This window comes from Amblyomma mixtum, chromosome 5, assembly GCF_055824585.1.
Source record: "Amblyomma mixtum isolate Tamu chromosome 5, ASM5582458v1, whole genome shotgun sequence".
Taxonomy (NCBI): Eukaryota; Metazoa; Arthropoda; class Arachnida; order Ixodida; family Ixodidae; genus Amblyomma; species Amblyomma mixtum.
Genome location: NC_143016.1, coordinates 79,381,582 through 79,453,670, shown reverse-complemented (window position 1 = coordinate 79,453,670; position 72,089 = coordinate 79,381,582). Strand labels below are relative to the sequence as shown.

Here is a 72,089-nt window from a genome sequence, read left to right as displayed (position 1 = left end):
CTTTCTTCGGCTCCACGAAATGGCTCGGCGACTAGAGTAGTGTTGCTTTCGCAACAATATTTCCGCGACTGGGATACGAACAAGCGGCGACGCAAACACATGAGCTTCGCTGGCCACTGCACGAGAGCTCTATACTATAGCCGCAGCCGAGCATGCTTCGTGTTGGACTGCGACGCACTCTCGGGCTGTGCATTGCACATCGTCTTCTTCATCGACTAATGCTACTATGGAGCTAATATACACACTCTCACGCTCTGTGCTGCAGATCGCCGTCTTCACAACTAACACCACAACTTCACAACTAATACCCAACTGATGTCGCCACCAGACGTGCAGACCACCAAGCAGAGCAAAACCATGAACCAAACAGGCTAAACACATGCCTAAGCACGTCTTCACAGTTTAACTGCGTTAAAACCCTGCTACTTTCTTTCTTCAACACAGCCGTGCTACAGCAACAATTATCAGGTAAACGTATACAGACCTCAACTCTGTCACGCGCAACGTAAAATAATTAACCAGGATATGCATGAATTTTGTTATCATTTATTGACATCTTAGCTTAACGCTATTTCTCACATTGGCCTGTATGAGAACCCGCCGTGCTCTAGCGTTAACCCTGAAGCACTTTAGAGTTTCACATTTACCTAAGTACTATGTTAGTTTTTTTTTCCAGTGCGCGGAGAAGTGGGAAACACAGTCCCCAGAGTCGCGTTTATTACGCCTACATTATATCTCGCATATACAGAGCACACCATGGGCATATCAACCTTCGCGTATTCCTCCGCCGCTATAAAAGCGAGCTGAACTGATCCCTTGAGAAAACACCACTTGGGACAGCGAGCATAAATATTTGGCCAGCCGGCGGAAAAAAGAGTGGCTCCGAAGGCGTGAATATACGGGGATTATGCAAATCACCGCACATTAGAGCGCTTTCTCTTTATTTTTGTTTTACGGCCTTTCTTGGAAATAGTTTAGAGTGCCGCGAATAACATTGAGACCAAAGAAAAAAGGGGCTATGTATTCATCGTCACGCTGGGCGGAGTGGGCAGGGCGTTTTTGGAAAGACGAGATCTAGAGATGCATAATATTTCCCCCCGTTTTCCTTCCACTGCCTCCTTGTTTCAAATATCTCCTTTAGGCACACCATTTCGTCTTTCCTTACCGCGCACGCGGGCGCCATGAAACCTCAAGCAGTTTTAGTTTTCACGCGCGCATGATAGAGAAAGAGAGAGAGAGAAAAGTGGAAGGGAAAGGGCCGCGGCCAACTCAGCTACAATTGGATGCGAGCGCTCTGGAACCAGCATTTCAGGTCCTCCGGAGCACAACACGGACATCTGCTTCCGCTTTTCAAAGTTCGCCGTTATGGTTATGCTCGCTGATAGAGTTTCGCTTTAATTTCGCTCTGCAAAATGTTTGTGCTCCCACGGTAGGAATCCTGTTTCATTGCTGGCCTTCTCGACAGTTGACCCAACATGCGCGTTTCCTAGGAATCGATCCTTTTTTCTCCAAATTTCCGACGCCTTACATAAGGCAACGTTTGATCTTGAACATACGCCCCGGAATTTGTAGTCTTAAGAAAGTCACAAGAAGATATAAGGGTGATCATACGAAGTGGTGCTACGAATCTTCGTAAGCAGTATTGCTTTTCAATTTCGCTTTTACGCGGTGATCGCAGTCCCATTACCTGTTTGAATTTGATTTTGCCATCATTTCTTCGTCCCGCTGCTGGTTGGGCTTCTAGTGGATGGATGTTTTGGTGGGGACTTCGGACGTACTGAGGCTAGCATTTTTTCCGAGTGATTGCTATACCGCTAAGCCAGTAAAATAGAAAAGTGACCTTTACTGCGCTCTAGAAACTCAATGCGTGGCGCATAAAGGAAGCCGTAGCAAGTAGACCAGAGTAACATATTTCCAACAACCCAGCTAATTTAAGCACTGAATATATGTCGTCCCACTGGTGATGAATAGCTCGCCAAGTTGGATGAGGAGCTCTTTACAATAAAAACAGCCATGAGGTAGCGTAAACAAAACAAAGGCTTCTTTTTTAAGTCTTACATAAGCGGAATTCCCGGCCGTCCGGGATTACATTTGTATCAAATCCTTTGCCCTAAGAAAACTAAAAAAGGTTTCAATATCGCTTACACAACAAAGCTTCCCGTCCGATTCCGAGGTAGCCATACATGTCTCGCGAATAAAACGAAAAAAAAAAAGAGAAACGTACGCAGCGGTGGCAAACGTCCGAGCTCAAGACACGTATCACTTGAATTTCAATTTGTGGGAATGTTGCGAGACGGCGAACGAGGTTTGGGTGGAGTCGTGAGAGTCGTTATTTATAGAGTCGATTGCGCAGACTTCGAAATGTCGAAACGAGCCTCGTCCGCGAGGACTGGGTCTGTGCCCTACTTGCGGTGTATGGCGCGAAAGCGAAATGACAAATGGTTTAGACAGGCTCCTTACGGCGCGAGTAGGGCGATAATGAACCCAGAGAACTTGCAAGGAAACGAATGATGTGCACTTACTGTAAGCAGTCGTTATTGTTTTGCAACGATTGCGGGTAAAGCGGGTGGACCTCAAGTCGACCCAGAGTGGGGTGAAATTAATCCCTTTATTAAGGATTAAGCAAACCCCCCAAAAAAACCCCGATAAGCCGATATGAGTTAGCGGTGCCGTACTCGCGAATGTGGTCATGTGTTGTTGCCGCTCGCCAGAAATTTAGAAAGGCAAAGAGAAAATGGTCATATATTTGAGGCTACGCCCATGGCCCAGTTAGAACAACTTGAAGTTCGGACTTGAATTATCTGACACCGCAGCGATCGAGGCTACTGCTACATTGCCTATATTCGTACATTTTCAGTCCCTCTGAGCTCCATCGAGTGTGCGGAGTGCGGTAGGTTTCAATCGAGCTAAGAAAGCCGCACTTGGACTCTGTCGAGAACACGCGAATGACGAACTTAAAGAACGCACATAAAATCCACAGAAACGTCAAGAGTAACAGTGTACGTAAGGGGCGGTTCCTGGGGAGTTTTCTTCGTGGAAAGGGGACCCTGCTTGAGAGCCCTCGAAACGTGATTGCAGCCAGGCCTCGAGAGCAATCATTATTCCACGCGAATATACCGCAAACAAGGCGGTGGGTCTCATTTTACGGCGACACGCGCACGTGCTTCTGCATCTTCTACTTTACGAATTACCCCTCCTGAGTACGGACTAAGATGAAGATGTCTTCCTCCTCGTCCCTCTACCACCCGCCCCCGCTTTTTATATACGCTTTCATTCGGGAATGAGATTAGTCGCAGTACAAACTCGTCTGAATGTGCGCTGCCGCTCCCAGCTAAGCAACTTCGGGGAACCAACGCGATGACAGGAGCGCGGAAGAGAGCAACAGCAACTCCAGTTCGTGCACCACTCGTGAATTCTGACGTGAAGCACGGGAAACACGAGAAGGGAAGCGGGAGTACGATGTCGCGGTCACGTCGTAGGGAAAGGGGAAGTCGTCGGTTGGCTTCTTTTTCCCGTGGTTGCCTGATGAATGCCGTTGCAATGGCGCTGGAATGAATGAGTAGTGGTGCAGACCCCCCCCCCCCCCCCCACCCGTCTCCCCTCTCGATCTTGGCTGCCTTTAAACCCAGCCTAATACGTGCCCCCGTAGACCGCTAGCACGATGAAACCGGAGCTCATTACGCAGCTGAGTGATTTTGACAGTTATTTCTTGGCCCGACCCCGCTATTTTCGAGCAAGCAGGAAGAGACAGCGAGGAGAAGGTCGTGATGGGTAACTGCATAGTCAAAAGGCGCTAGTTAAAAATAAAGAAGCAAAATTTACAAGTTAACTTGCCAGCCAGAACAGCTGACGTACGTGCATACGAATACAGAATCGTTGCCCCTTGTCGTTAGTGCATTTCCTGCTTTCCTGCGGCATCGAGCCACGGTATTTCGCCGCGGGTTTTAAATGGCGGAGAGTACTCAGATGCACCAAATAGAAAAAACGAGGAATGGAAGGAGCTTGAGAGACTAAAGATGATGCAGTTGGTACTCGCTGTGGGTTTTCCGTAAAGGAAAAACAAAAAGTATCATGCGCGTTGTAAACATGATAACTGAGTTAAGACGAGTGTGTTGAATCCTGAGTTTTAAGCTGTGGTACTATTTCTTTTGTTTTGGACCAGGAATTGCGTTCGTGTTATATCTGTGATAGTTATGAGTGGCGTATAAAGGAAAAAAAAGTCTGGTTTACAAGACATTGCGAGCAATTAGAGCTGCATCTGCAATAAACCTTTTGTTACTGCAGCGCATCGCAAGGCTGATCTTTTTTAGGTTAGGATGAAAAATTCACAGGGAGACCTATAATTCCTTTATGTGCTGGAAATGCGATAGCAATAAGCTGTTGATGACTTTACCAGAAGTGACGTCACTTCCCTCCAGCCAATACGAATGCTCCTGTTTGGTCACATCACTTTCCTGCAGCCAATGGGCGAATATTATGACTGGCGACGCATTTAGATCTCATGTGGGTTCTAATGCTATCGCATTAATGATGAATTAACGACCAAAGCGGCTAGAGTTACCAACATCTCAGATAATGCTCTAAGTTCCATGCGGGAGGAAGATGGAAATGCATCGCAGTTTATTCGTGCGTTCTTCGTTTTTTTTTCTTTTAACAAGCACGAAATGTTCGGCTAGAAACGCAGCTCCATGAAAGATAAGAAAGGTTCCTGAGACACTGACTCAGAATCGTCATTGATCAGATAAACTCACATTGTCCGGAATAACGACGTTGAACAAAACAGTTCAATTTGGTTAGCTGCTGCCTCCACTTCGAGCGCTTGCGTTACGCAAGGAGAACGAAAATACACGATTCAGCGTCACAGCAATCGCCCCAAGGAGGGAAGTTTTCTCCGTTCAACGACCGTAACTAAACAACGGCATCGCAGAAGCCCGTGAGCCGCCCGGCAGTCGCTATCACTCCTCGCAGAGGAGTAGACGCCAAAATAAAACGAAGAGGCCTCCTCGTCGAGGATGCTTCAAACTCTAATGGCGTTCCCGTGTCTCCAACTTCATGGACAGGTTTTGAGCAGCTGCTATCTACACGGGGAGGCGCCTTCGTGGCAACATCTGGACTCCTTCGGAATGCTCTTCACTTTTTGACTGCTGGCTGGAAGACATTTTTTTTATCCCTTTCACTCCCGTCTTCGATACGAGTGCGCCTGTTTCTCCTTTTCTTTTTATCAAGTACATCGTTGCTCCATATTACCCAACGTGCTGAAGAATAAGAGAGACAGAATGTAAATAAACACAAGATTTAAAGAACGTTGAAGTCGTTGACTCGTCTTTTCAACCTAAAATGATTCTCCCGTATAGCTATACACCAGATGGTCTTTGATAAACGCAGAGCACATCGGAAGTCGAATCACATCTTTGGACAGAAAAAAAAAAGATCGGGTACTTCCTTTCTTTTTTTCAGGAACAAGCTCGAACAGAAGCACCGGTGGTATATACGCCAGTGGTGTTCTGTACGCTCACTCACCGATTTTGGAGGTAGGTTCCTGAATAACTGACTTAAAACGAACTTCTATACGGCGTAAAAAATAAAAAAAAAAACCTTCGAACGCAGAATTCAGGATCACGGTCTCCTGTGCCTCTCTTGGAGGATGCGTTAGGCAAACAGAATGGCGGAAACTTGAGAAGTGATCTCAAAAGCAAAACCGGCATGTTTTGGAACGGTTATGAATGCAGGAGGCATAATATCATTGCCACAGTAATTTTTTTCATCTCTCTTTCTACCTACTTTAGCTTCACATTTGCTTTCACCTTCAGGCTTTTGCAGGAGGCTGAGCGTATCGGTTAAAAAAAAAATAGATTAGATAATTCGCATTTGCGAGAGAAAAGTGACTGCACCGGTGTCTCAGTTCACACAGCGCACTAAATCACTGCGAATCACATCTCTTTACGAGCACGGACACCACGAAACCACCCAGCCACTTGTAAAATGGTGAGCGTCACAAATTAAAGCGCTTCCTGGTCGGGCAAGCAAAGAGACATTTCCAATAAAACATCGCTTTCAGGGAAGCCTCACTGCCTTTGCTTTCGTTCTCGAAACAGGCAGGAACAGCGACGAATGACCGCAACTTTTCTCGAGGAGGTCCAGATACGGGGGCGAAAAACAACTCCCAAGAAAACGCGGGGCCGATGAGGAAATAAAACAGAAAAAAAAACTAATAAAACACCACGAATAAGAAGAAGGAAGTCCGAGGAGTCAAGATGGCCACGACGCGGCCGTAAAACAAGCGATGCATTTGGCCGAGAGCAATTAAAGATACACGAGGATCCGTGATCAGAGCGACCGGTTCCGGGACCAGAAACGAGCTTAACATGGCTAACGAGCCAGCGTTGGCCGATTGGCTTCGAACCGTCCGGAGCCAAAGGGGACCCGTCGGGATCATTAATCCGTGCCTCGTTAGGGCTCGACGCCACTTGTCTCTTGTTCATTGTCTCGTACAACCGCGAGGCTTTGGAAGGAGTAAGTAACGCGCACAAGGACGTAGTACGTACACCACGCCACGCCAGCTCCCCCCTCTACCCTCCTAGCACGGGCTCGAGCGGCCTTTGCAGCCTGCGATCGGCAGGGGCTCGTTAGGACCGTCGCGCAGAGCTGTAGGCTGCTGCCCGCTTTGCTGATGTAAGACATAGATTCACCGAGGCGTCCCGTGTACAACGCTGGGGGCCTCGAGAATTACTGTATATACGTCCCTGATCCCGGAAAAACCGAGCGGCAAAGCAGCAGGATCAGTCGTAGCTTGGGCACGCGGTTCACCCCGTGTTAGGGGAAGAAGGACGATTGGGACGGATGCCGACCGATCGAGACAAATGGACTCGGCTGAAGAAGCCGATTGAATGCAGCACACGAAGTGGGTGACGGTGTTAACCAGCGGGAACTCGAGCGGAGAACGGCGTTGTCCAAATTTAATTGTGATACGTGCACTGAGTGTGGCCGGAGTGTATTCTAAGTTGTGATATCGCCGTTTAAAGCAGGCATTGATGCCCCATCATTATTAGGGCTACGAAGGTGCCTGCAGGGGAAGCTTTAAGTTTTTTGCACACGTGTACACGAGGCTATAAAAAAAGTGCCCTTAGGTTTGTGTCCGAGTTCTGCTCAAAAGTATGTTTTAATCTCTCACACCATCTTTGAAGCAATTTTTCAGCGGCGTGGCTGTACGTCAACTTTCTTTAAGCGTTTTAATATACATTTTTTACAGGTGTTTTTACGTTGACTAAATTTAAAAATTCCAGGAATAGGACTGACCGGTGGAAAACGGTCCGCTCTATAGCCTAATGCCGCACTTGAAAGACACGGAAGTTAAGGTCAGTTCATTGAAAACAAGGATCGGCATATTTGTTGTTACTGAAGGTAAGGGTACGCTCAGGACTAGAAACTTAATTGGAAACATTTGCGTGTGACACCGCAGCATTTTTTTTTTTTGACGAGAATAGTCGCAGAAAAATTTGGGCTGTTGTTTGTAAAGAGCTACAACTAAAGGCAAGCTATATTAATGGGCAAAAACAGAATTAAACAATATTACGCTAACAGCATAACACGGCTCCATTCAATGAAAAGCCCACGCTGTTCCGTGGGCTCATGTTTCGTCGCATATGGGGCGTTTGCGCTACTCGTTTTATTGATACAAAGACCTGGCATCAATGAGCAATAACTGTCTAGCATCAGTGTGCAGACTCAACGCTGGTCGTCAAGCTTATTCTTAGTTTGGAGATGTCACGTAGTAGGTACAAGTTCCTGTGTTCTCTTTCACGTGTGCTAGCTTTGTTAGCAACTTCCTAATGCTACGGGCGACTGACTACTGAAGGTTACTGTTGATGAGCTCCCTATTGCAGCTTTTCGATCTAACCATGTAATAGAGCCGGACAACAGGAATTCCTTGGCACACTCTTTTAGACGCAAATAAAAGAGACGTGTGAGGTTCATACCGGGAACGTCAATAAAAAGCAACAAAGTCTAATGTCCCGACGTGCTTTGCGTTGCACAGAGTCTCAGGCAATGCATACAACAGGTCGAGAAAACAAGCGTGGCGTCAGTCAGTGTCCCGTTTTCTTTTTCTTGCCAACACTATGTGCAGTGACAAATGGATTGCGATGGCTCAGTGGCTACGGTATTGGTTTAGTTTACGGGGTTTAACGTCCCAAAGCGATTTAGGCTACGCCGGACGCCGTAGTGAAGGCCTCCGGGAAATTTCGACTACCTGGGGTTCTTTAATGTTCACTGACATCGCACAGTACACGGGCCTCTAGCATTTCGCCTCCATTGAATTGCGACCGCCATGGCCAGGATCTAACTCGCATATTTCGGGTCAGCAGCCGAGCACCATAACCACTGATCCATCACGGCGACTACAGTGGCTACGGTATTCGGTGTCTGCGGTCTACGGTGTCTACGATATTGTCTACAGTGTCTAGTCGACAAAAGAAATACCGACCATGTCATCCGGATTTAATGCATCATTCTAAAGATCTCAACTACGGTGCACATCGTAGCATCCAGTAATTTCATCAGTGTAGAAAGGATGTTGTGACGGTTATTACCGACATCACAACACGTTTATACTAACAGAGAAAAACGTTCACTAGGCGCCATGCAGTACGCCGTGACACAGAACACGGCTGGCCATTGGCCTGGCATTTCTCTTTTGTGTTTCTATTTTTTGATGAACGATCGATTCTATCCCGACTCGTGCTATACCTGGCTGGAGAGAACGAAGTGTCCGCCACTCCTAAATGCGATAAGAGAGCGTAAACAGAACGCATGACCATTCTTCAGCTACACAGCCGACACAGCGCTATCTGTTCTCTATCAAACGCGGCTAACGTTGTTGTAGCCTCAAATGGGAAGGCAAAGAGTTTTGCTTCTTTTCAACGACGGTCAATGATGCTTCATAAACGAGCATTGGCTGTTGAGACAGTCGTGGTGCACGACGCACTGGGACTTGTCTGTACGCTGCCTTCTGGAATGGATTGTCGATTTCTGTTTCCCATGCCTAACGACGCAGCTTGGAGATAACGTCCTGTAGTTTTAAAAGTCATTTTACAACAGCTGCTCTACAGAGATATACGGTGTGTTTTGGTACTTTTTAGTAACAACCTTTCTTTTTTGATGCTTTGACAGAGTCTTGAGTTCGTTACTACATTTCGGGCTTAGAGAGTGCACAGGGAAGCAGCATGTGTGCGAGGGTGTTTTGTAACGAGGCTAAACAATTTAATATCGGCACATGTATCATACTTAGCTAATAATACACAGTGTAGTTGTGTGAAAGTTACTGTAATTTTGGTAGATTTTAAATGCCTTTGAAATGATGCTGTATCGTGCCATGATCAGTTGGTTTACTCGCTGTAATCTCTCTGTGCGCAAATATTGCGTGCTGGCACGAAATATCCTCATTGCTTAAGGGAAAAGTCGACTTTACAACGATTGGTATAAAGCTCGTATGGCACAAATATGAAATAACTTCAAATAACTTATTTCACAAATATATTCGTGTCATCTGTCAACTCTTCCTTCCTTGTCGAGTGTTCCTTGTCGAGGAACACTCTTGACAAGGTGTTCAAGTCTACAAAGTCTGGGAAGGTGTGCTTACGACTGATTGCTTTTTCTGCGGTGTTTTCATTTTATTCTACTCTTTCATTCTCTCAAAGCGCTCATTTTAAGAAAAAATTGGGAGCGAAATAAAAGGCGCAGCGACTAAACAGGAATTTCTTTAGCGTGCATATGAATTCAATTAAATTCACGCTTAGATTGGTGACGTCCCATTGAGAAACGGAACGTTCATTCGTTCGGTAAAGAATAAGAGAAGAGTAGGCTGGTGAGGCAGGGCGAGAATCTTACATCTTCATACTTCGCAATATTCTCGGCTCGGGAGAATAAAGGCTGTGGAAGTATCTAGTCGAAGACGTGGACGTCACACCCCGCGTTTCACTGTGTTATGAACCCATATATATAAGAAAAAAAAAGAGGAAATTGCCATCAGTATTTACTTTATGAAACCGTTCTCGTGCTCCTATAGCCCTGGAGTTACTTTTTCTTAACTCTCGAGCAGATATGCCATGAAACGGAGACGGAATCAGATATGCAAAGCGCCCAACAGCGATCTGCGTTCGGCGGCTATCAACTCTTTCTTTCTCAGTGAATGTTTAGTGTCTTTGTTTTTTTTTTTTTTTACTGAGAGCGACAGGCGTCCCTGTCGATTTTCTGTTCACCACTCCCTATACGCCTCGCCTTACGGGAAGTCTCGATCGAGCTCTTTCTCATTCATTTGCTTTTACTGCCCCCACCCCGCCCCTGTTTCGCTTAGAATGGAAGCGCGCGCTTATGCAGCACATTTTGACAGCCGTGTTTGCTTTCCCGAGTGAGCCTCGGTTTAGTGCGAACTTCTCCAACTCTCCCGCGCTCTTTCTCTCTAAACACGGGCTCTCAAACAGATTCAGAACTGGTTACATCTTAGGACCCATCTCCTGCTTCGAAATAACGCATAAAACGCATAAAAGGGTGGGGTGAGTACGCTTTTGTGTGTCATATCGCTTTCAAACCTATTTATAGAGTTATATAGGAGAGAAATCAAGAACAAGATGAGCTTAGTCTTCTTTCTGCAGGTTCCATTTTTTATCTTGAAAGTATATAAGGTTGGTTCATACTCGCAGGACAAGGAGTGCTTTCATTTGGATTCATTGTAATATATCTTAACGCTATGACTCGGCTAGACAAATGATCCCTGGAAGTTTTCGTTACATATGTATCAGCCAAGCGCTTCGCGTGCGGAAATAGTATCGCTTCTGCGCTATTTTGTTGATTACAGGCTCGTTTCCACGCCACCCGCTTAACAGCTACGTACGCGTGCAGCGTCACCTGGCATGCAGTAAGGCAACTCTTCGAACAAGCTTTAGTCTAGCTGCGTTGCAAGTCGAAACTTCGATCGGGATCGGACTCAGTCGAAATCGGAGGTGACTGCGTGACTGTCGTATTAACGAATGGGCTCGATACAACTATTGCTACCGTCCTGTGTGACAGTTTCAGACAACAGACGCGCTGATAGCAAGGTAATTCTGGAAAGAAGCTTCAACTTCAAGGTAGGACAACACTGATGCTTCTGACTTCAAAATTGATAACATTCGTCGACCATTAAGGCTGTCTCCGCAGAATCGGTGCACAATGTCTTCGGGATATCTGCACAATCGAATTAATCTGCCTTTAGCAGCCTAGCAGCGTGCGCTGCCTACTGACCTCACCGAATCGAAAAAACAACTCTCCACCTCCGACGTACCAGAGTGGTCATCTCGCATTAAAATCCGCGCCCAAGATTTCACGGCTCGCTAGACGATGTCGCCTGGAGATTAACTGCTCGACGATGCTCCGGACCCGCTTAGCATCGCGCTTCAGATCCTTTCCCATTTCTCCTCCTCCTCCTCCTCATCCTCATCGTCACGTCTTTCAGAATGCACGCTCTGCTACTGTCAGTGATAGGCCGTCCGCTCATCGGGGGGGGGGGGGGGGGGGGGGGGGGGGGGGGGGGCTCCAGGCGCTGGTGATCGGCGATCGCGGAGCCGCCAGTGCCCAATTTGCATGCGACGACGCTTAACTCCAGAGCCCCATCGGGCGAGCGCGCGTCTGTAATGATAAAATCAATGAAGGAATAATAATGTCGGCGCCTTGTAACTAAAACCCTCGGCCTGCACGCCGTTAATCTTCTGTAACGAAATGCAGCGGAGCAAACCTCAAAGGGCGCCGGGGCGCTGCGGTGGTGGAGGAAGGGAGAGGAGGAAAGGGGGGGGGAGGGGTATTCCGCGAATTACTCCTCCGTTGAGCCTCCTTTCCATTCGTGTTCGTTTTATCGGCTCCTTGTTTTATCTCGTGTGCGTGCCAGTGCGTTTGGAATCGCCGCGACTTTGCTTTCTCGAGCGAGGAGAGAGCAACAAGATACGGCCTGACCCAAATGACCTGCATTTTTGTTTCTCCTCGCTTGGCCTATTATCATAATGACGAATGTCGACGATGGGTCAGAGGGCGGGCAGTGAAGTGCTTGCGGAGATAACGCGGCTAAAGCTGGCACGAGGCAGCAGTGCGGAAATCGAACTTGACGAAAGTGAAGGCACCAGGTATATAGAGGCGTGGATGTTTTAACGGCTGCTTTGTTTTGTCAGCAAGCGTATTTAGATAGCGATTATTGACTGCTTCGATTCGAGTTGTCAGTTCTCGTTGACACGAGCCAAACTGGGTTAATCAGTTAGCAATGGCGATAGACTACACCCGACGAAATACACAATGCGTGACCGTAACTAAAATACTTTAAGCAGTTGAAGTAGCGATACTTGCTGTGTGGTGCTTCCTTTCAGTATCTCGCCTGCAGAAATGTGTCTGGCGAGAATGGGTGTGCTTTCCGCCGACGATGTTAATTTCCTGATATCACTCAAAGATAAAAACGCACTGATTAATGAAATGTAAGCTGAACTACAAAACTTATATTATTGGGGAAGAGAAATATTTATTTTATTTTTTTATATTTATACAGAATACCCCTAAAGGCCCTCGAGAGGGTATTACATAGGGGGGGGGGGGGGGCACAGGTAATTGAACAGAATAAAAAAAACCCACAAATATAAAACAAACAACAAAAGCACAAATAAGACACACTGGATGAAATAAGTAAGCAAAAGAATCAATCAAAAGCACAAATAAGACACTTTGCATGACATATAAGTAAGCAAAAGAATCAAAAGAATGGCAGCGCGGCAAAGAACGAAGATTACTTCATTATTAAAATTATACAAACAGAACACTAATACAATGAATCTTTTTAGTAACAAACCCTGCAAAAAAGGAAGCCATGAACAAATAAAATAACAATGTATGCGAAGAGTTAAGCAGTAGTTATTGAAGATATAAGTTTAAAATATTTATCAGGATCAGTGGTGGTTGCGATATGTGAAGGCAGAGTGTTCCAGTCAGATATTGTGCGTGGTAAGAATGAATGCGCATAGATAAATGTCCTGCACGTGAAACGTCGAACTTTAAAGGGATGATCGCGGCGGTCAAAAACCGAAGTAGGCAAAGAAAAAAAGTCGTTATGAAGTGATGGATGATGATAAAGTTTATGAAAAAGTGACAGTCGTGCAATTTTACGGCGGAGACATAAATCCTGGAGACCTGCGCGTTTCTTTAAGGCTGTGACGCTGGTGTTACGTGAATAATCGGAGTAAATAAAACGAACGGCGCGGTTCTGCAATGATTCAATGTTATTTATTAGGTAAGATTGGTAAGGGTCCCAAATAGCCGAGGCATATTCAATTTTAGGTCGAATTAGAGTGGTATAGGCATGAGCACGGAGGTGAGGAGGAGCATGCTTTAGGTTATGTTTTAAGAGACCTAATGACCGATTAGCAGATGCAAGCATAAAGTTAATATGGTGGGGAATCATACCATGAATAGTACCATGAATCCCCATAAGGGCACTCTTTATACTATTTCTCCCTCAAAAATGGAACTTCTCTTCATGCTGTCATATTTTTTGACAATTATTCTACACAGCACTCTACTTATACATGACATAATTATTGATGGACATTTGAAATTTATTTTATCGATGATTTTTTTTTTTGCGGTGCAATGGCAACTTTAGCCAAAAGCACCATGACATGAGGTATTCTTCCTTTTCGCAAGATGGGGTCAAAAGCCAATTATCTAAGCATTTCTTCATGAGAAGCCTAGCACCATGACAGGGAAAAGCTTGTACTCATTGTATCACCGGCGAGTAGCCAGCGGCGCTGGGAATCGAACCCCGCACCTCCCGCAGGCGAGGTGGATTCTCGAACGACTAGGCCATCGCTGCTTTTTTTTTTCTTTATTGCATTTTCACAACGGGTACAAACAATACGAGGCCACCGCTGTGATACTTTCGAAATTTAATGTCCACGTGTGTTCTGCGGTTCAAAGGTCTTCTTGTGAACTGCATGGGCTTTCAAAAACTTTCCTTTCCAATGACATACTTAACTGTTATTAAGTTCTTAATCACATCTAAACTACAGCGTGACTCACTACACGCGAACCCTTCAGAAAAGAACCTGTCCCATAATAAAGCCAAGCAACAGGTGCACCAAACTCGAAGCTTTATTTTAATCGCTTAACGCATCGATCATCCATTATTTGCCTGAATACAGTGCTGCTTCTCTAGTGCATGAAATGCTGTGCCGGAAGCTAAATTATATTAACCATGTGTCCGAGCTGCAGAGTCATATTAGCGCCGTCGCTTTCCGTTCCCCACGATAAAATGTGATTACGGTCGCCACACTGGATTTGCAGTCCTTATAATTTGGAATAATCTTACTAGAACCACAATCGTTATAAATATGCCTCATTCTTTCCTGAGAAAGAATAGCCGTTCTTTAACCAAGCAGAATTCCTCAGTTATGAGACAAACATGCATTCTGCTATGCATAACTGGAAAATCTCGTATTGTGATGTTGTGTATGCCGATTCCTTCCGAGGGTGCATAACTTATAAGGAACACAGAATATTTTTAATGGAATCTTTTTTCTTTGAATAAAAAGTTTGTCTTCGATTAACAACTGACAAGGTTTTCATTGTGAATAATGCAAATATTTTTTTTTCTAATAGTCTAGTTACCCTTTAGTAATTTTTGCTCTTTTTGCCCTGTGTAAACACTAGCTTGTGATAATAAAGATAAACAATTAGTCTTGAAGACAACACTATTTAGTTCTTTCTCTAAGCGGTAAAGATAAAGAGAGAGTTGAGGGTTTGACAGATCGAAGAGCGAGAAAAAGAAGTAGTTGAGAGCTGCACACAAACGCAGCCAAGTGGGCCGCAATGTTTAAGGCAACCGATTTCAACACTGTAGTTCCGCAGAAAAGCTGCAGTACGTTGGCTATCTCACGCGCCGATTTCAGGTGGGGCTAGTGCCTGAATATGCTATGGCTCAACCATGCCTGTTCACCGTGACGACTTCGGGCGATCGCCTTTTTACAATAAACACAATACCGCAATGTACGAAGATTGCATTGATGATAAGAAAATGGAGACGGGTAGGTAGTCTAGAAGAGAACAAGAGAGGTAGTCCAGAATGGAACGAGTGGGTGTTGAGTGGGATATGTCTTATGAATTACCCTGTCTATTCCGGAAGCGTATATTGACGCCAAAAAAACAGGTACCATACGGCAGTAAGGCATACTTGGGTTCAGTAAATCAACGTTTGCTGTTTTTTTTTTGTCACAGCCTGTGGTTTATACAGTCGATGATCCCTTTTGGAGAGAGAAAACTGAAACAAATGTAGCGAAGCGTCTGGCGCACTAAAACAACTACATTGGTTTTCTTTACTCATTCAAGTAGGCGAATTTTGTTTGTGAAAGAATTCTTTCCTCGGGCTTTGACAAATGACGAGACTCCTGAAAGGTTAGAAAAGCCGGAAGACGATCCAATTTCACTGTTTTTCTCAACCTATCCGAAAGAGCTTGGTGATCTCACTAAGCTTCAGCACTTATAAAATATTTTTTTTTGCGCGAATTTCGCTGTTTAATGTTTGTTTCAGACCTGAAGTGCACAAAGCAATTTAACGCCGGCATGACAGCTTCGTTTCACCTGCCCTTCAGTCTTCTCCTATATCGGTGAAAGATCACCTTTAAGGTCAGGAAGTGGTGCTAATGCGAAAAAAAAAATGAAAATGGAGCATTGCCACGAGCGAGGTGACGATGACAGGGGATTTAAAACAAACAGATGAACTGACACAGATAATGGAACTTGTGGGCAGGTGATGAATTGCACGGGACATGAAAAAGACATACGCTAGCTGACTGCCAGAAAAGGTTTAGGTAACAATCACTCTCGTATGTCACTGAAATAAGTTTTATTTCTTTAGTTCAATATTTAACTTCTGCGCTGGCCAAGCGCCTGGCTTAGCAAAACTTGCTTAAAAAATGTGCTTTAGGCTGCCTCTGTGGAGCTGGCACAAAAATTACCCACGTGAAGCGCTTAACTCAATAACCTGTACAATTTTAGCTGTGCTATTTCATGCCCTCATCCAAAAAAGCTCGATGATGATAACAATTATGAAGTCGGGCTATGTGATCTCGCATGGGCTGTAGCCAAAAGTACTAGCCTGCCGTGGCCGCGGAAAAAAAAAATTGGAGGGCACACTTGAGCTTTTCTTTAAGGGTATGACGCGGAAACGTAATGGGTTAATTCCCATATACGCACAAGGTCATTCTTTCTGGTGCTGGTGGAGACTGAATCCTGTTGGAGTTTAAATTCTCTGGGCAAGCGGCCAGATCAAAGAATATCATGAAGTGCTTTGATCTCGAACTCCTTTTGGGGAAAGGTAATCGGCTTGCTCTTCCTTTCTCTAACGCTGTCCCTCTCCTTGGTCTGTGGCATCAGCGGGATGCGGATATCGTCAAGTCCACTAAACGCCCTGCCAAAAAGGCAAACCACGCGTCGCGAGAACACGTCGAAAGCAGAAATTAAACTGCAAACCACCCCTTAGAAGCATGGCTGATTCACAGCGAGCTGTATGCAGCGAGAAAGTTGGAGAAAATGGGAATTCCACTGACAATAGCCGCGTTTACATGAATGCGACTGAAGTCGACTCCAGTCCACTTTTTGAAGGTATAAGAGCAGGTTTTGAAAAGGAAAGGCGGCACTCGTCCTGTACTCTCTTCCTCGACGTTTTGCCCTTTCCTTCTAAAAGTGGACTGGAATCGACTTCAGTCCCACTCATGTAAATGCGGCTAATGAGAATTCAGCGAAGGTTTCGCGGGCCGTGTGCGCCGTGCTTCGTGACGCAGGTCAGCGAGCCACCTACTCGCAGTTACGGCAAAGTATGAAAAGTCGGCGAAAAAATGTTCGAGGAAACGTTAGAGGAAAAAATCGAGGGAAAAATTGTTCGAGGAAACGTTCCATAAAGGCACGCAAGAGGCAGAAAAAGTTTTGCGCATGTTTTGCGTGGTGCTTGACAGAGCGGATTATGACCAGTGGTTTCAATTTACCCTATCGATTCACTGCAGAACTGAAACGAATATTCGAAATCTATTTACTCAGCGTGAAAAGACCAGTGGAGTTCACTTGGGGTTTGTTATATCCCTTCGCTGGAAAAAATGACTTCGCAAGCACGAGATATCAAATAAATGGCCTTCAATGGGAACCTACACGGGAACAGCTATTGCTTAGTTTCCGCTATTATTTCGACGTAGTCTATTTCATTATAGCGAGGTTTATCGCGGAGGTAAAGGAGGAGATACAGCTTTATCTCCTCAGCAAGAAACTGAAACAATGAATGCAGTGTTTTTGTTGTCATAAAAAGAAGCTTTTATTTAAATGTAACAGTCACGATGTAGACCATAATTACCTGTTAGGAACGGCAATACAGGGTCCAAGGTAACTTTCGTTCTCGTATGGTACCCTGGGTTTCTAAATAAACATTTTGTTATTTCACTTTCCCCGCTCAAGCGTTGGTCCCGGGTTCGAACCCCAAACCAGGATGAGTTTTTCTTTAACTACGAAGTTTCTGTGTAAGCTGTATAGCTTTCCTTTGTAGCCGTATGGCTGCGCTTCTGTGGATGCCAGTGTGTAATTACTCCCTTATTAAACGCTACCTAATGCTGACCAGTGTGAGTTGGGAAGGACGAATTTTACACACCATACCTTAACTCTGCTTTTTGAGAGGGCGCAGCACACTGCACGTAAGCAGCATCAGCTGTTCAGGAAGCATCCCAGTAGTGCATGGTCCGTGGCTCAGTCCATGAATCCACGGAACTAGTCACGTGGCTGCTTCGTATGAACAGTGGCAGGTTCTTGTCTTCACCTCTTTATTAGACGTTCAGATTGCCGGCTGGGGTAGTGAAGCATCGTTTTTCTCGCTTTATTATGCGATGGCCAGTGACGCACCATAATAGAAGACACTGTCCAAGGAGCGCGCAGCTCCACCCACATGAGAATTCGCGGAGGAGGCTTCGGTGATGGCCGGGGATGAGCGATGATTTTTCAAGAAACAGATAGACCTCGGAAAAGTAGTAGAGGACAACAGACTTTTAGAGGCAAGGCTGACTGCTTTTGAAAGAGTTTTATGCTGAACCCTTTAATGTGCTCTGTACACAGCTTGGTAACAAACGAACTCGCGCGGTTTTCCGAGTGCTTGGTGCACCTGGCAGATATTTCTTTGTTCCAGGTGAATTTGGTAACCTCCATTTCGGAAATGGGGTGTTTTTTTTTTATTGCGACTAGCAAAATCAGTAGTTGAATAACGCTTGGCAAAACAACCAGGGTAGCAAGCCCTGCATCATTGTAATGCAGGCAGATTTTTCCACTCGTAATAATACATTTTTTTTTCTCAATTTCTAGAAGCACGTGCATCCCCGAGGAAGAAAGTGATTAACCAATCCATGGAGTGTGCACCTGACTTGTGCACTTGAATTTTTAAGGCACACTTTACAACTGTTGTAACAATTTATGCGAAAGATTGTCCCATGCTTTTGAATATTTTAGCTGTTGGTCTTTTGTGTTTTAAAACTAAGAAATTCGCTTCTGGAGGCCTGAATATGCTACATTTAGGGGAAAAAATGTTTGTATTCAGCCGAAACAGTGAGCGGTGCCTGAAGAGGCTAATAGTGACCCATGGTTGTCTCGAAAGCCACAGATGTCGTCATGGACGACAGACGACCTGGCTGACGATCATCTAATGCTGTTCATTGGGCGAATTTTCACCTGCAAACAAAATATTACACTTCGGCACCAACACCAGATATACTCGGTGGCTTTCGGTATAAGATTGCAGGTTCTCTCTTGGCCGTCTTAAATTTAAAGAAGACGGCAAAATTTCTCAAAGAGCATAGAAAATGCTCGCCATGATCACGATTGCTGTAGTCGCGTCTCGTATAAGGAAGGGAAATTGAATATAGAGCCGAATAAAATGTCGATTTCGAATAGGAGCTTTGTTCACAATACTGCAGCGATGTAAACTGAAGGATAAAGCAGCTTTTAAGGCGAAAACATTTAAGCGCTCATACTCGTGGCCATCACTCTGTCCGTCCGTCCGTCCCTTACATCTGAAGTGAAAGTCGTAACTAGTCATTACTAGTCACAAGTAACGACTAACTAGTCATTAACCAGTCATGACTGGTTAGTCACGACTAGTTAGTCATTAACCAGTCTTGACTAGTTAGAGTCATGACTGGCTAGTAATGACTGATTAGTCATGACTAGTTAGTCATTTACCAGTCATGGCTAGTTAGCCATGACTAGTGAGTCATAAGTAGTTAGTCATGGGTCATGACTAAGTTATGACTAATTAGTCATGACTAACCATTCCAAGTCGCCTCATAGCCGCCTCGTGTGTGCCTACGGCCGTCGTCTCGTTGGTGGCAAGGCTTTCGTCTCGCGCGCGTTAAATCGTCCAAGTGCCCCCTGAAATTTTCTAAGGTGATATACAGATTGTACCTGAAATTAGCGGCAAAAAAATCTCTCTCTCTCTCGCGGCAATAGGCGAAACGTAAAACAAAAAGGCTTAGCGCTTTATATGCGCGCCAGCCCCGACGAGCTCTCATGGTCGTAAGTATTCGAGGTTCGCGCTTTTCTCGGATTGAGAACAGAAAATGAAAATCTAACCCAAAGAAAAAAAAATCACCAACCAATTCCCCGCAGAGCGTCGAGGGGGCGCCGCAGAATTTCACGCATCGCCTTACCTTTTCTCGCTTCACGCGCTTCTCTCTCGAGCGAAGGAGGCGTTCTTGAAAAACACGCATCAACGCTGTGCTGACGGACTCGGCGCGACACCCGATGCGTCAAGGTCTCCGCGGCTTATCCGCATCGACCCCCCCCCCCCCCCCCCTGTCAAGTTCCGTGCAGCAGGGCCGAACCTGTGTTTCTGGTCGCTCCACTCAAATTAGGGAGCTCCAGGTCGCATCTCTAAACTCTACAGGGCCACTGCTTATTTTAGAGTAAGATATAGACGAGATTGACAGAGATACGTAAGTTAAGCTTTAGCTCGTAATTTGACGGCATCCTTGCACTTAGCAGTCGGGGCGGGTAGAAAGCTGATGGCATGAGCAACGGTCATTCATGAGCCAAGCGTACGTAGTAGGCACAGTTTTTTTTTTTTCATTCACGGGACGTTTCCTGGCACAGTTTGGTTCGGCGGTCTGCCTTGCAGGTTCGCCGGTCTGAAGTTGCGTCCACAGCTGTCAGTGAGAGAAGGATAGAAGGCTACCTTGAGAAAACATTAGTTGCAATCTACGACCTCTACGCGTACTTTGTTATTTTCTTGTCGGCAACGGCTTGAACGTGGCTTAAAGAACGCCATAATGGTGTACAACATAGTTTCCATCAAGTTTCCAGGGAGCAAGTGAACATCAGCGGATGGAACGAACGAGCAGGCTTCCGTCGTGTTCCTTGTCCACCTACATGGCGACCATTGTGACGTAAGTGCCAGCCACCTTATCAGTGTTACTTTAGCACAAACCAAAGATGGAGAATGTTTAAACGCTGTCGAAACAGGTTGCTGTTCTTTATTGCTTCTCACGGGACAAGCCGAAGCACTTTGTCCGCTATGACAACGGAGCTGCATGGTATCTCAGTTAACTTGGGGGGGGGGGGGGGGGGGAGAAGACTTTGGGAGGAAACGGGGTTCGGAGCGGCGGGGAGGCTTGCCTTGGGTGGCTGATTTCGGCTTTAGCCCTGTAAGCGGCGGCTCCATCATAGCGCGGCTCGGCCGCGTTTCCGAAAGCGTGAAATCGTCGAGGATTTGTGTGTGGCCTGGCGTGTCACGAATTCGCGCGTGAGCGCTTCGCGATATACATATACGCATGCCACTGTTGGTGCGGCGCGATAAAGGGATGAGGCCAGGAAACCAAGTTTGTCGTCGCCTCGGTCGTTGCGGATCTGCTATTGCCGAGTTAGCAAGAATGGAAAGTGACGTCCACTTTATTTTCGATATTGAGAACTGTACAAAAAAAAACAAAGACGATGGAGTAAACAGCAATCACCGGCATCTTGTTGATCGATATGCTTCGCGACGTTGTTGTCATTGACTTTAAATATATGTGCGTAGTTATTTTTGTAACAAGATTTCTAACACTAACTTTCTATAGCCATTGTATCTTTAATTTAATGGTTGCAGCTTTGATAAACTTTACTTAATAGTTACAGGAGTTCCAGTTTTGTGTGCAATGATAAGTATTTACTCCTGGAAAAAAATCCCTGCATTGCAATATTTTTTTCACATTGTTTACCTTTTTTGAAGGAAAAAATTTTATTTAGTGCCGCATAATACTCTGATGCTTTGCCTGCCACTTACGCTAGCTTTCAGTGTACACACGACGAAGCGGTTCGACAGCCATCATCAAATTAGTCACGTGGGAATTTTCTGTCACTCTTGGATCTGATTCACTACTTGCCGGAAGGGTGAAAAATTGAAATTTAAATTAAAGTTGATTTTATGTTGAGAACAATAAGCTCCGTAAGAGTAATACTTGTAATAAAGTAAACGCTCTAGGCTTACTTTACTAGTAATTACTCAATACAGCAGTGACGACAGCTGTTATTTGCTGGTATCCTTGTTTCATGCTGGCTACAAGCCCGCTAATAAAGCGTGTTTCTGAGTAACCAAACAGAGATGAACATACCAGCAGCGCAAATGACGGAAGCAAAGCTTGCTATCGGTGCCACTTATTTGAGGCAGGAGCTCTGCGTGGTGCGATTTACATTCTAGTATAGACTCATCCTTCGGGATAAAAGCTATTCGCTAAAAGAGGAGCCAATAACTTTAACAGTAATTCATCTCGCGGTTCGGCGCGAGGTTCGTTTTTGCGATATGCTCCATTGCCTCGCAACGGTTCCCTTCTCACTGTGAACCCCTCAAGTTTGAGTTATGCAGAAGCCCAGAAAGAAACTCAATTAGCGTAATACCTCGGCGTTATATTTCACCTTCAGGGCTTCGCGTTGCAATAAGCCGATTAGAAAGATACGCCATATGGTTCCCGGCTTTCTTCGATGCGTCGGAAACTTAAACGCACAAAGGTTCTGTTTTTTTTTTTTTTTTAGTGGAAACCTCAAGAAAATTCCACGATATGAACGGACGCCGAAGTTCATCGCGAATTTTAGGTGCGTTTTCTTCTAGTTCTGATCTCACGCTTCTTTATCACTATCAAATTTATGGATTTAAGGAGGACGTGCGTTCAGAGAGAAACAAGAAAGGCATTTCTTTTGAAAGTGCAAAACAGCGCGCTAGCAGGTCTTTCCAATTAGGTTCGGCGCAGAGGATTTGAATTGAAAGATAAGAAAACGGCCGTGTTGTATTTTCAGCCCGCAGCCGCTTTCTTTAGAGCCAAGAAGTTTTAATGCTGACGATTGTTAAGCTTATCGAGCCTGGCAACCCAAGGCTCCAATACCGCTTCCGTGAGCTTCACCCCTCGCCTTCAGCATAATACTTGTTCGGCATTTTTGCTGAAGGAACAGTTGAAAGCCCTACACCTTTTCAAAGTGAATTAGCCTGAAGATAAGTTTCTGCATTCCACCCACAACAAAAAAAGGTCCTCGCATAATTTTTGCATATTACGGTTTGTTGGGAACAACTAGTAATGACAGGATTGGTGTTCAGGTAAAACGAAGAGGCGCTCGCGGTGAGGAAGCTCTCTTTAGTTCTGTTGTCTGTATTATTGAATAAATAGCCAGGTTCAACGCATAGCTAGTAAGACATAACTTGACGGGCAATAAAAATTTGTAGCTGATTTGCCTGTTTTTACGACGCGCTCTTTACGTAAATTAAGGCAGCTGCTTTCAATATGGAACGAAGTTATTGCTTAATAAATGCCACTATCCTTATTCTACTTTTTACTCTTGTACAAGCTCTATCTTCTCCTGCCATTGTTGATTCATTTATCCATGGTTTCAAAAAGTAACGCCTCCGATTCCCCTTTCAGTAGCTTGATCTCTGTGCCCCAAAAAGGAACGTAGCAAGATTCCGAAGACGACACTCCTCAGAGAACCATCACTCTCCCCACTTTCCGAACACTCCTTTGTCCGATTTCGATGTCAAGCGCGCGCGAGGTGCGAAATCTCGGAAAACGAAGCCTTGATACGCCAGGGAATGAGCTTGCACAAGATTCTATACACCGGGTTAGACGACTGCGCGCTTCGCACCTGATTACGCAAACACCGACCGACGAAATCAGGTGCACGCCACCTGCTAGCACACCGGGACGACCCAAAGCGCGAGAGGCGGAAAGGACGACGAAGCTCGATACAAATGGCCTCCTACTCAGTTAAAGCAATATTGATGGAAATATCGGGGAGTGGATTCGCTATAACCCGCCGCCTTGCGCATCGCCCTTCACCGTCCGCCGGTGCATTTGGCGCGAGCTGTGCCGCAGCCGTAAGGCGTAGGTGAAAAAAAAAAGAAAAAAAATGGTAGGCATCAAGTAAAGAGGAGTAGTTGCCATCGGGTTCCCGGCGTGGTGGGAGACGTTGATGCATATTGATGACACTGTCGGGAATCCGAGAGGAAGGGAGAGAGAGCGCTGCCATCAGCGTGAACGGCGGGAGTGGCACCTTTTAGGGCGTCGTCGACCGGACGGCTGAGTTCTCCGCTGAGCTTTCGACAGTGAACCTGCGCTCCAACGGTCGGTGCGTGAAGCAAGTCGTCTACGGCACCGAGCGTGACGTGTTTCCCCGAGATCTTCTCAGCCAGAAAGAGAGAAACAGAAGAAAGGGTGGAGAGAAACAGCATTGCGTGCGTTTTGCTCTCGTTGCCAATGCACGTATGACGTTTGAAACCGGACACAGAGCACTAAACAAATCGCTTGCCACCAACTCGTAAGTCAAGAGAGACGCTTACCGTGACAAAGAGAATAGTAGTTGGTATAAAGCCACATGTTGAAGGTCGAGGCCGGGGATAAGAGGCTCTAGAGAGCGACAGGTTGAAAATAATTTATCTCTATTCCGAATTGATTAATTTCATAATTATTGTATCGCCTTCGCTACAATGTTGCGTGCCCGCCTGTTGCTGACAATGCGAAATTGAATAGAAGAACATATAGCCGTAGTTCGACTGTTTTATAATTAGGAACGTGTCCAAGGTACCCATTCACAAGACCGCAGGCGCCTGTGAAACACTAGTATGGGTTTTCAGCACCTCTTGCACGCTTGAAAACCAGCTTTAAAAATTGATTGTACTGTGATCTGTACGAGCTTGCTTCAGACGAGGCATGCGTGACATAAGTTGGTTTATATGCACAAAGACAGTAAGCTTTACCTAGTCGGATGTGTGCTTGTGGAAGCAGCTTTAACAGAATATGTTCCTCAGAGTGGTTTGAATTCTAAACTAGGGCCCAGCAGTATTAGTCAACCTTATGAAACTACGATCGAGAGTTGTCTACTAGCACTTTCAAGCGATAATATTAGATACGATCCTTTTATTATCACTCAGTCATGTGACATTCTGGTGGGTGATTCAAAGTGATATTCGATGTCATAACTACTGCTGACGCCATGTTTTAATGTTTTTAGTCGGACTTTTAAAGGCTAAACTTAAGCAGTAACGTGCTTTTTTTTTATCTTCATGCCAATATGAATTTAATGGCGTATAGGAAATTTGGCTAAAGAGCCTTATGGATGACATCTTTGCCCCGCTCTGAGTGAGAAATATGCCGCTTCCAGCGTACACAACGATGGCCATATCGCGTGAGCTCAGCGCTTCTGGCCTTGATGACTGCACACTAAGCGGACTTTTCCATATATAAATGTAGGCTTTTATTCACCCATCCCGGACGTGGAGCCGGAAGAGTAACGAACTGGCTGCGACATGCACAGCTCGTTCCAATTTCGCACCGACTCCGACATTCGGATTCGAAAGATAACCACACGCCTGGGCTTCGTTAATGAGCTGGATCAGCTCGCAAGCAGACATGATGCCGAACTCCAGAGTAGTGCTGCGTTAGCAGGCTTGCGAGCTTTGCAGAGAAGCAAGCTTTTGCGACTGGCGCCAACAGAATAAATAAGCAAATGGAAAAGACGTATAATCACGAAATCACGGAGTAATTTTGTTTGCCAGCGAGGCGGCCAGCTGAATCACCCCAGAGAGTGCGTCCAGACGGACTTCCCCAGCGTGTATCTGGCAAGAGCCGGGGACCGTGGATTTGCGTCGTAATGAGCGCGTTGGCACGCATTTTAGCAGGCTAATTCTGTTCCGTCTCATTGGCTCGCGAGCTTGGGCTCTGATGCCGTTCTCCCTTCCCTAATGAGGGAAACGCTTCCAGAGCGATGAACCAGACGAAGAGACAAGTGCACCGGTAGCAGATTTTTCTTGAAGCTTGATCGTCCACGCACCCGCCATTTGACGTAGTCTTTTTATCCGTCCGGCCTCTCCCGCTGCGATGCCACGCTGTCGTGTCGCCTGCGGCTGGGAGGGGCATTTATAAATGCCTACTCCCACTTAATCGCAGTAGTAGACCCGTCTGCGTGTGAGAATTGTGGCTGCGACAAAATAATAGAGCATATACTTTGTCACTGCCCTAGTTTTGAGCGTGAACTTGTCCTCCTGGCTACAACACTCCACCACTTTCATACTCGGCCCTTTAATGAAGCCAAGATTCTGGGTCCGTGGACTAAACCTTCATCGCATAAGAAAGCTGAGAAGGCACATTTCAAGATCCTGAAGGACTCAGGACTGAGTGCAAGGTTGTGAACTTTCGGTGTGTGCCCTGTGCATTTTGTAAGTAATGGCCAAAGGAGACATGGAAAAGTGATCTCCCTTTCCTCTCTCCCCCTTTCTTTCTCTCCCCCCGTATCTCTCCGTCTGGGTAGCATACTAGGCGTCGCGTAGTTAACCTCCCTGCCTTTCCATTCATTCTTTTCTCTCTCTCTCTTATCTCGTTTGTGGAAATTATTACGGACGCATGCTCAAAAGTTCAGTCGTTACAAAAAATGTGAGCAACGAAAGCACGCTTTAACTCAGTAACTAAGTTCGGGACCATGGACAGTGTAAACAGTATTAAGAACAAACGTCGCATCTTATTGGTGTCGGCTATAAAGACGTGCAGGGATCGCAGTGCCACCAAAATACAGGAGAATCTCAGACATCTACTTAACTACCATGAGCATAAACAGCGACGCTTTTCTATTTGCTCCCCCAAGCTAGTAACATTACATGAGAACATTGTATGTGGCCTACGTTAGCATAAGCATTTGCAACGACGCAAGGACAATAGCACGACGGCTTGAATGACGCAGTCTCTCTAGTCAGAGATACTGAGGTACGGAAGTCTAAGCGGTAAGGCCAGAACTACTGAGAGTACTAGAGCAGCGCATAATGTTGCCCCGTATGGTTCGTCCTCACAATGGCCATAGGAACGACGGTCTTTATTATGTTTCTGTGATCACATCACCTGAGCGCAACAAGCAAAGAATAAAAATATACTAGCAAGAAAAACAAATGGAAGACAGAACGCTAGACAAAGGAAAACACTGAGGGATATGAGAAAAAAGAAGCACAAAGTCGACCCCGCAGCTGTCACCAAAGACACCCAAGACGCGCTCGCTTTTCCCAGTGTCTGCCCTGGTTCCCTTTCTGGAAAAGAAGCAAGCACACCGCATATGAGAGAGAGGAGAGAGCTCTGGCATCGGGTGTCCGTGCACTTCCAGACCCTTTTCATGCGCCCTGACTCCCGGCCACTGGCTTCGTGTCGCGTTTCAGCCGGGGACTCGTGCCAGCTAGGGTTTCTAATGGACCGCTTTTCTTCTTGTTCACTGCAGCGCGTTCTCTTTCGCTGCATTATGTCAGCCTTATTTGTATTTTACTGTCTCTTTCGTTGACTTGCGCACCTAGGTATCTCATAGCTTCGCTTGTGAGACTTTTTCGAATACGGTGAGTGAGCCTGAGTGTTATCCTATAGCTCATGATATTGAATTGCCGAGAATCCAGAAGGACGAAACAGCCAGCTACCATCAGAAAGCATTGTGTGATTTTCATAAAGACACTGTGGCTTCGCTTCCAAGAAGCACTATGTAGCTATCTGTTTCGTTTCGTTTCGGTGATTTTACTTGGCTGTGGCCGAAGTTTTAAGCTTTCAAGAGAAACAGTGCCACTTTTCCGGTTTTCGACTGCCATTTTATTTTAATACACGGGATGGCCAACCAACTGTTGCAACACTTAAGCTTAAGTGCAGAACTAGGGTATAATTGACACCCTAAAGGGGCCCAGAAACACAATCTTAGTTAACTGTTTTGCCTGTTGATTGCATACAGTGAGTTATAATGGTGCTATTAGCGTCGGTAATACCGCGTATATTCCGTTTTTTAATATTTTAATGTCCTCCCAAAAACAACTTCATGGCTCTGATGGTGTCGCCACACAGTGGCGGGTTTTTAGCAGCGGATATGACATCACCTGGCGCGAGCTTGATGATCGGACAAACAGTAAATATACTGCAAATTGTGTGAATAAATAGAGACACATTTTGTCACCTGTCTGCGTTTTATATTAGATCAACAAAAACAACTTGTTTGTCTTAGATAAAAGCCCTGCAAAGCAAGTAAAATAAAAATACACCACCAGGGGCGCTCTGGCATGGAAACAACGCTGCCAGTCTCAGCAAGAACGAGTTACAGAGAGCAGGCAACCATGGAGTACAAACTTCCGCGACGTGCTCTGGCTAGCTGTTTTGATTGGTTGCGCCAGGTGCCGTCATTGGGAGAGCGAAATAGGAGTGGGAAGCCCCGCCAAAATCGAGTTGAGGGCAGCGTTTTGTTTGCTTGTATTTTGAAATTTCTTCACTGAATAACTCCCGTTCCTGTGCATCGATTCCTGTAATTCTTTTTAAGTCAGCATCTGTGTGACATAAAAAACCCACCTGAAGTATAGCCGGTATTCCCCCAGGCAGTGTTTCGCAGCCCCTTTAAAGTTAAAATATGTGGATAACTTGATTGCTAAGCTGTGCTCAGTGGGTCCATTTACTGACTTTACTGACCCGTAATTACCAATAGGAAGCTCAATCTCATCATAATTTTTGTGTCGTTAAAAATGCGAGTGAAAAATCTTAGCCACAGAGCTCACTCGGCATAAAAGGGGAGTGAAATTTCTCACCTAACTAAACTTTACCGGAATGCGCTTTTGAGGATGCGAATGCTCTGCCAAAATTTCGCTTTTACTGGTATTTGAAAAATGGATAGTGCGTTATTTACTTCTACGCTCTAATTTTGTCTCTTATTTGCTGCTGAAACCGCACCTGGGAACGTTGGCCGACAGCATTTCTTTGAAGCTTTCGGAAGCTACTCGTGCTGTATTCTGACATGGATCCCAATTTGGGTAATATTTTCTGGCTGTTTTTTTCGGCTATGCACGGTTGGGTTAGCATGCACATGAAGAAATATGTAAATAAAGCAACAAATACGGAGAGTTTGTTGCATAAATAGGTGTTCGTGATCTTTGGTCTTTAATGGCCAATATCTACAAAGAGCGAGTCCCTTGACCACCTAAATACCACTTAGCATTCTGCGTGACGGAAGTACAGGCCACGCGTCTAGAGTCTTGGTTTTCGTTACTGGGTGAGTCGAAACGACATGCACTGCGTCCTCCTTAAACTATCCGTAACCGCATGCCAAAGCGCCATGGCGACAGAGTAAGTCCGCATTCATATCGTTTCACCTGCAGTGGTAACTACACGCTGATATGTCAGCGATTTGAATTAGAGACTGAAATGGTCCAGGTAACTCGAGTGTTTACGCAAAACAGTAAATGCGTTACAATCGGTTGGATTCTTCGTTTATAGTGCACGACAGGATATAGGACAGTTTTCTCATTATCTGTGCAAGGATGCAAGGATGTACCACTTGTTCTACAGGCGCATGAGCAAGAACACTAGATATAGCGTGCTTGACAAACCTTCCTTATGCGAAGTTTTGCAATGGTCCTTATACAAAAGCTTCATGTCACTGGACAGCTTTCAAGGCGCTTTTGAAGTTCTTAAAAAACTCAGGGTTGAGTTCAATGCTATAAATTTTCAGTGTATGCCCTGTGTACCTTGTTTAGTAAAGGCCTATGGACAGGTGAAAAATGATCTATCATCCCTTTCTTCCTTTCTTTCTCTCCTCCGTTCTCTTTCCCACATGTAGGGTAACATACTGTTAACCTGTCGCCTTTCTGTTCTTTCTCTCTCACTTTCTCCTCTGTAGGTTTTTCCCGCATATCATTTCTGACAAAACCAAGATGCGGAGATATCGCTATGATGCTTGCGAATGGGTACTTGTGAACGTCATGGATAGGGACGGAAAGTACGAAGGACATATTGGAAGGATCGAACCGAAAAAAAGCCCACTTTCGCACTGTCACTGCACGAAGCGTATGGTCCGCTATCTTGTATGGGTCATGAGAAGGTCTGCGGCAAAGCCTGCTTGCAGGATATTGCATAAGGCGTGCTTCTAAGTCCGACAATTTTACTAGTACGCCTGTGGTATTACGGTCAACCTGAAATCCTCCAGTCTGTAAGCACGAGAGAAAAGCAGAAGAAAACAAACAGTCTACTCTAATGGTCACTTTCCCGCGCCAGTAAGATGTCATTTTGAATGGGCTGAGTGATCTTCATGAACAGGCCCTTTCGCACTGCTGTGCGAGGAATGCGGGGAAGGCGAAGGAGGAGACTCTTTACGCTAGTACATCGATGATATTGTAACTCGTTGAAGGCAGCTTCCTGATCATCGTGCCACACAAAAGATACATTGTCTCTAGTAAGCATTGTAAGGGGCTCGGCAATTGTGGAAAAGTTCTCCCGCACCCCACACCTCCACCAAAAATGCAACGAGGACAGGACCGGCACAGATCACAGTTTCAGCAAAGTTCAGCGCACAGCAGAGAACTCACACGATGGCTGTCCGAACCACACACACACTTCGTCTTCGTCCACCGACACACGCACACTTCGTCTTCATCGTCGGCGCGCTCCCATGAGCACGCGCCAATATTAACAGACCTTCAGGCCGAGTGATAGGCAGAAAATATGTAACACTCTATTTCGGATAAAACATTCTCAGCCATGCTTGAGGTACACAAGCAAGGTAACGAAGAGCATGCGAAATTGCAACCCTCCAATGGAGGGAAACGAACGAAACCCCGGCCTCCGCATGAAACTGGCCCTGCTTCGCCACTTGAGACACAATGGTGGCCGCGACTACTCCTTGTTATGACAGCTCTATTCCATCCGGCGTATCTATATTGAAAAGTGTGCAGTAGTACAGTATTTCGAGACGGTAGCATTCTTTCTGCGAGCTCATTGGAACGTGCGGGCTCGCCAACGATATAATAAACACATATAAAGTTAAGAAAAGATGGCAGAATTGGGGCGAGTAGAGCTATATTTCGTAATCAGAAGCTTAACATTATCAAATGTTCGTGCGCAAGCCTGATATGTAACAGGCCCAGACCAGTGAATGTGCCGCCTCGTACTAGGTGTTCTCCTAGGCGTAAAATAGCACAGACGCTTGGCTAACGCCATAGATGGTTACTATAAGTGGCCGCTTATTTGCTGGCGTCAGAAGGCGTTTCAACACTACCGTCACATGTCAGTGGGACAAAGCGTAGAACCAGTATCTGGACACCGGGATTGCTGTAGACGGAGCAACAGCCTTTTCTAGGTTTTTAACCTCACCTTAGGCACATAATTAAAAATCGCCAGAGCTAACTAATATCGCTAAATGTCTCCATCGTAAGAGAGCACACTGAGACCGCGGTTTCTGATAGAGCCATCCATGGTGTCCCCACAGGGGCTCCTCGTCTCCCTAAGCGATGTTTTCCCGTCCCGTTCTTGCTTCGGCGAGCACTTTTGCTCCTTCTCCCACTTAATCCTCCTCATACCGACTTCTGCTTCACTTGATTGAGACGGATGAGCGTGATAACACCGCGCCGAAACAAAAAAAAATACCAAAATGAATGCGACCAGAGGCAAAAAAATCAACCCTGAACAAACTGTCGGCGCAAGGAGGAATTGTTATGAGCGCACTTGGAAGCGATTAGCGCTAACAATACCGGGCATTAGTCCGGCACCGGGCGAGTGCGTAAACACATGGGCTGCGAAAAGGCAGATAGCGCTGCTTGAGCCCCGGCGCCGCCCGCTTGCGGCTTAATTAGTGAGCCGCGAGGGCTCCACAGGCGAGGGCCGACGCCGGCCGCCAGAGCGCAGGAGCTCTCCCTCCTTCTTTTCCATCGTGCTCCTCTCCCCTCGCCTTGAGCGCTAAACACGGCCTGCAGTTCCTGGAAGTTGTATGCACCACGCTGGGACAAGCGTTAGGACTAATCAGGAGCCGTGGAGACTGGCATCTGATGTGTTACTCCGCATTAAGACACAACTAAGCGCCTCTTCCGAAGCACCAGTCAGTGGCGGCCCTTCAAATCGTGCGCGCGTGATTTCGGTTCCAATCGAATGAATGATGCTTGTACACAATTCCAGCCGTTGCTTTCACGTGTATTACCGAGCACGGAATTACATTAACTGGCGCATTTCTGGGAGGGCCGGCCTCATCACGGCCGATTTGCAGCGTCGACGCTGCTGCCGAAAATTAGCGAAACCCAGTTATATACTACCATCGGCGCCGTCGAGATAAGTGGTTGCCGCTGCGGTCGCGTGCGTGGTTTCGTAGTGAGTGCGGCATCGCGAAGCCCGGGCCCCGACATGCCTCGTGCGTTGCAGATGAGCCCAGCCGACTCGGCGATGGAGAAGAGCGGTCTGAACTGTGCGGTGGTTGCCTCTTTCTGCCAGGCTGAGCGGAAAGCACGATAACCCGCATCTATAGGCTCTTCCATCCACCCCCCGTCTCCTTCTCTCTCTCATCGACATCACATCACCGCCACGCACACTTTACCTAACTTCCACTTCCCTCCCGCATGGGACGGGCGTGCGTTCGAAAGTGATGGCGGTATAAACAGCGTTTAAGGAAGCGTCGCGCGTAGGAGGCCCGCTGAATAAGCAGGACGCAGGGAAGTTCGCGGTTGACGGGAGCGCGACGCTTTGTTTCCCAGGTTTACGGGGTAATTTTTCAGGCCTTCTTTTTATTGGGGAGTGGAGGAAGGAGTGGGGTGGGGGCTTTTGGAAGTTGCTTGTGGTTAAGGATCGCTGTGTCTAGTCGCAAGATGCTCTCAGCAGCAAGGAAGGATCTCTGACGAGCGTAGGATATAAACAAACCGCGAGCAGCAGCGAACGAATGCCTACATATAAGCTAGAAATTCTGGACAGTTTTCAGTGACCAGCTTGCTTTCTATAAGCACGAAGTAACCCACATATGATCTGTTTCCATTCGCTTTCCGTTATTTCTTTATCTTGAGTTTTAGCGCGAGACAAATAAAAACAGTCTCGGTTGTTTCGTTGAAGTCCCCATGCAGGCAGCCTCCAATCTGGCGGTAAAGCGGTTATGTAGAGATTTCTACCGTAAGAGTAAGCATCCGTCATTTCAAGAGAAGCATTCTGGCAATGAAGAATGCTCGACCTCTAAGCATTCAACGATGCCGCAGCCATCCTCTCTTTTCAGCACCGAAAACAACTCCGTATATGGTAACTATCAATCGCTACAAGGAAAAGAGCGAAAAACGCAGCTATGCGTTTTTTGACCAACCCCAATAACAAAATTCGAAGTGCCAACTTAGAAAGCCTGATCCGCCATGCTCTAACAGCAGTGTTGGTGGGGTTGTTCCTAGGGCACAGTTTCGGTTGTCCCGGCATGCAGTTCTGAGGCTGCCTTTGGGTAAATATGATGCGCTTTAGGCTCGGGTCAATGTGATACCATGAAAACGATGCAGAATCCTTTAATGGAACTCTTCTTTTCATGCCGTATTTCAGCCGAGCACAGCCTGAACTTCGAGATCGACATGCAATTTTCAAACATTTGTTTCGCAGAAATATTAGTAACTTGACTCAGGTCCTTCAAAGGTGCGAAGTGTATTCAACGGCAGCCAACATAATATACGACGGCTAAAAATGGTAAGGGAGGCTTAAGCTCCGCCTTAATGGCATAAAGCGATATCGTAATGGGTTAATTACCATATATGCAAAAAATCATTCTCTACTATGCATTCATAGATCTCTGGGAGTCCTCATACCCCTCCTGGAGCAGTGGTGCAGCGGTTAAGCGATGCGACACTTCTCTGCGATGACAGGTGCTCCGATCCGAATAAATCAATAATTTAACTACCGCCTTCAACGGTGCACAGCTTGCTTACAATCAGGTGGGCAGGTTGTGATGACGTCGCAAGATCACGTGACCTAGTTGGCCCACCTGCCTCCTATACGTTGTTCTCTGGGCGCCACCTGCCAGAGTCATGCTCTTGATTTTTCGCTCACAACGCCGACAACGTCGACGACGAAACTCCAATACCGGATTTTCTGGATAATAGGGCCTTTAACGCTCTCACATTAAAATCTCGACTAAACTTCGCGGCGCCAACTTTGTAGAAAGCTCTTAATTACAAAACGTTCATTCGCTGTTACAGTGGCCTTCTAGCGAAGCGACGAGACACCCACTGCATATATACGAGCGTGCACGCAGGCATTGTCGTGGCCTCAGTGTTCATTCTACTGGCCTCTCTGGATCAGCCTAAGTTTAAACACGTTGCTCGCGAACATTCCCTGCAGTTGTTGTGAACGACTTCGTGGACATAGCTACGATACTTAGAGAATAAACTATTCCCGGGGCGCAAACGAACAATGGATAGCTCGTCGTTTTTGGCGAAGGAGAAAAAAAATGAAACTTGCGTATCTATAGAGGCGATAAGTCAAAAAATACTAAATCAAAAGCCTCCCGAAATCCTAACTTGAAGTCAACGTAATCTTCACTGATACTAGCAGCATTTTAGACCCTGTAATAGTTAAACGTCCAGTTTAGTGGAACAGGTTACGATCAAGCTCACCACGCAAGTTTCACCTAATGAATGAAAGGTTACACCCATATCGAAAACTGTCATCACGAAGAGTTCTTTCTTCAATTTCTGATTAGCAGAAACACACACATTCAGTTCATATTGACGACGAGGACACCACGATATCCGAGTATTATTCTTATCTGGACGCTGAGGTAAGCTAAACTGCCCGGTGCACTGCGTGACGTCAACGCTCCTTGCCTGCTAGTGGGGTCATTATTTTAAAGCTTAGCGCTATTGTTCACTTCAGACTTAAAATCCTCTTTCTGCTTACATTCATGCGTTTCCGTCTCAATTGCAAGCCGATGTGTTTCTGGTGGCCTTGACAGGTGAGGATTTAGCTGGACGACTTGGAGGATTTACACGTGGTTCATCGCATACCAAAGTACCTGAAGGCGAAAGCAAATTCCCAGAAGGTTGAATATTACCGCTTGGTTACGTGGCCGTGGCGACATACTCTAGCAAGATGAAGGAAACAAAGGAAATAATTTTCTTTAGATGGAACTTGATGATGTGTCTCCGTTTGGTCAACGTACGACCAACGGAGGTGCGCCACACGTAATTGTTTGAAAAAAAAATGTGACTGCTCAGAGCCACTTAGTCCCAAATTTGTTGGTGTCGTGGAGAATGGAAAGCAGCAAGCAGCAGAGCCACGACGCCTACTTCAGTCGCCAGAAAGGTCGAGAACACGTCTCAACGACGTCACAATGAGAAAGGAAAACCTCTTATCTCCTAAAGATAACGTTTTACACAAATCTGCCTGATTAGAGAAAAACTTAAAAAGACAGAGAAAACGCCAACCAAGCCTGAGGCTTCTCAGACGGAATTCTCGCAAACGATTCCTTGCAAGTGTTCACACATAACAACCGTGGACTTGATTGCCATTTCTTTTCATATATGAAGTTCATACGTGCACGACTGCTGCGCCCCGTTTTAGTTCGCTTGAACAAACTTTCGCTGAAGCGCGTACATAACGTCATAAATAAAAAAAAAATCTCAGGACGGTTACAACATTGTAATGAGACTGTGTGTTAACTGTGGTGTGAGGGAAATAGTTTTTCACAAATATACACTTTTTTTCTGGCAAAGACAGACAGCTAGAGGTGACTATTGATAGGCCCAAGACATCAGTGACACTCTGCATTGGGTTCCGATGGGTTTCGAGCCAACCACTTACCGCAGCCGTGGCCGATGCTCAAGCCACTAGGCCCCCCGTTGCTTCCCAACCTCTCTCCCTCATCTCTCTCCACTAAAAATGAAGAGTCCCCGGCTCTCAAATTCACCACCATTCGCTTCTCACACTTTCCCTTCCTTTTCCCACCTTCCCTCTCCTTCCTTTTCCCACCCTCCCTCTCCTTCCTCCCCCTAAAAGTGGAGAGAGGATAACACCAATCCACTTTGCCACGTACCAGCCGAGGCCCCTGGTAGGTGGCAAATGGCAGGCGCCGCTGTGGACTCCGACAACGACGGCGGTGGCGCGAAACCGAGGAATGTCAAATAAGAGCTGAGGCTCTAAAAGTTACGGGAATGTTTAATGATTATCGTGCGAGGACAGTATGTTGGCGTTTGGCATTGGCTGACTGGTCCATCACCTACCGCGATAACCACACGCCGGATTGTTCACGTGCCAAACACACTCAGGTTGCGCATTACTTGACCCATGTCCGAACCACCCCCTGTGTTGGTTGGTTGGTTGGCGTCAAATAAAATCGCACATACCCACTGCGGGGGAGTGGCCAACACACAGGCGGTGGTTCTTCCCGTGGCAGCCACCTCATGGCTTCTCTCTCCTCGAGCCTACTAGGAAGGGGGATTTCTTTCTCCCTATTTTGCCACCAGCCAGTCATGGAAGCTGGTTCGCAGGTGGAGCGAACGACACTACGCAAGACACTTTTAGTGCGAAAACACTCGTTATCGGCTCCAACCTCAGCCAAAGAAGTTGTGTGAAGATTGACCTTGAGGGCGACCTGTGCGTCTGGAGCTGGTTACTGGCCATGCTGGTAGATGACTTCACGGGACCTACGTCTCCAGCGAGCGCATTACGTAATGACGGCAGCTCAGGTGACGTTGTCGCCTCGCTCAGCATGTGCCACCAGCCACCAGCCACCAGGACTGCATGTGGGCCTCTTGGGTTAAAGCCGTCCCCTACGCGCCGTGCGCTCGCTTCGTCCGCTAAAAGACTCCGAAGACCATGTTGTTGGCCTCATGCACCGCTCTGGTGGCATGGCAGCTGCAAGTACTATTGTTCAAATCATTTCGATTTCTGGTTAAACACGTTCTTTGGTGCGTCTACTCTGTTTAACTATGTTAAAACACTGCCACTTTTTTCTTCGCCATGGCAGATTTAACGCTAAAGCGCGTACGCGTTAATATTTTGCCAATGAGCAGGAAAAAAACGCGTGCTAGAATGCGCTTGCTCTTTCCTTTTTTTTATCTGTCGCTGCGCACCCTGCATGTTGTGGCATTGCAAAAGCTTGATAAGGCGTCAAATGCTTCAGCTCCATTTCGCTTTGCATCGCCCACCGTATAGAATTCAGCGCCGTGTACAGGCGCAGCAAAATATTAGGGAACATCCAGCGGGGTTTGAAAATTTCTCACGAGTACCGTAGACAAAGTATGGCTTTCGAGAGTTCCTGCGCGGGGGCACCAGCGGCATATGCTAAGTTATGCATAAAGTGCTTCCTAATTTTCGCTTTGTAAGGCGTGACAAGAGTTTGGCTGCCTAAGCGTGCTCTGCATTATTATGGGTGGAATAGTTTTCTAACTGAATACTCGAGTTTCCGTAAGGTTCCTGTGGAACTAGTAACTTTCCAGTCCTCGAGCAGTAAGCGGAAGGACTGCCGTGAAGACAAAGTTCCACGTACGATGCAAGATATCCTCCAGGAGGTCCGGCAATAACTCGAGGCGTGCGCGAATCGACCCGTCAACTATTCGCACGGACGACGTGTGTGATTGCTCATTACTGGGTGGCTTGACACCTGGGAGCCCATCGTAGTCCTTGCTTATTGGGTCACTTTATTCAAAAGCCATTTTCAATTTACAACGTTTCGTAATTGTTGACATCTATGTTATCGCTTGCGCTGAAGAAAGAAGGCATTAGTATGCAGGCCTTCACGGGTTTCAGCCTTTTAGCGCAGAATTTTAAGTAAAGTTTTTTTCTGCCCCGAGCATTTTAGCAGATGCAAAATGCTGCACGACGTTTCATAGTTCGCTCAGTTATCCAGACTTCGAGCTCAAGCCTCTACTCGCTACTATTAGCGGTTATCATGAGATTTATTTTTAATTAATATTTCATTACAGGGGAATGAGTACGTGACTCATGAAGCTCTCACGGATAAGGTAGGTGTAAAGAATAGCCTAATTGAGCCTAATCGACTGTGTCTCATTTCTGGTTCTGTTTTCTTAAAAGCGCCTTTCGCACCGCTCCTAAGATTGTCAACGTTACGATGGAGTCATAAAGAATCTCAGGAGTTTTCTGCACAACTGTGTCCAAAATAAGTAAATAAAGCTTTGTTCTGCATCACGAATTTCGTGTGTGAGCTTGTACCTCTAATGCAGTAAAAGCAGCCCAACATCGATGCCTTGAAGTTATTTCTATTCAGTGACAGTGCTGGTGGAAGTAAACAGCTCTACCATTAGTTCGAACATTACTCGTCAGGAATGCTACAATGTCCATTGTGGTCGTATTTGTTAATTACAGCCTCTGCGTGTATTCAAACCCTGAGGTGTTGACAAGTTTGGCATAAAGCATTTGGCTCCACCTCTTGCATAGGGAATAATAAGAATGGCATTATTTTTAACTTCGTAGCTTTTCTCCGGCTTCCTTACGCGGGAGGTACCCGCCGGGGTGGCTCGATGATATTCGGATTATGAGCATCACGTCGCAGAAACTAAGCCTGTCCGCGGTGAGCGGATTTTAGATGGAGGCGAATTGTGAAAACTGCACGCTTTGCGATGTCATTGCAAGTTGAAGTACGGGCCGAAAAATTGGGGACACTTCAGCTTCGCCCTTAAAGGGCAACTGCAGCACTTTTTTGAAAGTTTCGCGATATTCAAGGATTCAAATCTATGTAGGCTGTAGGTAAAGCATGCCAAGTGTTTTTGCACTAGCATTTAAAATAGTGACGTAATCGACGATTGAATTTTGCGCTTCTCCTCAATGCACCGGAGGAGTGCAGGAAAACTCAGCGTGACGTCACGGAAGGTATGATTTCAAATTACCGCTGTCGTCAGCCACACCCTCCCCTGACGCCTTAGACGCTGCCAAACAACTCTCGGCAGGGTTCGCCTTCGGTGGCGTTGGTTTTTTTCCTTCAGAGCAGGCGTTTGTGCGTTGGAAATGTAACGATACCTTCGATGACGTCATCATGCGCCCCCCACTTGGCGTTGTGCGCTGCGGAGAAGCTTGAAGGGCGTCCGGATTTTAATCAGCGATTACTTCACTATTTAAAGTGCGAGCCCAAAAAGACTTCGCATGCTTTACCTGCAAGTTTCACACATTCGACCCTCTTAAGCTCGTTGATTTCTAAAACCTATGCAGTTTCCCTTTAAGTGTGTGACGCGACAACGGTTCCTTTTCCCACGCAGACACGGACCCTGTCTCCTCTTTCACATTCTCAATCATTAAGTGAAAGACTACACGACATGTATAATAAAGCCCCTCTGTAACGAAGTAGTACGAACCTGACTGCGTAGCCTAGCGGTAGCGCGTCTGAGTCGCAATCGATTCCCGAGAACCCTAATAGTCCTTTCAGGTAATTTCGCTTGCTTTACATACTTACGTATCCTAATGACGTTTGAGTCGCGTTGCGAGCTTCCAGACGCCAGTTCGCTAATATTTTATTCAGTTTTCAAATCCGCCGCCCCATATGTGACATAGCCAGCTTTTCGACCAATCCGAATTTTTTCCGTTACAACAATGACAACGGCAACGCAAACACCGGCTTTTCCGCACAACGGACCCTTACGCTGCCGTGTAAAATAGTCCTAAGCAGCTCTTCTCTACGTAGTCTCTCATAGCGCTCGTACAGCTCCGGTACCTCAAGCCTCGCACCAAACTTCGGCGAGAGATTGTTCTCTGAGAAGTAGAGTGAGCTGGGCGAGGCGGTAACGATAAATTGGAACAAACATCTAGAAAAAACACAAACTGATGGAAAGACAGCATGGGATGAGTGCTCGTTGTGTGTCGTCGTTTCTTCAGTGTGTTTTTTCGAGCTGTTTGTTCCAATGCATTGTTCTCTGAACTGGGAGTGGTTTTCAGCCTAAGCAATGTGCAGTCACTCAGAGTGAATTTCGATGGTATTCGTTTGAACCACGCGCGACAGTCTGTATTTGGTAACTCTGCTTGGCTGTTTTTGATCCGATATACGTCACCCTTACGGGAGCAGCAAATTTCCTGAAGCGTCAAAGGTATGACATCTGCATAGCATGTTTAGGTCATCGCCACTCCGCTATCCTTTACTATTAGTATTTCGAGTGCTACAAAGAACTGTATCAATTATCACCTTTCCTTTTATTATTCGATTTCTTATTTTGTTTTGCTTTTTTTCTTTAAAGACGAGTTTCACAGTTCCCTCACTCAGTCTAAAGCGAAGCCTCTGTTTTTACTATATGCTCTATGTATAAAACAATCGATGCGATTGTTTGATACTTTCATATCTATCGCAGTATTTATAAAATTGGATATACTATTAAGGTCGAGTAAATGTATCTGGCACCTAAATTAGTCAGCCAGTAAGGGTGCCACCGACATTTGAAATAAGGGTCAATACTCATCAAACACGGGCATATTGGCATATCTTAGTACATCCGACTAAGAAATGGCCAAAGGTTCCGCATGTCCTTAATGAGCATAAGTAGGACTGAACAACATGTGAATAATCCCAGCCGATGAAGATCAGGAAAAGCTGCTTCTTCACGCCGCTAACCTCTCGGTGCGCACGTGCTGGGCTCCTTTAATTTCGCGTGTCATAGTGGGCCCGGCTGCCTCCAATGGTCTCTAAGCAGAGGGTGGCGTTGAGAGGCTCGAGCAGAGGTCAGTCGACGCTCGGCAGTGGCGTTCAGAGGGCGTTAGGAAGAGCATGCCATCGTCACAAGAGCAGAGCTGGTAGACGCGCATGTCTGTGGAACGGACTGACGGATCGGCCACATCCAGGTCTTTTATCTCGAGTCGACTGCAGTCAACAACAATCTGAAATGAACAGAGGAACATTGCACTGCAGTCGGAGCACTTCAGCGGCGAAATCCTAGACGCAAGAAAACGTGACAGAGATGAAATAAGAGTGATCAGTGACTGCCCTAAAATAGCGGCAAGCCTGGTCTGTGAACGTGCACGTTCCAGAAGTACACAATAACTCAAATATGAACAAGTTTTTTTTTCTTTAAAACTTTTTTGCTTGAATGCATAACTTAAGCACAGTAAGGAACATGCCGTACTTTCACGCGTATTATCTGTAGCAAAAATTAAAAAATGCAATCTAACAGTTCAGGGGCACTATCAACCTCACAGCAACGGGCGCCGTGCATTCCAGCGTCCACGACTCTCATCGTCTTCAACGCACTGTTGTACCAATGGATCATTGGAGCATGGAGGTCATTCCTAGCAGATATGCTGCTTCTGAGTTTGTAAAATTGAAAAACAGGCTTAATGGATCGGAAGGCTACAAAATCTTCGACAACGAAAGCAAATGTTCAGCCGTGAACCTGATGACTGCATGCGATTGTTGACTGAGCTTTGCAGCGAGTGTGTCGAGATAAACTTGTTCTAACAAGAGGCTAAACGTTCTTTTCCGGGTTAAGGACATGCATTGGTGTACTAGATGCAAATATACGTAAGCAGGTTTTACAAAAGGAATTCTCCCCTTCTGTACTGAGGGTAAAAATTTAGAGTGCGTGCAATACATATCAGCGGATGATAGGCTACAAAATAAGGTATGGTATCGCATTCTTGGCTTTCTAAAAATAAACTCAAAACGGGAAAACACCGCAGAACACGTTTTTCGAAAGCACAACGATGCCATACCATGCTAAACACCAAGCTAGACGAATTTGAAACACCCTTAAAATAAGGTAGTTCTTCGGCACAAGTTCCTTAGAGGGCTGAAAATTAAAAAAAAGATAGATTAAAAAAAATCACTTTTGACAAAACAACCAGGCAAAAGCGCGTAGACTACATAATAAAATTCTCAATCGTTTTGTATAGACACTAAGCTACTAAGTTGTGTTAAAGACACAAGTCGTGCTGAGCACTGCGGTATGTGCCAACACTGACTTAGAAAAGATCACCTATCGACAAGACATCGCTCAATTCAGGTTTACCGCAAAAGAAGAAGTTGTAGATTATAATCACGCAAGGGTTCATACCTGTCCTTTCCTGGTATGCAAATGTATATCTTGTAGCGAAGTAACCAAAGTGTCACCAGCGCGAGCGATCATGGACACCTCTTCTTCCCCATGGACACTTATACGTTTTGTCGGGGATTCAACCCTGCAACCAAAACCGATCACATATTCTATTTGCGTTTTATTCAACTTCATTAAGAGGCTCAAATTATTTTCTTATATCTTGAAATAATTCCGGCTCTCGTTGATGGCGGTGTCATATGAACTCGCTTAATTTGAGAGAGAGAAGCTTTTATTTCCCGCAACCAATGAATTAGCCAAACAAAATCATCTCTGTCAGGCTATAGGAGGGATGCATTTTTTTGTTGTTTTAGTTTATTCTGAAAATAGGGAGCGACCGCAACCATTCATAAAAGTCAGGTCCCTGGCAACGCCGCATAATTTATAAGACCTAAATTATCCGAAATGTCCTGAGTGAAACCCATTCGGGAAGACGAATTCCTATTCGATTAGGAAGCCCGCGATGAAGAGTAAGTGGAAAAAAAAAAACTGTCCTGAATTTTGTTGCAAGACAAGCCATTAAATCTACAAGGCACAACATTACATAAAGAAGATAATTTTCTCGGAAGCTCTAATGCAGGTAGGAATCCGCAAGTACATTTTAATTAGCTGCTATATGGCCTCCGTTTATTTCTAAAACTCACTTGAGGTCTTTTATAGAGCCACCTCGGACAACTTCAGCGTGCAGAGATCCATCTAGTTGAAACCCGGCTTTGGCTGAAAAGTGCGTGAAGAAACATTCACGAAAGCTCGCTGTTCCTGGGTAACATTAGCTGAATTCAAGACGGCACAGAGAGTAACCGCAATAGAAAACGTTGCAGGCACCCTAGTACTATGTTCAACATACGTAAACTGAAAACACTGTTAATGCAGCTCGAAAGGCTAGTAGTTTTTCAGGTGTCCTCTAGGCAAGTGTCAGATTGCGAAATTTTCGGAGGCAAGGCCGCCACAAGCCAAGCAGAACTGGGTTAATTCGAAGTCAGGAAGACAGGTTTTTGTTCTGCGATGGACACAGAAGAGCTGATGATGGCCATGATGAATTAATGTATACAAATAATTATATACAATTAATACCGATCGATGTGATTGATGTGACAGAGTATGCATTAGCATTAGTGTTGCCCCCGGACGGAGCCGCCGCTGCCGCTGACAGATTCAGACCGTGCGAGTGGGAGACGGAATCATCTCTGTCAACAACTGTGTGACACGCCGTATCCCTTTGCCTCTTATCATTCGTGTTCCCTTTCCCACTTTCCTCTCTCTCTACCTCTCAGGTTTGACATGAACTGACCAAATTTTACAAGGAGGCTCTGATGCTAACGCATTAAAAAGAAACATTCATGGCGGTGGTGGTGGCAAACATTTCATTCAATTAAGGGTTTTGCGTCCCCCGAACAGGCAGCGACATTTAGTCTAGTGCTCCTACGGCCTTAGCTGTTTGCTACTTCCGCTGAACCAGCTAACTCTCTTTGATCACGCACCTTCATCACTCCGTGAAGCCTTTATGAAAATCTGAAAATCTCTTAACCCAAGCAGCAGCTGATAACCTTAGGCGGCACTTCCTAAATGAGTCGAAGGATTCGACCAGATTAAAGGGGTCGGTTAAGTGAAACGTGCAGGCAATGCATGTGAAGCCTTTTTGGGCTAACATTTTGAAAATCGACGTAATCGATTAATTAAGCAGCAGTGGCTTTCAGGCTTCCCTGTAGCACACACAGACATGTTTAGGACGTGTTACGACATAATCGGCTGGGTTGGTATATTTTCAACGCAGAAACTCTTGCTTTGAGAGTTGAAAACCAAAACCACAGAAGGCTAACACAACGGAGCGTTGTTTGGCTGCCGACAACGACGCACTTCGTGGTGCGGGTGAAGCTAGCGGAAATTTCAAATCTCACCGTTCATAACCTCTTTACCGGCCTTCACCGCACTTCAACGACGCTGTGGGAAAAAGCCCGAGATTTATTCGTCGGTTACGTCATCATTTTAAGCGCCAGCGCAAAAAAAAAAAAAAAACTTGGCATGCCTCCCCTACGGCCTTGATACATTCGGATCTTTGAATGTCGTGGAAGTCCGAAAAAGGGGTCCAGCCTTCCTTTAACATTTTTAATGCATACGCCATTAATTGTGCTGCACACCGCAAAGAAAAAAATAATCAAGGCTTCATTATTAAAAAAACAACTTGTTCCGAGATCTCGCACTGCTTTTATGCCAAGCATTCTGGTAACCTCTCCTCCTTGCTGCGTTTGAAAAGAAATATATTTATGAACAAACCGCTTATAGCATTCTTAAATCTTTGCGCATAAATTTCAGCAGAAAGGTGTTCCTGTGCGAACTGTTGTTAAAACATGAATATCTTGCCTGCAGACTGAGTAGTTAGTTCAAAGGCCTTTTGATTCTGTACTATTGAAAATAAGCTTCGGCAATATTTACAACACAGTTTGTAGAAATGATAGCATAACTTCTGTAGAAATTGTGTTTTTGCGAGTGTTGTAGTATAAGCAAGGTTAAGATAACATGTTTAGTATTTTCTTAGGTCGCTACATGAAGGCCTGATGGGCTGAATTCACATGAGAAATCGTGAAAACTGGAGGCCCACACTTTACATAAAACAAGCTCACTATCCCTGTTTAATTCGTTCTCTTAAACATTATATTTAAACTAGACGTCCATCAGCGCTTATGAAGTTCCCATAAAAACGGGCGAAAAAATTTGTTTTTGAAGTTAACTTTTGTAATCAGATTTATCAGTGTGCGAAATTGTAACGTTTGCTAGCTTCATCCCACATGCTTTTAAAAAGAATTATCGATTGTAGATTTACAGCGCATTATATCGCGATACTGCTTCCATAACCACATGAACTTCAAAAAAAGGTGTGAAACAAATTTCAGAGCCGCCGAAACAATTGGTCCGCCAAAACAACACAGAGGAATTACTGAGTTTAATTGTGCAATTCAAGATATAGCACGGTACACTGAAACGTGAAAACAATGCGAAAACTGCCACTGTAGTAGAAATAAACAAAGACACTCCCGTGGCATGCGCAGTCTTCGCAGAAGTAGCTTCAGAATTTTTCGTCAAAAGATACTCACTCGAAATCCGGAGATTATCAGTGGCGACGACGACTTCAGATGGATCACTTCGAAACAGGACATTGTCTTGAGGATTCCTAACCAAAAAGTGACTTCCGCGTGATTCCAGAATTCCAGAGCCTGAAATATACAGCAGAAAGACAGTCACTCGGCTCTTGACGTTGGCAGTAACCTAATCGCGCATGTGCAGCGCGCCCATTCTGACAATGTCAGCATGAACCGCGCCGCCAAAGTCCCACTAACAGCTTTCGCGATATCGGACGTCTGAATGACTTCTCAATGGCACGGCTTTGTGTGTTCTTTTAGGGCTAGGGCTGTAAAAGGCTCACGGCACACAGGTTTCTGGGAGCCAATTTTTTACGGCGCCAAATAATCACTTTCGTGTCCAGGCGACTGTTTTGTTGCGAGACCAAGACGGTTTGGTTTGGTTTGGTTTGGTTTATTAGGGTTTAACGTCCCAAAGCGACTGAGGCTATGAGAGACGCCGTAGTGAAGGGCTCCGGTAATTTCGACCACCCGGGGTTCTTTAACGTGTACTGACATCGCACAGCACACGGGCCTCTAGAATTTCGCCTTCATCGAAATTCAACCGCCGCGGCCGGGATCGAACCCGCGTCTTTCGGGTCAGCAGCCGAGCGCCGTAACTACTGAGCCACCGCGGCGGGGCAGACCAAGACGGGACCAGAAAGCTCGCAACGACACAAGCACACATTTCAGACTTGATTTCTTGCTTATTCCCGCTGGGCCGCATGCACCACTGCGCCAGGAGCGGTCTGACGACTCCCAGCAATCTACTGATGCAAAATCGATAATTAGCAATTCCGTATACATTAACCCTTTAACGCTATGACGTCATATATTTAAGGCTGAGCTTATGGGTCCCCTTCAGATTTTTTTTTTTATTTGTGGGATCTTCAGCTACGGAAACTACGGGCGGCGCACGGTACCCGGCATGAGAGAGTCGTCATATCGGTAGCGCTAGATAAAGCCCTGCACAGGTTCTGGCCACACCAAAAATAGCATTTGTAGGGCTTTTTATTCATTGTTACAGAGTGAAGTACATATGGGGTGTTCTATGGCAGCGACACGGAGAAAACAGGGACAAGGTGTGGGCTGAGAAAGATACTCAACGCTTATTTAGTTACATCTGGTGTCTGCTATACATGTATTTTCCTCAGGCGAGAAAAATTACAAGCAGTACTGTTTTCTTTTTTACTGTTGCCCGGAACGTGTCGGAGATGAAGAAATCCTGGCACTAAAAGATTTCTATTGGTTTATTAATAGACCACTACTACTACTTTCTTGTTGACGTGGAATGAGACGCCGCTGTTTTGTAGACCGAGTTTAATCAGCGTCACTAAGAGCGTTATATTCAAGTAACTTCGAATGCGCACGCCTGTCCGCTTTGAACGATACAAGAGAAGCAGAACGAAAACGGACGAAATCTAGCAGTAGGCTGTACTACAGCGCCGGTTTTAGTGGAGCGTTGTAACGCTTGACACTGCTAATTTTCACGCGTGCATTCGCCTGCTTATGTACACAGCACCAGTGGCTTTGGCTGTTTCAGCTATCAGCGAGCACATGCCGTTGTACCAGAAAGAAGGCGGTCCGCATCTACTTGGTTTTGCGTTAACGCTCACGACCAGGCATTAGAAGTGTCATAAGAACAGCTGGACTAAGACACTCATTCGACTGCACGACTGCAGTGCTCTAGTGCTAGACAATCATGAATCATATGCTCGCATGAATTTTTTCGCACATTTGTCAGACAGTACTTGAAAATGCTTTGCATTACAAGCTTGGAATGCTCTGATAAATCTGGTAGAAGTAACTAAAAAACTTGGTATTGGAAGCTTGGTGAAATTGTTGCCAGGCACATCATGCGTCAAAATTAATGGGCTTAAATTTAAGGATGTCAACAGATATAAATTGTTCCGATAAAAATCCCCATTGGCGTTCTGAATTATGATAAAAAGTTGTCCGAAAATCTAAAACTTTTTGCCGTGTTGGTTCCCACTAGACCAGAATAGAGGACCTAATGCATATTACGTGTTTATTCATGTTTCCACGAAAACACCTTTATCCCAAGTGGCAAATGTTAAGCGCAAATGTTCACGAAGGAATCCTAAAAATCCATCAGCGCACGCTTCAGAACTATTTTGAAAGGTGGCAGCAATGTTGTCAATAGCTTTTTCAAAACACAGTAATAATTCATCTTGTAATGAGTAGAAAACGTACTTGCTACCGAATGAGAAGACGATCACATTGGCGTTTTAATGCTAGCCCAACGTTTTTGTTTAACTGTCACAGGCTGTTGACTATTTGGGCCAGCTTTTGAATTCCTTAGTAGGAAATTTAAAAAAAAAACGTATTTTCAGGTAGGTTCTCAGCAGCGGCGGACGTGACTTTATATAAAATCCGTTTACTTATGTGGCTAGTAAGCTATAACTCACTAATTAACTTCTTAATTAGCACATTTGCGTGGCTGATGCTAATTAGGAGTACGGCGTCACGGACAAGACAACGCCGTATCAGTCTTTGAAATGAGAAAAAAACTGAGAGTCTAAAGTTGTGCAGCTCGATTAAATTCGCAACTACTAAACCGAAACGGCACATAACGCGCGAGGGAGTTCGGTGCAAACGGAACGCCCTCTAATGATATTTTTCAGTGCTTACGGCGCCCGTTTAGAACCCCATATGCTACTGTACCAAGTCAAGCACATTCTATCTCCCCGTGCTGCAGATATTTACATAATTAATTCCTCTTCGCTTTAAAAACTGACACTGCATCGCCTTTTTCATTCCCACTAACACAGTAAGCTTTAGCACACGAAACCGCTATCCACACTAAGCACTAAGCTGAGTTAATTTAAAACTTAATTAGTGAGGGTTAGTTATCGTCTGCCTAATAATAATAGTATTTATAAAAATTAGGCTGACAGTGTGAAAGAGTATGTGAATAAAAACTTTTTGTCTATTGCTAATAACTCCCGAATTTTACAAATTTTTGACAGCGTTCGCTGAAACAACAAGTGTTTCTATAAATATATCCCAAGGTTTGATCATAAGCTTGAGTGATACAAAGGCGCTCTTAGCTTATTGTGATATTTTAAATTTTGTTCTACAAAAACCTACAACTTATGCTAGAAGAACTAAATATGTTATTTGCGGCGTGTTCAGCACGCAACGCGCAATGTGAATAAGGGTTGATTTTTTTCACACAGCTACACCATATGCCCCATAAAGCACATATAGAAATAGTTAGATCCAAGGAGAGGGCTGAGGGGGGCTGGTTGGTTCATGATGCCTGGTACGACGAAACAGAGCTGACGGACGGGGTGGAAGAAGAGACAGATACAGCGCATGTGTTTTTCTCTTCTTCTTCCGTCCCGTCCATCAGCGCTGTTTAGTCGTCCCATTAAAAATAGTTAGATATTTGCAAATACTCACCAAGAGTCAGTGTGTTGTGATACCGGCCCTGTCGGCTTAATGACTGAAGCTTCACGTCACCAGCAGATTCTATTATCAAGCTTTTTGCCTAAAAAGAAGAAATGCGTAAATATCTCCATTCTGTTAGGTTATTAGTAACACTTCTGAAACTTGGCAGCGGTCATTAAATGCGGTGCTTATATTGAAAGCCTTTCATCTCAGTCCATGCTAGAATCAACACCAATCTAGAACAAGTGTGGCGATCAAAAACTGCTGTATACGAAATTACTTAAGTGAAAGTGAAACTCAAAGCACATTATATTAAAATATTTCACTGTGTTTCAAGGAATTTTAGGCAGTGTAAATTGTTCCAAGGTTAAAGAGGGAAGGTTCGAAAAACAGGGAAAAACGCGATAGCCGTTTGAATTGTCGTGTAATAAATCCACGCTACTAGGGGAAGAAATGCAACATTATCGCTAAATCTATACACAGCTCTCTGTAACTTCCTCTCACCTTTAATACGTTGAGAAGCATCATTGAGTTAGTTCTGACTTGTTGGTCACTAAGGCATATTATAATTCACTGATGTCCAGGGCACAGCTTGTTTTCAGTGATTAAATATTGACGTTTATGAAGTAACGAGAGAATTTCTGAGAGTTTGTCAGATTTCTGAACTTTATACTGGACTCTGCTCATTTAAGATTGAGTGGAATGTGCTACACATGGCTTGAGGTCCATCATCAGGCATTTACCACTTTCCGCCGTTCAAAGACATTACGTATGCGTGATTTATTAAAATAATACATAGCATGATCAGCTGCTAATGCATGACATGTTTTCTCGAGGTAAAAAAAAAACGGGTGCTCTGTCATCTTTAGGTTGTTTCCCATTAGCATCTAACTTTGTTGGTGTCGCGCTTGAGAGTGATCGCTCATTGGCTATGGACCAGTCCTCTTTCTCCTCATGTACTGTTGAAACATCCGCATCCGATATCGCTACCATGGCAGTTCAATACTTCAAGCACCCATAAAACAGTACGTACCTCAGCACTCGGCTGAATTTTTTTTATCGTAAGAATGTCCAGAAATTGTCCATTCCCGCTGACTTTGACGCCGCTTGATGTCAGAGACAAAACTCCCGGCCCGTCCTGACGAAAAAAAAAGAGACAAGAGCCATAGAATTGAAATCATTCTTTTCAGCGCCAGCTTTGTTTTAATGATCCCGCCATCCAAAAAAGAAAAACATTCTGATCGAGGTGGGTGATGTCCCACGGTAGTACTACTCCGTGCTTGTGAAAGTTGCATGTCTTAGCTTCCGTGAGAGTGGCTGACTGCGCCCAACTAACAACTCGTTAAATCAAGCATCCGAACTGAATTTCTCAAGTGTGCATATGCTTATGCTTGCGCTTTGATTACGCGCGGGTGTTTGGTTACCAAACTTCTTTACGAACGCGTAGTCTTGCAGCGAATTTCCTTTGCGTAGGAATTCGTAGCACTTAGATCATGAAGCCCTGCTTTGTTTACTTTCTACTTGTACGTATTATCGGCGTCAATCGAAATGTGAGACAATTAAAATGGGAACAACAATAAACAGAAAAGTCTTAGCTGGAACAGACTGAATTCTAGCGCAGTATATATTTATTTCAATGACAGAAGGATCGCAACTGTTGATGGACCCTGGCCGAATTTTTCTACCCCAGCCGATACTCGGATGTTTGTTGGCATTTCGATCGTTTCAGTTGTTTTATTCGCGTCCATTTTGACTCTAATGATGTTTTTCTTACTAGGCACATTTAACCCTAAACGGCGAGGAAAATAGTCCCTGAATACTGCTTACGCACTGCACAATCGCCTCCCTTTCGTGCAGATAGTGATGTGAATGTGTACTCTAATTAAACGTTATAGAGTACGCAAAATCTGGTCCTCCAGCTTTCAGAGGTGGTATAGAAACTTCAGTGCATTCGTCGAGTGGTGGCGTAGATTCGGAAAGCTGCAAGACGGAATATTTCTTCCGGCGTATGGTCGGAAAATGCAGGCAAGCAAAGAAGCAACACCCCAAGAAATGGAGTTCAAAACTGCAGATCAATCTTAACGAAATGTCCCTGCATTACATACTGCTTTACAATCCAACACACAGTATTAAGAACTGAGGAGCTCACATAGCTCACATATTTGTGATGATTAAATTCTAGTATGACACTTCCTTAAAGCGAGAATCATTAGTTGCACAATGACCCACCGCGATGTCTTTGTCACTATCACGTCTGTCTACTGAGCCCATGGGTGCGCGATACAATCCTGACCGCGGCGGCCGCATTTCGATGGCGGCGAAACGCAAAAGCGGCCGTTCTGTTGTGCAATGTCAGTGCACGTTAAAGAATTCCATGTTGCCGAAATTATTTTGGAGCTTTCCTCATACGGCCCTCCTCCATCTTTAGGACGTAAAACTCCCCATATCATGATTCGCGCATTGGCTTCCTTACAAAAGTTGGAACTGGTGCAGTCAGATATTGCCTTTCGGAACTTTTGAAGCAAAGTTTTCGCAGGGACCAAAAAGCAAAGAAAACAAAAGCTTCGAAAACGCTAAAACTTGCATATAATTACACTCTGTTTGCTTTGGGAGTATTCGTCTAGCATTGAACTATATTCTATATTTCACGCTAGATAGATGTGCCTGTGACATTAGCGCCGAGAAACTCAGGGCTTTGAATGAATATTCTCTGCAGTTATAAAGCAAGCACTCTGCGAATTTACTAGCGGAAGTAACTGTGAAGAGAGTCTTGGATTTTTAGGACACTGGTTGCAGGTGTCATGTAACAGAAAAATAGCAATGTTAGTGCGATTAAGCCTTTTTTTTCTATATTTCCGTGCAAGCAGAAATTGGTAATAAGTTTATCACAAGCCTCCTGCATGTACGCAACAGGTCCACCATTCATTGTAGAGGTTGCGTTTTGACTAACACGTGAAACCGAACGCCATGCTCGCTTAAGGAAGGTGCTCCGATCCTTACCGAACCCAAATCCAAAACCTTGATTGTCCACATCAGCAACGATGCGTTGAGTGACGTTATAATGATGGTTGTCGCCACAAGCATGTATAGCATTTTCTTGCGCCATCCACTCAGTAGCTCTGTCTCTCCTTGCGGCTCTGCCACATGCACGCTCATTGTCCCACTTCTCGAAACAGTCATGGATGCCATCCTTATGGCGCACGTGCCACTGGCAAAAGTTCCGCAGAAGCGTGATCGTGTCGGCGGGCCTGCGAGACGGTTGCAAGAAATTTAGGCCGCTTGAATGAGACATATGTCACGTAAGAAAAGCTAAATTTATAATCCGTTGGCCACGCATTATAAGAAAGCCAGATATCTAACATTCCACGTACACCTATTTCTGTCCATCGCAATCCAGCCACAAATATTCCGGCATTTTTGTGTTTTGTCCTCCAATTTAACGTAAACTAAAGGCGCCAAAAACCACACACACACACACACACACACACACACACACACACACACACACACACACACACACACACACACACACACACACACACACACACACACACACACACACACACACGCACACACACACACACACACACACACACACACACACACACACACACACACACACACACACACACACACACACACGCACGCACGCACACAAGACAAGAGAACGGAACGCTCTGTCCCGTTCTCTTGCCTTGTGTGTTTGTGTGGTTTTTGGCGCCTTTAGTTTACAATGAATTACCAACTAGCCCAGCAAGAAGTTCTCTTAAACTCCAATTTAAAGAACACTACATGAAACGCAGTTTTATGCAGTTAAAAAACTACATGATATTTGATTTCGCAGCACGTGTTTTACTGCATGCTGACAACGCGAACCAACTGTGCATCTGCAAAGTAAACGGTTTGCATTTTGATGTTTATGAGGCTGTGACAATTTTCCTTTTTTTTTTGCGTTTGCCGTGTTCACTTAACTGGATTTACCATGCTTATGAATGGAAACGTGCACACTTCAGCAGAGCAGCATGCACGTGCAAAATAATATGAGGCAAACATGTTAATATGTTATGCAGAATTGCCATCTCAGAGGTCATGCACAAAGAATAACCACGGCTTCAGAAAAGCAAGCAAACTGATCTACAAAGGCTTTCGATAACTGCGAGGGGTAACACGACTTACTTGCAGGAAAACGGAGCTTCGTCTGAACGTCGATCAATTTCGGAACCGCTCGCTGTGCCATCACTGGTCTCGGAGGCCACGGTTAAAAAAAACACTTCTGGATGGCCTGGGCCACCTCCCATAAAAGACGGGTTACTTGCTATGAGGTGAACCTGTAGAGCTGCCATATGTTCAATATTCAAAATAAAGCGCTGATGGGAACTATCGGAAATCTCCTTGCTTTTGGTGCACCAGCCAAGATAATATACCTAGAGCTGTAGCGCGTAGCTGGGGCAGTTCCCGTCTTTGTCGATTGTCGAGCCATCTATCGGCAGCAAACAGAATCATGCCGAGAGCAGACAATTTGCTCTGCCGACAGATGGGGATACGCTCGTTGCTTGCAATTGGCGTGATTGATTAAAAAATGGCGGTTAATTTGGAAAGTATGGCAGTGTTAGACGTCACTTCCTGGCCTTTTGAATGCAGGAGTCAGCAAACATGTGACAATTTGAACTATGAATTGAACATCATATATTTATTATTCGTATTCGATTCGATAGTTTGGTCTCCGTTGTTTATCGAATATTCGAAAGGAGATGAATAGTTTCGTTAATTTGGTTTATTGGGGTTTAACGTCCCGAAGCAACTCTGGCTATGAGGGACGCCGTAGTGAAGGGCTCCGGAAATTTCGACCACCTGGGGTTCTTTAACGTGCACTGACATCGCACAGTACACGGTCCTCTGAAATTTCGCCTTCATCGAAATTCAGCCGCCGCGGCCGGGATCGAACCCGCGTCTTTCGGGTCAGCATCCGAGTGCCGTAACCATTGAGCCACCGCGGCGGAGCGTAAAAGAGATGAGATGAATATACGATACATATTGAATATGTGGGCGCCCCTTGAAGAGCATTAGTATTTTGGTTGGCGCCTAAGTTTGGCGACCTTCACCTACCCCGACATAGCAATTAGGCTGCTCCGTGCATTGTCCAGTAGGCATTACACTTTTGCATAGGTTATTACAGAATATAAGTCGTTGCACGTAAGTGTGATATTTCTTTTGTTCCTTTTACTTCAAAAAAATTCTCCTACGCATTTTTCCATCGCCCCAAAAGGTTTCTGTGGACTGCTTTAGAAGAAGTGGAGATTATAACGAGGCACTGGCTGTCCTCTAGTGAACAAATATTATGTTTCTACTTGTAATTATGCAGGTCCTAACCGTGGTATAGCCTTTCGGCTTTCTCATATATTCTTCCTAAAAATTCACATCACACCGCATTTGAAAATTACACTCTGTTGTGAATAAATGTGTCTGCTTTTCATTATTGCATGATGAGAGCGATATTCCAGATTATTTGTTTTCGATTCGTACTTGAAATATTTTATATTCGCATACCTTCACTTTTGATACAAAATGTATTGCTAGTCTAATACTGCCCGTCCAACTCGATATTGAGGAATGTGAAAAATAGAGAGACTTTCGGAGTTACGACAGCACGCAGATGTTGCTTTAAATAAAAAATCACAGCACGGTTAGGACTGTGCAACGCGAATGGTCCAGCGTTAGCTGGATTGTGATCACGAAAACATTGACACATATCGGAGTTGATATAATGGAGTGGATGTTGTATTGAGTGGACCCCCGCAGCGGGTGGCTTAGTGGGTTAGCGCATCCGCCTCGTATGCAGGAGGTACTTTGCGTGCTGCAGGAGATGCTGGGTGGAATGTGAATCGTGTGATGGTTGCGAGCCGCACGGATAGAGGGTGGTCCATGGCGCTGGGTGGAGGTTAACGTAGGCGAGTAATGCAGTAAAAGGTCCACCAGTGTGCGGTGTTAATTGGAGCAGAGGATGGTGCTGCGCATGCGAATAGTTGTACATTCAGCGGTGGACGGTTGAACGGGTTCGGCCGGAGCAATTCCGAACATTGCCACAGCTGAGGGCGCATCGTGCCAACTCGCGGCAAGCTTCAAGCCGGTTGGCAAAATGGCGGGTTTGGTCGAGGAATTAATTGTCCGCAACAACACGCAGCCATGCACAACGGAAGTAAGCTGCGATGGCAAAAGACGAGATGTGGCCAGGATTCCCACAACGATAGCAAACCAGAGGCGGACGAACAACAGGGCAAGCCCGGAAGACGTCATTATTGTCGGTAACCATAAGGCAGGCATCCCGTTGTCAGCCCTATTCGCAAGTGGCCGGCAGCCACCCATTGCAGCGCACACGTTCTTGGTGCCACTGCAGGTTGTTACGCAATAGGGACCAATGGGGCACACGACACTCCTCGAGAGACCGCTGCGCTAACCGATAAGAGCTGCAGCTCATCCCGCAGTTATGCAGATAGGGCCTCAGTGGAGTGATATGTATGTCCTGGCAACGGGTTAATTCTTCGCAGAAAAATTGGCGAACAGTGACGGTAAGATCACAAGGAGGAAGCAGTGTGTCTGGCTGCCACCATTTTCATACTTGGCAAGGGATCAAACTTCTTTGTTAATCGCCGCATCTTTAAAGTTCTACAGTGTGCTGCAGTGTTGTATGACATCTGCGACAGATGCCTGGCTTTATTTGTTGATAAAGAAACTATAGATGTACTCAACGAATACAAAAGCAGGGCCCATTTTGACCTCATCGGAAATGCGAGCGAGAACAGACTACTTCGCAAAGCTTCAGTATTTCCTCTATATATACAGGGTCTAAGTCTCGCTGGGAGGATGAACCGTGTGAGCCAGTGTCTGTTCTTCTCGATTCGTCTCTGCAGCGGAGTCACCGAAGTGCTTGGTCTATTCCTTCACAAAGGGTACCCAGAAAGTGAAGGCGTTTTTGTGATCCTCGCAAATGGCAAGGACCTTGTCTGTAGACGAGAGTCGGCGAGCCGCTCGTCCATGTCCTCACTGGCTGCTGCTCTCCCGAAGGAGAGGGGAGCACGGTAATTGGGCCAGAAGCTGTTCGACGCTGACCTGAGAAAGACGTCTTCGCCCACGGGCATCTCGGACATAGAAGGTAGTATATACCGGGTGTACCAGCTAAATGTAACCAAACTTTTAAAAAAGGCGAAGTGTCCTAGTTCAGTGAAACCAACTGAGGGTTGTTCATAGATCGCCTCGAAAAACCGCTAGTAGAGCTGTTTCCGTCAAGTTACGATTTACGTAGCTTCATTTATTGGCCTTAAAAGAAAGTTATCACGTGACCAGCTGCTCGCTCACTTCTCTGCCCCAATGGGCACCCAAAGTCTCATCGAGGAGAGGACTTCAGAAAAAATGGATTTTATTTTCTTCAAGGCCCGTCTTGGGACGTTGAAGTGGCACTGTTGTCATGTGGAAGCTTTTTCTTTTTATGCGCGTTATGGTTAAAGGCCGGTAAGAAAACTACTTTGCGCAAATATTACGTTGTCGCAAATGTCTCAGTAAGCTGTTTCTTAAAGCAATCTACAACTTTTGCATTGACACTTTGTTCCTCATGTCAATAATTAAAAAGATAGTTAATTAAGCTTTACTAATTAGTCAAACTTGAAGAACGAAAAAAATACTGCAGACTAGGCCACGCGACTCTAAACAACCCTCATTTGGTTTCAGACGGCTATGACAACCCTTGTTTTTTAAAAGCTGGGTTACATTTAGCTGGGACACCTGGTATATATAGAAAAAGGAAGACTTCATGTTCGGGATGCTACATAGAGTAATTTTCTCGCTTGAGGCTGCTGCAGGCGACCTGTAGGATGTTACCGTTACCAGGGCTGAGTAGAAAAATAGTGAAAAGAAAATGTTTGGCAATGACTTTACATATCATACAATTTTAATTATACCCGCGATAGACCAGGTTGCGGGAGAGCGCTCTTTTTCTTCTTTATTTAGTATACCTTCAACTACAAAATCAAGACATCACGGAAAATATGCCGATGAGATAAGCCCCGCAATCGCCTTCCGTGAGCTTGGTTTCTCGTGTAGCCGACTACGAGAAGATTTGTTAAAGCTCATGACAAACTGCTTTCTTTGACTTTTCGAAGCTCAGTGATCGTTTTTCTCCTCTCTTTTCGTTTCTGTCGTGTGTTGTGAAATTCACCACAGATGTCATAACCGCATAGACTTTCTACCCTCGAAAAGGGACAATCGTGGGCTGCTCCTCTTTCTGTAGATTTGTAGCATTAAGTCATATTACGTCTACGATTGGCGTCCTGAAGTTCCCTCGAACGGAGATGCAGACAAAAATACTTGCGAGAACAGCAAGCTAGTGAAAGTAATTACACCTTAACGAACTATCGTAATACTCTAGATAGTTGGTTTGGTTTATGGGATATAACGTCCCAAAGCGACTCAGGCTATGAGCGACGCCGTAGTTAAGGGTTCCGGAAATTTCGACCATTTGGGGTTCTTCAACGTGCACTGGCATATCACAGTACACGGGTGTCTAAAACTTCACCCCATCGAAAAATACTATCGATAGTACTATAGATGTTGTTACGAGGCGGCCAGCCGAAGAATGAGGCGTCATGAACGATGAACAAGAGATGATTTAATGGCCGCTAGCCTAGCGCGAGCGCTCCGTCCCGCGCCACTGCCAGCTTCGTCTTCATCACACTACCCGGTGCCACCGAGCGATCGTCCCGATCGTTGACAGAGAAACGCGAAATGCTGATGGTCTTGAGAAGAGGGTTGAAGAATAAGTAGAAAATAGGGCAGTGCTGGCCGTTACGATGAGAAAGATGAGAGAATGAGTCCCGGTCCATGAAGCTTCCGGGCCGCAGATTGCCAGGAGCCGACGGTCAAGTCCTCAGGACGCTCCGAACGGCAGGGGCAGGGTAACTTCACGTGTGTGCAGCGTTTTGGGTCGGTGTGGTCGGTAGATCGGGTCGGTCATGGCGTCGAGTCCAGTTCGTCGCGTCGGGTGGTCGGGGCGGGGGACGGGGCGGGGGAAGCAACGGCGAGGTCGGCTCGGCTAGGAACGGCTGGGGCAAGCCGGGCGACGCAGGCCAAGGACTTACGGCCAAAGACCACTGCTGACACAGAACGCCGAAGCTCCAGGACCAGGATGCCGATTGATTACCCAGCACTTCCACCAAATGTTACGAGGCGGCCAGCGAAGAATGAGGCGCGATGAACGATCAACAAGAGATGATTTAATGGACGCTGCAGGCCTAGCTCGAGCGCTCCGTCCCGCGCCACTGCCAGCTTCGTCTTCGCAACAATATTTATATTATGGATACTTTTTACACTATCGATAGCTCCAAAAAACAATCGATACTATTGATAGTCAATTCAAAGATAGTTTTGCATCACTAGCAAGCGATCAGAACTTGGCCCTACCATACAATTCGGAAAGCCTCTTAGGAAAACATCTTGGAATTCATCAACTCCTCAACGTCCATGCTGGAAACGCCCACGTCGCCATCATGAAGCACTTGTATTTCGTCTTCGGCGTCGTATCAGGGATTTCAACCTCGGAACTAATCTAACGCAGTCAACATAACGGAACATATGCATTCACCCGGCGTTCAGCAGACAGTGCAGTGTAAAAGCGATCACGCTCATACGGACGCATTTACCTGACCACAAAACAAGTAAAATCAGGATTTAAGAAACTGAAACGGCAGACAGCCAAAAAACGCTGTGGCCAAACACAAAGATCCGCATTCTCATCATACAATAATAAGCCATGGACCGACCATCTTCCTCAAAGCAACCGTCACCATACTAGCTATGTATTCCGTCATCATTCCATCAGTCAATTTGCGAACCACTCAGCGGGCATTGGTCACGATCGCCGTACAATAGGGGGGCGCTCATCTACTGTCCCGCGCGGCTATCTCTGTACCCCACACTCTCATTTATGTCGGCCACAGATAATGCGTCCGATGAGCCTGCGGCAGTTCCTGTAGCCGGCAGCTCTCTCTTCTCTTCCGTTTTATTCTCTTAATTTTTAAACAAACCCCCACCTTGGTTCCACGATCATTTTAGAATACGCTGGTGCCAGCCTTAGGCTCCCCACTTTCTTATGTTCGCTAAGATTTAATGCTCCAAGTGCAGAACCACAATGATAACTCCTTCGGTATTCAATTCAATGTAATTAGTTTATTTTTCAGAGCGGGTAAAATACAACTTTAAATGGTCCCCTTGACTAAAAGTTGTAGCCAGTTTCTTGACGACCGACCAGGGGCCTATTCCATAGAGACATAGGAGCACATGTAATTGCCCCCCCCCCCCCTCCCCCCCTCCCCCGAAATTTTTTCGAACTGTCACCGACCGCAGCATGGCCCAAGCATATATCGCGACTTCTGCTATCATAGTTTTCTTCTTGCCTTGATCGTCTGTGTTTCCGTGTGTAAAGTTTACTATCTGTGATTGCGCAAGATGTTTATTTGCCTTGTTTGACGCGTTATATAGAGTGACTTTTGCTTAGATACTTATATTTAATGGAGACATACGTGTATTTAACTATCTTGTTACGAGGCTCTGTGTATACATACAGCGTCTTTGTTTCCAGTGACACTTTTTTGTCCTTTATAAAGTTGTAACTTCGCATTTCTAATACTCCGTTTTATCTTCCCTCTTTTAATGGTATCTTTCCGAGCTCCTCGTTTATACATGTGCTTGCTGTTCCGACTAAAATTTTTGTGCAATTACTCGCAATACATGACCGGTGACAGCTGCTGCTGCGCCGTACACTGGAACAGAGGACAGCGTCGTTGAGATTTTTTCTTGGCCGTTGCATGTGTACAAAAATGAACGACAAATGTTTATTAAAATATCTCAGCGGCAAGCACTGCATTGCTGGTTTCGGACTGATATAGTTCTAGACTTCGTGTGATATTTTCTTTGCTTACGAAATACGCAAATATATGGAAGCATTGGTATTTTTTAGAGACGTACTGTGGTGTGTATTAGTAATTATGAGCATGGAAATACAGAAGTCGCAGTTAAGCGAGTAGGAAAGTACGTTTCCGCTCCTATACTAAATGTGAAGACAAATCAGGCAAACCCAAAGTTTGTCCAACCGACCACGTTAAAAAAAAAAACAGCACAACAACGCCAGCAACGCGCTGGTTTCGAGCGTATTCGTGCCGAATAGCCAAATGTACATGGATTTTAGCAACTGAAACAGAACAGGCTTCGGTTTTGAGCAATATAATAGTAATTTCAATTAACACACCTATTTAGATAAAGAAATCCATCCCTCTTTCTAATAATCAGCTCTAAAGGCTACTGCTTGTAGCCAATATTATTGCAAAATTGGAAGACACAACTGCTGCTTGTCAGTAGTTCGTTCCGAAGCACGTCTAATCCACAGCACTGTTAGGTATCGCTCAGGTCTTTCCTCATATCCACGTACTAATCTTTCGCCTTTTACTAAAGATTACCGTGGGGAGGGACACTTCAATGAGCCTATAGGCCAATTTTTGTGAGGCCTTGCCCGTTTGGGTGAGGTCTAATATGTGAATCAAAAATCAGATGTTACGTATCCGACTGCATGCCAGTACGCTGCACTGTCCGGTGCAAAGCTGAGCACAGCTTGCCATTCATGGCGTGCGTATACTTATCTTTTATCAGTTATGTATGCCAAGCTTTTTAAGGCATATGAATGCATTCTTTTATTCAAAAAAAAAACAACACATATCTCACTTGTCTAGACAGTGGGTACCGTTATATAATACAGAATGGCATTGTCAATGGCAATGCAGTCATTATTTTTGCATTTGATCCCTCTACAAATTTTATGAGGAGGCCGCGCTGCAACATGAGTCCCCCCCCCCCCCCCCCCCCCCCCCCCCACGAACAAAATTTCTGGCTACGCCACTGATTGACCCAGCATTAAAGACATGCTGGCAAAGGCCGCTCCCACAAAGAACCAGAGTGAAACCATTCATATGCAATGTTAGGACCTGCACGTGGCAGCGGTGGTGGCTCGGCTCGAGCCAGTCGGCAAACCCGTGCACTTTCCTTTTCATCCTTCTCTCAGTTGCAACAACAACAACGATCACCTGCGCTGCTTGATAGAGTCCCTGCATCTCAAGTGCACAGTCAGGTACTCGGGCTAAGGCACGCTGATCATTGCGACGAAGCAACAATGTTATTTTTCTAGCGATGCAAATAAATACGCGCAAAGCATTACTGTCATTTAGGTAGGGACTCTATACGGACACCCGTCACATTTACTTGATGTTTCAAGCAACGTAAGGCTACATCATCGTTGTTTTCAATCACATGATGAAAATGCCATTTTTCCGTCAATGCTCCCTAAATATCCTAATACCTTCTCTCTTTTTTTTGTAATCGAAACAGGTAAGTCTTTCAGCTCTCGCACGTACAGCAGGCTGACGACTGCTGTTGCATGCAACTTCTTTTACTTGAAGAAACGGTGTGAGACGGTGTATTCTTATCTGCAGCCAAGGACCTCCTGAAGGGCGTGTTGCGCAGATTTCCGACCACCTTTGTCCAAGGCAACCCTTCCCTTCCAAGATAATGGAAGTGCTGATACAAGGCGAACAAAGACGCAGAAACGTTTTTTTATGGCACTGCAGTACCCTATCAGCGTTATGGCGCACTCCCAAATATAGGATAGTAGAGCATAATGCGGTCGCTTTTAAACACGGAAGACTGGCGATAAGCATATCAGAACTCCATGGCAAAGGCGGTCAACACCTTGCGGTCTGCACCTCATTCCCGGCAGCGTCACTCCACAGGTAGGTAGCAATTCGCATTCGATCACAGTCTTAGTGCCTTTTCAGTGGCGTGTTGAACCACTCACAGATTCTTTTACCAGTTTTAAAAACTCTACCTGCAAACGAAGTGCACTCCGGGACCGGACGCAATATAGGAAATAAAACTGCTTCTTGAAATTCCTGTTCTTTCAGAGGTTACAGTATTTCGGTGGCCTGGCTATGTTATATATAAATAAAAACTGCATTGCTCTAGCCTTCGGTCGGGTACCATTGCGTTACATATAGCGCTGACAATGCAACAGAGTTCAAGCTGAAAAAAAATACCATTACTTTCGTCTCCTAGACAGAGCGAACATATGCCAACATAAATATAATTCGCTTCGTCCAATGTTTGTGTGTTCCTCCCATATAGTCCTGTTTCCGTCTGCAAGCCAGCGCTTTTCGAACAAGATGAAGTACCAGCTGGCCGCAGTTGTAGCTCTTTTGACGCCTTTAAGAACCGCCTGAGGTTTGGATGGTAGGGTTCATGGGGTTTAACGTCTCAAAGCGGCTCAGGCTATAAGAGACGCCATAGTGCAAGGGTCTGGATAATTTCGAAAAAAAAGGTTCTTTAGAGCTAACTGGAATCCCACATTACACGGTACCCTGGCATTTCACCTAAATCGAAAGGTCCAGCGGCGGCCGGGATCAACCCCGCGTCTATCGGGTCAGCAGCCGAACGCTATAACCACTGCGCCACTATGTCTGATTGAGAAATGTCCAAGCAGCCATCATCGAATGGTGTCATATGTGCTGGTAGCAATATGAAAAAAAAAAAAAAAAACATGCATAGTGATCGCAAGCGGCAACCTGCATCGTTTAGGTGTTGTGTTCGCACCATTTGCATAACGCCAGCTAAAAGGAAAGTCAGTTAGCATACTTAGATGACTCGATCGCACCTCGTGTTCGAGAAGCTTTGTCGCACGCCAGCGAGGTAGCGCAGCAGTCCCCATAGCTATCTAGATTGTCGTATTACGTTCTTTATTTGGAAGAAGGCCTCTGAAATCATGCACCAACTCCCCGGTGACGAGACAGATTGGTGGCATATGCATGTTTCTGAACTATTGTAGGTAAACTTCGGTCCCCAGCTGACAACGACTCACGGAAAGATGGCGTCCAGAGGAGGTCCCGGGTACCAGGTTGTGGACGGTCTCAAGTATGCCTCCGTGTACAGGCCAGAGAATGTGCGGAGTGCCCGCGCCTACGTGCCGCAGGACGGTGACCTGGTGTTGGTGTCCTACCTAAAATGCGGAAATAACTGGCTGCAGCAAATCATTCTTCTTATCCTCCATGGGTAAGCGCGACGCCCGCAGTGATTTCACTCCGCTCTTTGCTTTTCTTCTATCGCAGAAATTAAAGTAAAGGACCGCAACTCTTATTGAGAGACAGAGAAGCTGGTTTCTTTTTTTGTGTGCGCAAGCATTCTTGCTCTAAAGATGAAGATTTCTTCACAACCTTGTTTGCTTGATATCCTGTAAACGGCGGTGGTACGTAACCGCAGCTTTTCTGCAGGAGGACGACTGACATGGGGTTACCGGGCAAAACATTAAGAGCACAATGTTTTAGCAAAGACGAGCCTTATTTTCTTCTTATTCATAGTGAGTGTGACTGAACAGCTTCAACGCATTAGCAAGATGAAACGCCAGTTCAAAGTAAACGTCGCTCTTGCCACTAAGGAAATGAAGTCCTTCGAAAAGTCACTTCGCTCTCACCAGCAACTTGAACGCATGTGAGTCATATGCGCTCTGCATGCCATCTACGCCTCTGAGCAAAAAACCTACTTCTGCTTTGCGTGCCCAGGGGAGAAAGCGCCAGCAACTACGCCGAGTTCCACCGATGGTGTCCGTACCCGGAGCTGATGGGAATGCGCTATATCAACGAGATGCAGCCGCCACGTTTTTGGAAGACGCACTTTCCGTACGACTACCAGCCACAGAACCCCAAGGCCAAGTTCATTTACCTCACCCGCAATCCGCTGGACGTCTGCGTGTCTTTCTACTACTACGCACGAGGCGGCGGCTCGGCTTTTGGCTTCCAGGACGGAGGCTTCGACGATTTTGTTCATGCCTTTACAAGCGGGGAGGTGGAACGCGGAGATTTCATCGATCACTTTCTCTCCTGGTATCGGCATCGAGAAGACAAGAACGTATTCTTCCTGACATATGAACAGCTCAAACAGGATTTCACGAACACAGTCCTAGCTCTGGCCGGTTTCATGGGCGGAAAGTATCGCAGCGCTCTCGAGAACGACCAAGATTTTTACCGAAAGGTAGTTGAAAAAAGCAGCTTGGATTTCATGTCCAAACTTTGCTCTATTGATTCTGAGACCATTGGGAAACTGACGGAAAAAGATAGGCCCTTTATAGAAGCCACTCATCGTTACAATCATGGAAAACGCGGGAAAGTGAGTGGGCCTCTAATTGTGAGAAAAGGAGTTATCGGCGACTGGAAAACGCACATCACTCGCGATCGCCTGAACATAATGCGTGACTGGATTGAGAAGAAGCAAGCAGCTGGCGTGATTCGCCAACTCTGGGGACACTTGGATTTGGGCGGAATTGTGTGAGGAAGAAGCCTGTCCAACCCTTTCTGCTTCAAGGAGCGACAATTGTCTGTTCGAGTTGTTCAGCGCAGGATTCCCGGAAATGCCTCTTATTTATATGGAGTTTTCATCTTGTACGGTGCCAAATCATAGCATGATTTTAATAAAACAACGCAAAATATCTTAATAAGCTGTGCAAAATAAAGCTCGCATTTTGTGTCTTTCTTACTACTTTTCCCCGGCAAAACCATGTGGGTCATTAAAGATCTTTTTGTCGTCTTTGCTAGGTTGTAAATAGATTGTTGATTGTAAATTGCGGGGTATGACTTCCCGGAGCGACACACAGGGCGCCGTAGTAGGGGGCTCGGGATTGATATAAACCAGCCGAAGTTCTTTTACGTGCTCTGACGTCACAAAGCACACAGCCGTTGTTGTATTTCGTCTGTGTCGAAATGCACGTGCCGTGGTCGGAGCTGGACCGGTGTCCTAGGCTTCATCAGTCCAATGCCAAAGTGATTGATCCCCTGCTGTGTTTTCTAAGTCGGTTTTTGTTTTAATAAAATAGCGAAGTAAAATGAGCCTCACGAAAACTAACCTACAGCACAGCGAAGCTATTTGTCTACTCAAAAACAAAGTGCAGTCTTTCTAGGGCCAAGTAGACGGATAGGTAATTGACATACTGAAGTATAAACACCAAATGAGTTTGCAGTCTTCGTACAGGAAGGGAGCCCGCGAGTGCTCGCATAGATGTGAGGGAATACGAGTTAACATGAAAAAATTGAAAGAAAAAAAAACTGCACCAGCAGAACCTTATACGGGAAATATGGCGAAAAAATGGTTAGACAAAAGAAAGTAAAAAAGAAAACTGGGCACGAAAATATGTTCCATGGGAAATATATGGTAAATTAAAAGGGGGAGCAGAGGGTCCCTGAAAAACGCAAACAGAGTGTGCAAGATTTCTTCGACGTTCTATTCTGTACCACCACCTGGACTGCGTTCCATATATTTGCACCAATACAGGCTAACTTTCACCTGCTATATAAACTGCAAACAGTAGGAACGTATACACGGTTGTTTCGACACTTCGCGTGTGTTATTACGTTGAAGGGCTATTATATGACACAGCTGTATGCAAGGCGCAAGCAGTTTTTTTACACAGGTGTGGCTGTAAATGACGTTGTCTGAATGACGTTGGTTGAAGATCAGTACAGTGTGGTCTCGTTTGTTCGCAAATCTTAAAGCACGTAAAGCTAGTTTCTGCGGAAAGATGATTGGTTTAAAAGAGTATATAAACTGACAACGAAAAATTGCACTTTTCGGAGAATATGCTGACGCACCTGGGTCCGTAAAAAGTTTCAGTTTGATTCTCACAGGTGTTTGTGATATGTTGGTAGTAATTTGATCATGAGTTTAGTATAAATGAGGAGATAATGGCCTGATTCAACTTACAATATTTCTTTGTTACAGGCATTTATATTTAAAGCGCTTTTATTTTTATCGCCTCAGGATGTAAACATTATGAATCTGTTCTTGATAAATTTTACGTTGGTCCATTCGCTCATACCATCTGACAACATTATTTAGCCATTTATTTGCGCAGTGCACGTTGTCGGGCTAGTTGGTGTAATTCTACAGACAGGCTACGATTGCACGAAAAAAAAACACAAAAGACAGGGTAGAGGACGAGCGCAACTCTGTTTTTTTTTTGCGCAACTTTATTAGTTCTGATGTATTATTTATTTGACACTTCTAAAATTTGATTGATACATTTGCCAGAGATTAGTACCGTTCTGCCACTAACTTATACAACTGTGTCGCATTAATCTATGGATTTATGAAAGTTATCTATGTATCGAGAAAATAGACGTCGCCCTAGTACCAATCCCTCTGCTACTTTGTGTGATATTGGTTGAAGTGTTCTCTTTTCATATACCCTTTGTTGTCGTTTTGTAATATTGTTACGGGAAAAGACTAGCGTTAACTTCACGGAGCCCATAACATAACAAGCTGGCTTCAGCGCTAATAACTGACAGTCAGCAGCACCAAAAAGCATTCCTCGGTCTGAACATATCACAATAAGTATTTATTTATTTTTCTCTAAAGCAGTTTTATCATATTTTACAATAAATGCCATGAGTGCAGTTGTTGCTTTGTACACCGAGAAAACGTCCTGATTGGCCACTATAGATGAAAAGATTAGGGCTCAGCAGTATTGTATTAATTAATTTTAGTATTCTAAACCTGAATATTTGGGATGTGTGCGAAACCATAAGCAATTCCCGCTTATGGGACCAAGGCCTCGCCGTCAAGCATAACTACAACCTAAGCAGGCTAGCCTAATAGATGAGGAACCCTTGTTCAGGTGTCAATTCTCGGAAACAACTTGGCTATCTACGGAGATGTACGGGTGGACTGTTTTGTTTCGCTTTTCACACGCATGGCATGGAAGAAAGGTAAAAATGAGTTTACACGAATGGTGAAAAAATTGAAGGAAAGACAAAACATAACGAAGTAATTAGACGTAAGCGTGTAATCCAAACGTCTACCAGTACGTACACAGACTGCGGGAATATAAGTCGTCCACGATTCACAAGCGGAAATGAGTGTCATTTTTCGAGCACAACCCAAGCTTCACGGAGATCCAGGGAGCGCACAAGTGAAGTCAGAGTGCATGTTTATATTAGGTGGCGTGCCCCAGGCTCTGAGGCTGGCGCCGTATAAAGACGCCACAAGTCAGATGTAGTATGATCTGTCTGTGTTACTGGCGGTGAGCTGCGGGGGTAAAAGCCACTGCAGTGGAAAGTTGATATGCGAGCAGTGCATCGCAAGTTTGCACGCAGCACCCAAACTGTGCTGTGGTTTCCTCTTCAGCGAGCCGCCCGTTAAGTACAGCATCCCTTGCCCCAATTTTATTGCAGAGTCTGCGTGGTCATAAAGTACCGAGAGAAGCTTCAGAGTAACATGAAGACAAGCGCGGTCACAGGAAAAATAACAACAAGCTAAACTCATGCACTGCTCACGAATTAAGGAAGAAAAAAAAAGAGGCTGCTAGCTACGTGGTCCCAAACAAAGAAAGGTGATATGGGAAGGAATTTTTTTTTTGGAACATAATCTTGGTATGTCGCTAGGAAAGCAGGCACGGAAGAGAACCGAGACTTTACCGATAACACGATACCATAGGGCTCTTTGAGCACGCATGCACGGTACTTCTCTAACTTGCCGTTTTTTTTTTGTGGACTTGCTTCATTTTAAGTGGTATAAAATTCTCCTGTCTCGCTAAACCATGTTTAGAATAATTTCATGAGGTTGATGGCACCACGGCAAAATTTTTAAACACCTAGCACAAAACAGCTAAAAATCCTCAAGCCCAAAAATGCCGACACCTGCTAGAGCATCGGCTGCTTAACTACATGGACAGCTACGTCTTTGTTCGGCAAACGGCAAAGCAACACCCTAACAACGACCATTTTTGCACTGTTCAGCAGGCAGCTGAGGAAAACCGCGGAGACATTCTAAAGCCTTATGACTCCGGTGCTGTCATAAATTGTGTAGCTTGAAAGGCAGTTGTGTCGTTGTGCGAAAAATGCAGTAATAAAGAAATTTGTTCGGTTAATGAAAGATAATAATCAAAAAATGAAAGCGTTTAGATTTTGTCAAGAGCAGTTGACGAGTGACGCTACTTAGTCATTTATCAGTAATTTGGAAAAAAACGTTTTCACCGGCTGCACCAACACTAAAGTAAGCACAAAGCGTCAACTTATTTGTTTTATCACCCTACCAAAACCAATTGGACCATTCACATAGCAGATAACAAGACTACTGCTGGTCCACGCACCATACCGTAGTATTATTGTACGCATGCTTACGCACTAAACGCATATTGTACGCAGGTGCCGAAAACTGCGCGGGTTGTATTAGGAGACACAACGGGCAGCAGGCAAAAAGCGGTGTGGTGAAAGAAGGAGAGGTCAAAGGCAAAAAAAAAAGAAAGCTAAAGGTGTGGAAACATGCAGAAGCGCGCCAATGTGAAGTGAAACACAAAAATCAAAGTGAATAAGTCAAAAGCTCCGACCAACAGGGCCACGTGTGAAAGAAAAGTCCTCTTTTCTTCTTTTTCTATTTTATTTTTATTTTTCGCGAAGTCTTAAAACTGTCTGCGTCTTCCTCAAGTAAACCCAACTATTTAGATAGTCATGAAAGACCGCAGGCCTCGAAATGATTATTTGCTATTACAGGCAATGAGAGAGTGAAAAATCGAAGATCAGCGACGATTGCAACGACAAAGGTTGAAATGATTAGGTTCAGAAGGTTGTGCAACATATCCGGGCCACGTGTTTCGAACTCTTTTCTAGAAGAGCTTTAGAGCTATCTATTTAACAGGGAATGAAAGACATAAGCACCCTCTGGTTTAGAAGACACTTCAGCACTTGACTGCGTTGAAAACAAGATAAGCTCACAGGAGATGCAGACAAAATAACGACAAAAAATGGCTGCGGAACGGCTAAAGAGACGTGTGTAGCAACGCTGAGAATCTTCGTTGACACGTACTGCTTTTACAGCTGACGTGCAATCAAAAGCGAACCCTCTTCAGGTGAGGGAGAATTTGGAGCTCATCAAAGTGTAGTCTGCACTAGAGTTACACTTTACGCACACAAGAATCATAACTATGATCGGGACTGGGCAGCCTCCGAACACACAGTGTGCGTACTTTACTCAGAGCTCGCGAGCGAAAAATCGATGTTGAGGATGCGCTTACTGAAAGTTCGGAGGATTTTGATGGCCTTCTTGGAAATTCTGTGCTTTCTCAAATTTCTTCAAATGCCACCACTCATCAGCTTGCGCACTGATTGTCCGACATTAAATATAATGTTCAACGCGGGACAGAACATGCAGCATGCTCTTGCAGATACAAAGGAAGTTCCATAAAAACGGGGATCACCAGAAGAACCAAACACCTGACAGCGGTAAGTTGCATCCATCATCTACTATTCCGCCGCTCTCCGCACTGGCGACTTTTAAACAGCATAAAACAACACCAAATACTTGTACTCATCCAGCATCGACCATAATCTTATCACCATTATCATCACCCAGATCACGTTGAATGAAGTGCGTAGACCCCTCCCAATCATCTCTAGTCTCCGTCCTGAGCCATTCGCGGCCACTTTATTTCAGAAAATTTCACTTCCCTTCTTTTCCCTGCCAGACTGTCCGCCGCCATTTGCACTAGACGCTGCCAGTGTCCCTTTACTATGCCAGCCTGCTTATATTGAGAGGCTCACACCATCAATTTGATCATTTTCTCCGCATCCTCTGGGGAATTGAGGCCGAGATGTAAGCTAATGCGATTTATTTGGGAAATATACGAGATAGAGGGATCAAAATGGATTAAGGTCCTAGATAAAGCATGTCAAGTACTTGTACGTAAGCATATTAGAATAATGACGAAATCACTACGTACCCAACTATTCTGGACAAAAGCATTTTTGAACGGAAACCAGTTTATGAAGGCAATTTGCTCATATATTCTAAGCTTTCACTATAACAATAAATATATCCGCACATCTCCCGTGGGCAGGTTTGTAGTTTTTGCTCTTAACATTTTTGCTGTCGTCAAAAGTGGTCTCTAATGGTTTTCTATTGGCGTCTTAACTGCTGGATATAAGTGATGAAAAGATTCTAAAAGAAAAATTTGATTACACATCGGAAGAATTGACTATTAGCTTCAATGTTTCCACAGTGATACCTTACAATAGTCCGGTATTGAAAATTTTTGTCCAAGAATGTTGAACATGTTAAACCCGAGACAATGCTCAGGCTTCTCAGTGCGTGAAAGGCGTGTGAAGAACCAAACATGATGTGATTGTTGGCAAGATTTCACATTTGCGCTGCCTTCGCCAGCATCCTGTCGTGTGTCGTCCGATACCGGTAAACGACGCCTCGTGTGCTTTACGTTCGGCGGCGTTTGTTTCCTTACTTTAAGTGATAATTTCTTCATTGGAAGAGTAGTGCTACCGTGAGTGGCTTCATCATTCACTGCCCAACCTTGTGCTCTGCGGAGAAACCAGAATGTCGTCACTATAACAGAAAACTTCGCAATGGTTTGCCTGCAAGCTTAACACATCCGTTCCGTTCTCATTAGGTTGATTCAATTTGAAAATCTGTTCAGTTGGCAATACTTTGATTTGAGCTAGTTGGTTGTAGCTTGACATGTTTACGCAAAAGGCGTACTGGCGCTAAAAAACGAAGACAACACACACAACAGGACAGGACTGGCGCCAACTTCCAACTAGTTTATTCACAGAAAAAACCACTTAAGAACCACACTGCATGCAAAAAAAAAAAATACAGACAAACCAGAAACAAGGGGTGACTTAACAAAGATGCACGTGCCAAACGGACCAAAGGAATGATTATAACGCTGCAAGAGACCCACTCAGAAACCTAATCTCTTCTTCTGACAATGACACAGATGGCTTGCTTATGCAGATATCGCCCCTCTGTTTGATGTAATAGGCTTCTATTATTTCACGCTCTAATCTGTCTTTTGATCTTGCAATGAATTTGGTGTTCTCAAAACCAGGACGGCATTTGCAGCTTTTGCAGTGAGTGGCCATGTGGCTGCCATAGCCATTTTTTACAGCAATCTTGTGCTGCCTCACTCTTTCATTGTAGCACTGACCTGTCTGGCCGATATATTCCTTGCCGCAGCTTAGAGGAACAACATACACAACATCAGCCGTGCATTCAGTGGCGCGAATTTGATGTTTCTTTTTGCACTGCTTAACCTTTCTTACTCTGTTGAAAGTGCAAACGCGCGACAGCTTGCAGGGAGCAGAAAGCACCACGTTGATCTTATATCTGCTGGCCACTTTCTTCAGGTTGTGCGAAAGCCGGTGAATATAGGGAATCACCACCGTCGGTTGTTTTTCTTTATCCTTGTTTTTTTGACCCTGTTCTCCCATCAACATCCGCTTGCGCTTCTTAACCAGGTCCTCACTAATGCTAGTTATGAGGTGTTCTGGGTACCCGGCTTGATGAAAGCGTTCAATTTGCGCATCGAAGCTCTGTGCCATCTCATGCTCACACGATTTATCCAAGGCTGCATTCAAGCATGTCGCAACGATTCCGCGCTTAATTAGCTTGGAATGTGCACTACTAAAAGGCAGTAGCTCTTTGCACGATCTCGGGTTGTAGGACCAACAAACATGGCGGTCCTGCTTAAATTGAAGTTTCAAATCAAGAAACTGCAGGCTATTGTTGTGGGGAACTTCATGCGTGAAACGGAGCCCTTTTGATTCACTGGTGAAAATGGTGACTATGTCTTCAAGGATGGCGCTTGGTTTTGAACCTACATGATCGGTTAGCACAATTAGGTTGGGTTTTCTGATCGGTTAGCACAGTTGGGTTTTCTGACAGCTGCACGTAGGCGGCAGGACCAACTCCTTTTCTGATGTGACCTACTCCAAGCTTACGAACTCCTGTTCTGATGAAGCAGCGCGTTTTTTGTTTTTCCCTCAGTGTGTTTTTCTAGTAACTTCGAACTAATTCCAGACTACCTCCCCGCACACGCGAAAAAATAGCTGTATGTTTGTGACCGGCTTCTGAAATTCAATAACATTACATGAACAAGCATATAAACAACAGAAAAGCCTAAGGCACAATAAGGCATTCTTCGACCTATAACAATACGCTAATGGAGAATCAGAACTTTCTGAGCATCTCACACAGTTATTTGATGAGTGCTTGTCGACTGTTACAGCTCTCCGAACAAAATTTGAGACCGGCCTGCTCGGAAAAGAATCTACCCTATGCAAAGGTACTGCCCGTGCCCAGTTAGAAAATTTGCTGCGAAATCATTGGCCCAGCAAAGTGCTACCATGAGTGGCTTCATCATTCACTGCCCAACCTTGTGCTCTGCGGAGAAACTAGAATGTCGTCACTATAACAGAAAACTTCGCAATGGATTATGTAATAGCACTCATCTTCAAAAAATATTTCCCCGCAGTGGATTCGACGTAGTTCATGACAGCGATGATAATGATGACGAAAGGCAGAGCGGTGACAGTTTAGTAGGTCAGCATCTTATCGTGGCTCGAAAAGGCGACAATAGCGACGACCACGTGAGAAGTCAAGGCGTGCCTCCGTGGGATGCAGTGTGGTGACGTTCCAAGGAAGGCGCACAATTGTTTTTGTTATCACCGCTGGTATCTCTGCGGGCAGGACATTCGTAATCCGTTGCGTAAAGCGATAAAAAGCCTGGAACGAAGGGCAATGCGCAATCAAATGCCCTTTATGGCAGCCTTTCACTTGGAGCTTATGTGCTTTACAGGGAGCTGAGGGGTTTGCGACGATAGCAGCGCGGTGTGTTTGCATTTCTTGGAACAGCTTAGCCCGGACACTCACCTGCAGTGTGCCAGCGACAGCTATCTTTCATTTATTTACTTCGCGCTGTTATGAAGCGCTGACTGAAGAAACATTCAGCGCCTGCGCTCTGTATTAAAACTTTTATGTGTAGACAGCATGCTTAGACTTGCAGGAACTGGCGAAAAGCAAAGCCTTTACCGTCGTCCCAAGCCTACAACGATTGCTGAGCGTCAACAATGAAACAATCTCGACCAAGTTTACAGATTATGTTCCATTCTAGGTGGGGAATATTGTAGGGAGAATGGGAGCGTTGTGCGCAGGCCGCAACCATGCAAAATACTTGTAGTTTCTCCCATTTCGTCAAGTACAGTCTTTAATAGAGAGAATGAAGAAACTATGATGCAAGGAAACCAACACCGGTCAAAATCATGCTTGCCGTACTGAAGTATGTCGTCAAGGGAGAC

General features: G+C 45.3%; 2 protein-coding genes and 1 non-coding gene across 3 annotated transcripts; 2 read left to right on the top strand and 1 right to left on the bottom strand.

The window, feature by feature from the left end:
- Window positions 1-39,848: 39,848 nt before the first annotated feature.
- LOC149342771 (delta-sarcoglycan-like) lies at window positions 39,849-52,189 on the bottom strand. Its single transcript, XM_089542231.1, has 8 exons — window positions 52,051-52,189; window positions 50,875-51,122; window positions 48,908-49,012; window positions 47,887-47,974; window positions 44,437-44,556; window positions 41,989-42,061; window positions 41,306-41,429; window positions 39,849-40,133 (listed from the first exon to the last, which is right to left on the bottom strand). Exons 1-8 carry the CDS (start codon window positions 52,109-52,111, stop codon window positions 39,942-39,944), a joined length of 1,011 nt encoding a protein of 336 aa, XP_089398357.1. The 5' UTR covers window positions 52,112-52,189; the 3' UTR covers window positions 39,849-39,941.
- Window positions 52,190-59,317: 7,128 nt separating this feature from the next.
- Window positions 59,318-59,443, top strand: LOC149342770 (U5 spliceosomal RNA). Its single transcript, XR_016283354.1, has one exon. It is a non-coding gene; the product is annotated as a U5 spliceosomal RNA (small nuclear RNA).
- Window positions 59,444-60,622: 1,179 nt separating this feature from the next.
- Window positions 60,623-63,449, top strand: LOC149342769 (sulfotransferase ssu-1-like). Its single transcript, XM_089542230.1, has 3 exons — window positions 60,623-60,698; window positions 61,787-62,010; window positions 62,517-63,449. Exons 2-3 carry the CDS (start codon window positions 61,826-61,828, stop codon window positions 63,280-63,282), a joined length of 951 nt encoding a protein of 316 aa, XP_089398356.1. The 5' UTR covers window positions 60,623-60,698; window positions 61,787-61,825; the 3' UTR covers window positions 63,283-63,449.
- The last annotated feature ends 8,640 nt before the right edge of the window (window positions 63,450-72,089 follow it).

Bases quoted from the DNA above. Each gene is read 5' to 3' on its own strand.
- LOC149342769 (XM_089542230.1), top strand. From the start codon at position 61,826: ATGGCGTCCAGAGGAGGTCCCGGGTACCAGGTTGTGGACGGTCTCAAG. The intron at 62,011-62,516 runs GTAAGCGCGACG...TTGCGTGCCCAG, and splicing joins ATTCTTCTTATCCTCCATGG to GGGAGAAAGCGCCAGCAACT.
- LOC149342771 (XM_089542231.1), bottom strand. From the start codon at position 52,111: ATGGCACAGCGAGCGGTTCCGAAATTGATCGACGTTCAGACGAAGCTC. The intron at 47,975-48,907 runs GTACGTACTGTT...TCTTCTTTTTAG, and splicing joins AAATTCAGCCGAGTGCTGAG to GCAAAAAGCTTGATAATAGA. The intron at 44,557-47,886 runs GTGAGTATTTGC...TGTATATTTCAG, and splicing joins TCACAACACACTGACTCTTG to GCTCTGGAATTCTGGAATCA.